This window comes from Microtus oregoni, unplaced genomic scaffold (assembly GCF_018167655.1).
Source record: "Microtus oregoni isolate MIOR12 unplaced genomic scaffold, Mior012 000058F_ref0000040, whole genome shotgun sequence".
In the NCBI taxonomy this organism is placed as follows: Eukaryota; Metazoa; Chordata; class Mammalia; order Rodentia; family Cricetidae; genus Microtus; species Microtus oregoni.
The window spans coordinates 9,016,222-9,084,953 of NW_024543834.1; the positions used below are offsets into that span (position 1 = coordinate 9,016,222).

The 68,732-nt window shown below is 44.6% G+C and overlaps 1 protein-coding gene across 1 annotated transcript; it reads right to left on the minus strand.

The window, feature by feature from the left end:
* Positions 1 to 3,993: 3,993 nt before the first annotated feature.
* Laptm4a (lysosomal protein transmembrane 4 alpha) lies at positions 3,994 to 25,989 on the minus strand. Its single transcript, XM_041639344.1, has 7 exons — positions 25,636 to 25,989; positions 11,993 to 12,113; positions 9,418 to 9,494; positions 9,212 to 9,334; positions 6,992 to 7,087; positions 6,443 to 6,541; positions 3,994 to 4,595 (listed from the first exon to the last, which is right to left on the minus strand). The coding sequence occupies exons 1-7, from the start codon at positions 25,972 to 25,974 to the stop codon at positions 4,521 to 4,523; spliced, it is 930 nt and encodes a 309-aa protein (XP_041495278.1). The 5' UTR covers positions 25,975 to 25,989; the 3' UTR covers positions 3,994 to 4,520.
* Positions 25,990 to 68,732: the final 42,743 nt, after the last annotated feature.

Sequence of the window (68,732 nt, forward strand, 5' to 3'; positions counted from 1 at the left end):
TGTATACATTGTCAACTGTATACGCCTTGCTGCTTGAGCTTTGTGCCCATGGGTAACGAAGGCCCTCTACCTCCAGTTCCATGAAACCACTGATTCACCCCTGGGGTCTACAGATTTGACTCTTTTAGGTGTCCAGGTGAGTGGGATTATGCAGACATCTTCCTGTGACTGGCTTTCTAGCTGTTACCACAAATCCCCTTCTTGTTAAAGCTTGAATTCTGATAGGCATGCACACATCTTTTTCCCTTAGTTTACAGACACTATTTTCACACATTGGTTTTTGTGAGTTGCTGGGACCAGGAGGGCTTGCTTCTCTGGGACCCTGATTTCAATTGTTCTTGTATTAATGGCAGAAGGTAGGTATTGCTTGACCATTCCTAATGTTTTGGGCCCCCTGTCTTCTTCATAGCTGCTGCAACACGTTAGATGTCCACTAAGAGACTTGGTATAATCCCCTAACAAAGGGGAAGAGTCTAGCTAATATTTAGATATTGTCAAGCATAGACTTCAACAGAGAATAGAATTAGCAACAGTAATAAGGACCTAGGAGAGGTCACCTGAGGCAGCTTTTTTTTTTTTTTTTTTCCTTTTGCCGAGACAGAATTTCTCTGTGTAGCCCTGGCTGTCCTGAAACTAACACTCTCTCTCTCTCTCTCTCTCTCTCTCTGTCTCTCAACCAGACTGGCCCCACCTGCCTCTGCATTTCAAGTGCTGGGATTAAAGGTGTAGGGTAAAGCAGTCCTGGCTAAAGCAGAAACCATTGTATACTGAAAGGTTCTGAAAAAAAAAAAAGTTAGGTATCAGAAATGTATCTTCTGCTCAACACTGAGTCTATTCCCAATAACATTGAAAGACCCTACAGACCCCCTCCTCAAAACCCTCAGCTAGCATGATCCCGGGGGAACGTCCTGTTTGCTTTAAAAAACTCTCCGGTAAGACCATCCCATGTGCCTGAGAGAGCAGGAGATAGAGATAGGAAGACTGCAAAGCAAGATGTCAATAAGATAGGATGTCAACAAAGCAGGTTAGCTATAAGATAGGAACAGGATGATTGTTGCCAGGCATCCATGCTGAGAGAGGAAACCATTCATGCCCCCGCCGCATTCTGATAACCACGCTTTTGCTTCTGTAAACTTGCTTTTTGCTCTTCCCTATAAAAAGCCCGCCCTCCAGTTGGCAGGTGCGCAAATCTTCCGAGAGATCTTGCTGCCCACAGGTACCTGTGTCTACTCAATAAACCTCTTGTGATTTGCATCCGTGCGGTCTCGGCCTGTTCCTTGGCGTTGGGGAGGTCTCCTCCCGAAAAGAGGTCCTCGTCGAGGGTCTTTCAACATGTCCTAGAAATTTAGGATTTTTCTTTTCATGGTCTACAACAGGCTCTGATTTTTCACCAGTGAATTTACAGACAATTCTGTGCTCCCAGAAAGATGCGCAAATACCCAGGTGCCCACCTATGAACCAAGCCACCACTGCTCTGACAGATGGAGAAAGCCTCCCAAGGCAAAATCTAACTGCAGTTCCAAGTCAGTTTGCTGACTCCCCATCCTCTTTTAAAAGCTGTATTTAGGGTGTGCTTATTTTCCGTCAGTCTATCCATCAGCCTTGACAGATATCTCCGTGTCCATGTGTGTACACACCGTATTTTCTAGCATTGTCTCTACACTCCATATGATGCACACTGGGTCTCCCAAGTCACATAGAATTTGGTTTCCTCCTTACGGTGAACTGGTGTGCACTAATCTGTATTTTTGTCATAAGCACTATGGTGGTTTGAAAGAAAATGGCCCCCGCCATACAATAATGGACCTCTGAATTGTATTATCTTTTAAATGACTGCCATTGTCATGGTGTCTCTTCACAGCAATAGAAACCCTAAGACAAGCGCACTGCCTGACCACAATATAAAAACAGGTTACTACAGCAACTAAATTTCTGAGCACTGGGGGTAGGGGAAATGGCTTGAGTCATCAAGTGTCTGTTTTGATCTGAGGCCTGAGTTTGATCTCTAGCACTTGTAAAAGTCAGTCTTGGTGGCTTTTGGGAATCTGTGCTAGGGAAAATGGAGACAGCTGCATCCTTGAGCCTTGCAGGCCAGGCAGATCACCCACACCAGAGCTTCAGGTTTAGAGACTCGACCTCAAAATAGGAGATTGAGGAAGTCAGCTAATCTCCACCTCTAGCCTCAAGCACATACGGGTGCACATACAAATGTGTCCTGTGACTTCTAAAAACTCTTTTTTGTTGTTTTGAGATCACTGCAGTCCAAGCTGGCTGGGCATTTGCAAGGCAGACCATGTGACCTTGAAGAGCCCCTACCCCAGGCTAGAAGAGAATTAGGGGCCTGAGTCACCCTACTTCACATCTTCAAATTGTCTTCTCAAATTCAGCCCCAGCAACCTGAATAGTTAGGCCTATTTCAGCTGAAAGACACATACAATAGTGGTCCAAGAATCCAAGGATCCCAGGTGCTATGGTGCCCAGTATTTGGGCAGCTGAGGTCAGCCTAGGCTCCAAAATAGTGAGATTCTTAGAAACAAAAACCACCCTCAGGAGCTGGGGAAAAGTCACTTAGTATTGTGCCATAGACACCCAATTCCAGTGCAACAGATTATCACACTTGCACAGTATTGCTGTGTGGAACTTACCACCATACAAAAGTATAGTGTATGTGTGTACCATACAGTTATGCATGGCACAACCTTAATAAGCAACTGCTGTTTCTATTTATTATGAGTTTTCTGTTTGTTTTTTCGTGACAGGGTTTCTCCGTTTAACAGCTAGCTCTTGTAGACCAGGCTGGCCTCAAACTCAGAGATCCCCCTGCTTCTGGATTAAAGGCCTGCGCCACCACCACCACCCAGCTTATTTACTGTGCTTGAATAGTGCATTCCTCACACATGTTGCATTGGCAGTAGCCGTCTCTCAACAACCGCTTCGATAATGGTGTCTAGATGAGTTTAAGACCAGTCTGGGTTCCATGAGATCCCATCAGAAACCCCCAGTCAAGGTGCAGTTACACACAGAGACCTTTCTTCTAGTAGCACTGAGATGGCATACCCATGCAAGCCTGCCGGATATTCTGAGTTAGGACTGCCCCTTTTCTTTCCGACCAAAGCCTGGCAATGCTTTCGCGGACATTCTAGGCTTTCTCATTTTCATGCCATCCCTTCCTGTCACACGGGGCTTACAAACAGCTGGACTTTCCTCCTTTCCCATCCTCCTCCTATGGGCAGCTGCAAGATTTACAGCTCGCTTGCCCTGTTTTCTCTCAAACTCTAATTGTCCTATTTCTGGATTCCAAATCCACCTGAAAGGGACCTCATACTGCAATCACAGTGCCTGGAAGAGAATCCTGGGATAATCACCCTCAAGTCAGTCCATGGAGGCCAAAGCAGGGGCAGGGGGTGGGGGCACGATAGTGCGCCATCCAAAAAGTCATGCATGCACAGACACTTTAAGAGCCTACAGAAAAAGGCAGCCGGTGGTGGCGCACACCTTTAATCCCAGCACTTAGGAGGCAAAGGCAGGCGGATCTCTGTGAGTTTGAGGCCAGCCTAGACTACAAGAGCTAGTTCCAGGACAGGCTCCAAAGCCACAGAGAAACCTTGTCTCGAAAATCCAAAAACAGTCTACAGAGAGGCTCAAAAGGACCTTAACTGAACATCTTAAAATGTCCTGTCCTGTCTTCTCCTTGGAATTCTAGGATGTTATATAAACTCCTACTGCTCCTGTACAGTGGAATCATGCCCTCTCCTCTGTTCAAAGGGCCCTACCTCACTTCTCCCTGATCCTCTCTTGCCTTTACTCCTCCCTCACCCACCCCTCTATCCAGGAACCAGTACAGGGCTTCTCATTATGTAAGACAATAAAAACAAGTACAAATTTTAAAATGAGGATACTATCCAACAACAGACATCTCCCCAGCACTAAGGAGAGGCTGCCTATCCGCTGCAGGAGAAAAGGTTAGACTAGTTTAAGAAGAATGACAACAGCAAAACTTGAGAGGTTTATTAAAGCATCTTATCACAAAAATGGAAACGTACAAATGAGAAGCATGCAACCATCCTCTTCCACAGACAAGTTACAACGCTGTTTCCTGTTTCATAGAGCTGGGAACTACAAATCGTACACCCAACTCGTTCATCCTAAACACTGCATTCATTCTCTTGAAACTATCCAGGGCATCAAACATCCGAAACACAAACCATTATACAATCAAAGTGCAAAGTTAAAAAAGAAAATATGGAGAACGCCCTTCCCCTCCCTACCCCTTAGTTAAAAGCTAACAATGGCACTTTGCTCTTGCTTAACCGAGATTGTCTTCAGAAAGTCTCTAAAATGTGATACTTAACAAAAAGTTTTTAATAAATGTCCAAAAGCTCCTTAGTGTTTGAAAATAAATGCTCAGACAAGACAGTGCACTTTATATCAAACAAGTCTGAGAGCCCTGCGTTGCAGCTTTCTGTAAAATAAACAAGACAAGAAGCTGGTATAGGCTTTATTGACAAGGCACAATGTCCTTAGGCAGGCAGGTAAGGAGGCGGTGGCTCTTTCTCAGGCATCTTCACGGCCATTTCATAGGTTGGCAAAACATACTGAAGAGAGAAAAGAATTACATCAGGCAATGTCCTTTTACATTCTTTTCTAGAATAATTAGTTTTCAGACTACGTCCTAAGTAGGAGCTCACAACCCTGAGGAAGAGCTGAACTGTTAGCTCACAGACATCCACACTCAGTGACACAATGACTCAAGATCAGGGTAGCCAGAACTGAGGAAGGGTCGCTGTATGTGTGATGTGTTATGGTTTGAATGCATAGGCTCATATATTTGAATTCTTAATCAGCACAGGGTGGAACTCCTCGATAGGATTAGAAGAATTAGGAGGAATGGCCTTGTTAACTGGGAGTAGGCTTTGAGTTTCAAAAACCCATGCCAGGCCTAGTCTGTTTCTCTCTTTTTCTCTCAGCTACTTCTCCAGCATCCCACCTGTCCCACACCCTCCACGATGATAACAGACTGAGCCTCTGAAACTGTAAACAAGCCCCAACCAAATGCTTTCTTTTCTTTTCTTTTTTTTCCAAAATAAGAGTTGCCTTGGTCATGGTGTTTCTTCATAGCAATAGGACAGTGACCAAGACAGGACTGAGAGATGTATGAGATGTATGTATGTATGTATGTATGTGGGTGGGGATGGATGGATGAGATGAATGGGATGGAGGGATGAATGGATGGATGGGATAGAGGGAAGGAGGGGAGGGAGGGAGGGAGGAGATAAGATGGGATGGGATAGATGGATGAGATGGATGGGATAGATGGGATGAACTAGAGGGAAGGGTGGAAGGGAGGGGTAAGATGGGATGAATGGGTGGATGGATGGATTAGATGGGATGAACTAGAGGGAAGGGTGGAAGGGAGGGGTAAGATGGGATGAATGGGTGGATGGATGGATAAGATGGGATGGATGGATGGATGGGATGGAGGGATAGATGGTTGGGGAGATGGATGGAGGGATGGGATGGAAGATGGATGGATGGCAGAATTAGAATTCTTCCTCTGGACTAACCTGGAAGATGGACTTAACATACTAACCCATGTGTATTAAAAAAAAACCACACACACAGGCAACCAATAAAGCTCCAGTCATAACTGTACATCAAGGGCTGAGATCAGCTGGATGTGGTGGCACAAACCTTTAGTCCCAGTGCTAGGGAGGCGATAGGTAGGTGGCTCTCTCTGAGTTCGAGGCCAGCCTGGTCTACAAGAGTTCCAGAACTGGGTTACACAATGTTGGAAAAAACAAAAACAAGGGCTGAGGATCTGGGTGAAGAGGCCTCACTGACCACTCTACAGGAAGCTGACAGTGCCCCCAAGTTTCATGATAAACTGTACTCAAAGGACAATGACTTTCTATCCTTCCCTTTGAGATAATAGACAAACCTTTCTAAAGCTTACTCTAGCCTAAGAGCCTCCAAGTGACAGGCTGTCTCTACATGAGCCATATGTATCCTATGTGGAAAAACCTAGGAAGATAGAGGGCAGCAAAGAGGGTTCTGAGAGGTGGGGTCAGCACTCAGATTCCATCAAAATCATTATCATTTCTCTCTCACACACACATATTCTCTCCTCTCACCCCCCCTTTCTCCCCTCCCCTTCCTCTCTCCCCACCCACCTCCTCCTCTCCTAGCTTATCTGTCCAGAAAGAAGGTTTGTGAGGACCACTAACAAATAAACCTAAGAGTCAAGCTAGGTCAACAGTGCAAAGAGATCTAGCCCTGTGTGCACAATATTCCCAATGAAAAATGCTAAATCTTATGCATTCATGGGTTCAAGTTATTCGTGTCTGAAACCACAGTTATGGTACAGAACAAATATTCAAGTCCCACATTGCTTTCTGGAGGTGTCAGTAAGAGCGAACTACAGTTTGGTGTAACAGTAGTTAACCTGTGGAGGCGCTTCAAAGGCAGGGTAAACAGCAATCTCCGGCACATTTCTGTTGTTGATGTACTTGTAGCAGTTCCAAACACAATTGATTAGGTAAGCCTGAAAGGAAAACAAAGCTCAGCAGGATGCTCTGGGGCAGAGGACCTCCATGACTTCTGCACTATCTGTGAAGAAGGAACCCATTTCACACAGGTTCACTCCCAATTGGCTCTCATTAAACATCCCAAGTTTCTCATAAAGACACTGGAGATATAGGTCTGTTAACCAACACACTGTGGAGGAAATCCCAGTGCTCCAGTGTTGGGAACTGTAATGGATTCCCACTACAAACCATGAAGCACTACTGAAAACATAAAAGTGCCAAGCACTCTGTGGGTCCAAGACAGGGGGAGTCTACCCCTTACCAGAAAGACCTCTCTACTACTGTGCCAGAAATGACACTATCACTACAAATTCTACATCTCTTGTGACCCATAAGGAGAGAGACAGGGGAAAGGGTTACTGGGAAGTCTCACCAGAACCCCCAAATGTGAATCACAAGCTCCATACCTTAAAAATGATGAATATCAAAAAGAACACAAGAACAATGAACAGAAGGCAGCTGGAGTCCAAAGCCAGAAGGTCATCTTTGTAGGGGAAATCAGGCTGTTAAAACACAAACATACAATGACAACTCCTCTATGGCACTGTGCTTCTGATAATCTCAAGAGCATTTTAAGAACATGGCAAAAGGCAACAAAGTCAGAAGTGACAGACTATTTTAAATTTACACACAGGAACTACTAACACAGCATGTCTGAACCCCTTATCATGAACAGATACACTCATTGCTTTAGACGTACTTGTTTAATAGCTAGGATAACTAACTAAAAAGTCTAAACAGAGCTAATATTCTTTTTACTGACCACCATTGTCCACCTTTCTGGGCTTTGACAAAATGTAATCACCTGTATGGCAACCAACTTTGCCCTGGGTCAGTAAATCAGAAGGAGCCAAAATTGCTCATGTTCCCAGGGCTATTTCGTCTTCCATAAAGAAAGTTAACTTTTCTAGGAGGCAAATATTGGTCTCAACTCTGCATTTGATGGGTAAAAAGGAAACATGCCACTGTCCACAGGCCAAGCAAGAGGATGTGATCTACTGCGGACATACTCGCTGTACTGGGAAGGGTCAGTGCATTCACTGACTCCGGACCAGGCGATGAGTTCAGTGTTAGGAGAAGGGCATGAGAAGGGAAGTGAGGGTTTAAAATTGGCCAGCAGAAGAAGTTACCCTCGAATTAAAAAGACTAAGCCAATCAAATAGAGGGGGGAAAACACCAGGGTCTGTAAAAGAACAAGGGTGTTGTTTGATATTCTCTCCTACACACCTGTCCTTAGACTTGTAGCTGTCTTCAATGGGAATGCTGGACTTTCACACACGGAATGTGACTAATACACAGGAGACTGTATATGCCAAGAACTGTAGAAAAGGAAGCAGGGGCCTACCTGTGATATTTCAGTTAGACGACAGGCTTAGAGAACGACACTTAGGAAGCTTCCAATCACAGGGGACCAGGCCCACTGCCTGTACTAGCTACCCCTCTCTAGTCTCCACAGAGGTTTACTTTCCATGGCTCCCTCATATTCATTGCTGCCTCAGAGATTCTCATCTCATCTCTCTTAACTTTTTTTTTTTCTGATTTCTCTTATCTCAATTCCTAATCAAGTCCCTCAGTATTGTTCAAATCTCACATCCAACCTCAGGTCTACAACCCAAGGCTTACTTACTCAGAAAGCTGCCCTCACTTAATGATACATCACTAAACATCACTCTTCTGATCCTTCATTAGACAATCTCTATGAAGTACCCTGAACCCAGCCCCTAAGAAGCAATCAATAAATGTTTCTGGAGTAAAAGATTTATTTGATGGCATTCAAAATGGACCAGACATCTAGACATAGGCAGGAAAGATTCTCAAAGACAACATCTGGAAGTACACTAAGGATAACTGCCCCACCAGCTTTCATCTGCTCGCACCCCACACTTTCTTCATCAGACTCTCCCACAAAACCCTCCTTGACCACTTCAGCTTGGAATATCCCCTACCCCTCTACCCCACTATATGGCATTAATCTAAGTTTTTTATTAACTCAGACCACCAATGGGGCAGGTAATTTATGGCCTAATAAAGTGTATTCTTATACCCTGACTCCTCAATACATGCTGGTTCCCCAAAGAGCAAAGTTCTCTTTACAGCTGCAGTATTCACCAAAGGTGTCTAGCACAGGATATAGCAGGCATGCTAACACAGTAGACATCTAGGATAGAGCAGGCATGCAGACACAGTAGACATAGTAGGGCTAGGATACAGTGGGCATACAGACATAGTAGACATACTAGGATAGAGCAGGCATGCAGACATAGTAAGGCTAGGATACAGTGGGCATGTAGACATAGTAGACATAGTAGGGCGAGGATACAGTGGACACACAGATGCACTACCATTCTGATAAAGAGGATACCCTTAATAAGTACCAAATACAGTCAAATATTCTACTGAAACACATTAGCTCAACTATTTCTTCCACACTCTCTTTACGGACCTTTAGTACTGGGCTGTCCAAATGGTATGGTACAAATTATGGTATCTTACAGGTTTTAACACAGAAGTGATTTTAAGATATGATAAAAAGCAAAGACAGTTAAAAATAGTCCCTAAGGATGCCTTAGGATTGCAATCAGAATATTTTACTTAAGTGGAAGAGTTTAAATAGCCCACACACTTACTAACTGATCCAGATACTCTTTGATTCTTGGCAAGTAAGTGAGAGAACTGATGGCCACCAGACAACTGAGAACAAAGTCAAAAAGCCGGTAGCAGAAGAACGGAATCAGCCAGCCCACTTGATACTGCAGAAGAAAAAAACATTTAGTATACGTATAAAACTACTCCCTTTGCTAAAGGTCAAACTAGGAAAGATGAAAAGACTTACGGAAATTGCTCCATATACCAGCATTGAGCTGATGATAAACATGAGAACAGAGACGGCAAAAAGAACGCAGGCATTATCTAAGAAAACAAAAATGGAACTCTAAGTAAGCAACATATGCAATGAAAGAAACTAAACTCTTCATGAGAAAACGACGCTGCAAAACGTTTACATGTAAATGTTTAAATTAACTCTAATTACTTTCAAAACAGGCTCTCAAAAGATCTAGAAAAAAAAGAAAATCTAAGAATCTTGAGACATTTATACATGCCTTTCCATGTTAAACTGATGCAACAACTCGCTGTGTTTAGGATGAAACATTAACCACGTAACTCGGCAGGAAAACAGGTCCCTTGTGCCTCTACATGTTGGAGTGCAAAAAGACAATTAAAACCCAACACGGCAAGTGGAAACACAGGCAGAATCAATGAAAAAATTATGAAAGAATTCACACAAGCTGGTTTTGTGAGATGAGGGTTTAACTGGAAGGAAAAGCTGCTGTTTGCTTAGAAGACAGATGAGCTACACACAGAAAACTACAGATGTATCTCTTGCTTTGATAAGAATACAACTGAAATTCAAAGTTCTCCATTCACCCCACCCCAGCATCTTAAACCTTTAACCACAGCAGCTTCTTTCTGTTTGCCTTCTCTCCCTACACACGTCTCCCCAACTCAACTCCTCCTCAGTCTGCATTAATCCCACATTCACTAGTTCCTTCAAAACACACCCAAATAATCCCAAACAATATCAAACCATACTTGACTGGCTGAGTTTCTTCACAACATGAGTTGATCCTATGACTCTGGACAGACACTAATAAACTCAAGGGAGAGGGGGCACATGGAGATAAGCTCAGCTTGTTGCTCTTGCAGAGGACCCAAGTACAGTTCCCAGCACCCAGAACTCCAGTTCCAGGAACTCGATGCCTCTGGCGCCCAGGCACCTGCACTCACGTGCACATTCTCCTTTACATACGCACAACTGAAAGCTTCGAAAAAGCTAAAGGGCAACAAAAATGAAGAGTAACCACTAAATATTCACACTATTGGATGTTTGTACACATAATCTTATCACTGGGCATTATAAACACCAGCAGGATTTCACATAAATGGCCGTATCATCTCAGAGTACCCTCATTGTTAAGGATTTCACATAAATGGCTGTGTCATCTCAGAGTACCCTCATTGTTAAGGATTTCAAAGCTCTTTCCACTCAACGATTAAGTTACAAAGCAAGACCGACCCTGACTCAAAATACTGAGGTATTAATAAGTCTCTAAAATTTTATTTATTATTATTTGGAGATGGGAGAGGGGATTTCAAATACTACTACTCTCGAAAAATATGATAAAAGGCTATTTTTTTGTCACTTCTCAGAGTCAATGTCATAAGGATTATTTAAAAGAATCAGAAGACTTCTCATTTTTAAAAAACATTATAAATGCCCATCAGTTGATTTCATTTTATTGTGTATTACAGTCACTGAACTCTTCTTGGTTCCTGGAAAATTAATTTATCCATGAAGACAAAAAATCATTTAACAACAACAACAAAAGACACAGATGAGTACTTGGAGACATTGTAACAGTTAAGAAGTTCAGTGCTCTTATAGAACCTGGGTTTGGTCCCCAGCACCTGCATGGTAACTTACAAACTCCAGTTCACATCACCTTCCTCTGGCCTCTGCAGACACTGAACACACATGATGTGCATACGTACGTACATGCAGGCAAAACAGTAACAAATAAAGCAATTATTTAAAAAAAAAAAACACCAATCTTCATCCTTGGATCACAGGTGGTCACAAATATAAAGAAGTTCAGAACTTCGTATTAAAATCTATAATATTAGAAACACACTCATGATCTGGGAACAGTTTTCTGAACTGAAATTTCACAACTAAGCATATTGAAATTGTACTTTCTGTCTAAATATTGAATTTATGACATAACTTGCAATAATATAAATTCAACGAGAAATGTTTTATACCTGTATTTTAAAGAACTGGTAATAAAAAATAACTGCTGTCAGGGAATAAACGGGTCTAACAGGACAATTCCTATGACTGTTGTAGGGCTAGTTTCTTTTTAATAGTGGTGTTAGTCCCTTTTCACATAAACAAGGGAACTGTGCACTGTGTTTTATACTCTACTGCAATAGACCATTTGTTCTAACACCAAATTTCTGACCCTGGCTACACATGGCTAAGTAAGCCCTGAGAAGTCTCAAACCAGTTTTATTTCCCATCTCCTCTGTCTTGTTTCTACAGTCAAGGCATACATACAACCATACACTTCTCCAAAACATACTAATTTATTACATCTTCTGTCCAGAAATGTTCTACAGTAATTCTTGCTGAATATCTCTGGGGAAAGTCATCAAAAATAACTTTCTTGTCTCAACAAGTAGCTTAAATAACATTCAACTTGTTACTTACTATGCAATTATTTAACCTTCTGAAGTATAACTAACTGAAGCATAATTTCCTTAACCTTCCTCCAACATTCATATGAAGACTATAATTGGCTTTATATATAAGAACTTGGCAGTGATATCTTTTAAAGTTAAAAACTTACCAGCCATTCTCTCAGATGAATAGTAATTACCAATGACTTCATACTGAATGTTGACAGCTGGCATGGAGTTTGGATGAGTTACTTCCACAGTCAGCAAAATCGCCATCAATAGGTTGACCACCTGAGAGACAACAGATGACCATTAACTTCCATCAGGGAACAGTCTCCATAGTCTCTAGACACATTCCATACTGCTTCACCTGCAGTAACAAGGCTGTGAGATAGCAGACACTCATAAAACATGGTGAGAACAGTTACAGGCCATAGCATATATAAAGATGCAGAACCCTGTGTTAATGCCAATAAACCAGAATAAAATGTACTGAAAGCAAAATTAGGGCATCATCACAAACTTCAAGTCCAGAGGCACATATTTCTTCACACGCCAACACACAGATGCCTGCAACTCCCCCAAAGCACCCCCATCCATTTGGTTCAAGTTTAAAAGATTCCCTAAAGGAGTGATGATGCTCCCCCCACCCCCATCCCCGCATTGGTCCTAATTCTGCCACCGGAGCCAGTGTGTTCCTCTAATACGCACAGCAGCCCCCAAACACCACAGGGACTAAACATCTGGGCCCTCCAACCACTCCTCTACCTTTCTAGCATGGTTTAGCCATCTGCCTAGTTTCCCTTTGTGTAACCAACCTTTGTGTCCCCAACCTGGTTCACAAATTCCAAAGGCAATGTACTTACTGGTTTTGTACATTTTTGCAATGTCACACAAGAATAACTCTATACAATTCAAAATTGTTTTTCCATACTTAATCTGATAAGCTATCTGCAACCTACACAGTTAGATTCAAAGGCTTGGACATGATCTTTACGGAAACTGTAAGTAAATTTCATCTGATTACATTCCCTCCCACAAAGATTTTTCCAGATTTTATCATCCTACAGACCAATTTTCTGTGGTCTTCATTTTTGAAATGTAACCATCATGAAACAATCAATAGTCCCGTGTCAGCCACGAAGGAAGGAAGGAAGGAAGGAAGGAAGGAAGGAAGGAAGGAAGGACGGACGGACTAAGAAATACCTTGGGACGTTGCTAAACATCTTGCTGAAATCCTATCCCAGCCGATGAATTTCCCTAGCCTATCAGGGACACAAACCCCACTTTGACATTGTACAGTGCTCTCTGGCTGTGGTCCCTACAGCCTCATAGCACATATATATGACCTCAAGGATCAGAAACTGTCCTGGTGAAGATTCAATATGGAAACCAGTAAGGTATGAAGACAAGACAAACTCCACAATTAAAGCTCATAGAATCTGCCCTCCTCCTCTTAGAAGTCCCAACATTTGACACTCCAAAGTGTTCCAGCAACAATACCTAAAACTCCTCTCCCCTGTCCACCCTAAATGATGGATGGATGGTAACACCCAAGAAAGGCATTTTCTTTATATCAGGTCAAGCCTTCAAACATTTGGTAGAAAAGCAGACCATGTTTTATCTTCAAGTTAGAAATGTTATCTTGTGTTGGGAAATCAGTTTGAAATCCATTCAGCAAACTCTTGTTTGCTGACAATTATGATAACATAATTATCACCATAGTTTAAAAAAAAAAAGCTTAGCATGGCACAGAAAAACACTCATGTCAAGGAAAACACGCAAATCTAGCTACCAAATGAAGGAAATGAAGTACCAACACAACTTAGAGGGTTTAAATATATATTTCCATGCATGTGTGTACGTAGTTGTATACAGGCTGAAGTTCATATGTCCAAAATATTTTTATCACATGTATGACTTTTTAAAAAAATATCTTTTTTTTCTACAAATTATCATAGAATTTTCCACTGTCCTTGCCTAGTTCACTTCACTGTGGGTAGTACTTTGAATATGACAGTAATCAATCTAGAAAACTGTTGAAAGGAGGCTGCTTGTTTGTTTCCCGGCTACCCAGACTCCTGAAAATAATCACACAGAAACCATATTATTTAAATCACTGCTTGGCCCATTAGCTCTAGCTTCTTATTGGCTAACTCTTACATCTTAATTTAACCCATTTCCATTAATCTGTGTATCGCCACATGGCTGTGGCTTACCAGGTAAAGTTCCCAGCGCCTGTCTCTAGTGGCTCCATGGCTTCTCTCTGTCTCCGCCCTTCTTTCTCCCAGCATTCAGTTTAGTTTTCCCTGCCTAGCTCTGTTCTCCTATAGTTCTGCTATAGGCCCAAAGCAGTTCCTTTATTAACCAATGATACAGCACACAGAGGGGAATCCCACATCAGAAAACCAGTACTTGTAATCCAAAACACTTACCACTAAGCACCTACTCCACACTCATATGCAACTTATGTTAAATTCAGCTGACAGAGTTCTAAGCTCCTGTTGGATTTTTCAAGAAATCAAAACTGTAATCCTAAAGTTTAAAAAGTCTTTAAAATATTCTACTAAAAACTTTTCCAAAATATTCATGACCTTTCCTGCACTGTATTCAGGAAAAGAAGTTGAAAATAAAGGCTTGTAAGCCTAGTAACAAGGCCAGGTAGAACATAGCACATGTGTCAACAACATAGGCCAAGCAGACTTTAAAAGCCTTCTGCACACCTCACGTGAGTAAATAAGCAGTGGGAAAACAATGGAGGGCCTTTTACTTGGAGAAAGGAACAAGGGCAAACCCAGGGAAGCACTCAGGCCTAAGGCAGCAATTCCTCCTTGATTCAATCATACCCATCCCAGAAGACTCAAGGACTGGGGGGAGGTTACTTTTCTTTAACGATACATAGCATTTGTACATCTCGATAGAGTACAATGTTAAGTTTTAATACACTTATACACCATATACTACTGGTCAATTCAAGGCACATAATGCCATAACCTTAAAACATTTGTTTGCGATGAGAACACTCGTATAACTGGTTAGCTCTTTCTGATTTTTGGTGCAATATTGACAGCTGTAATTATCCTCTTTGCAAGAGAACACTAATTTTACTCTTATCTTGTTGCTTACTGTCCCCTCACCTTCCCTTTCAGTGTCTAGTAACCACTATCCTGTAAGTCTATAAACTAAGCTAATTTGTAATCTGTAAGTAAAGCCACACATTTGTCTTTCTGTAGCTCTCTTATGTCAGTTGTAGCGTCAGTTCTATCCATGTTGCTGCAAATGACAATTTTGTTCATTACTGCTAATAGTATCCATTGTGAACGCAGACCCTGTTTTCCTTATCTGTTGATATCAATGAAGACCTCAGCTGACTCCCTACCTGGTCTACTGTGAACAACACTGCAATAAACAGATCTCTTTGATACACTGATTTCGTTTTCTGTGGATAAGAACCCACTAGTGGGATTTATGGGTTCTATGGCAGTTCTTTTAATCTCAAGAGCCCCACACTGTTCTACCAAAAGTGGCTATACTACATTCCCATACAGTGAAGATGTTCCTTTCTCCATTTCCTTGCCAACATGTCACTTTTTGTCTGGCTGACTCACTCACTGGGGTAAGAAGCTAACTCATGACATTCAGAGTTTTTTTATGTACTTGTTGGTCTTATTAATCTTCTTTTACTTCTTTTGTCTATTCATCTCATTTTCCCATTTTAAATTTGATTATTTGTTTTTGCTGGTGAGTTCTTGATATACTTTGGGTATTAACCTCTTGTGAGAAAGTTTCCAAATATCCTCTGCCATTTCTAAAGGTAGCCTGTTCACTATTCTGATTCTCTTGCAGTGAGGAAGCCTTTTAGTTTGATGCAATCCCATGTGTGTGTGCTTTCCTTTGTTGACTATGCATTTATATTCTTGCCCAGACTATCCTGGCTGCTGTGTGTGTGTGTGTGTGTGTGTGTGTGTGTGTGTGTGTGTGTGTGTGTTTTCCCTTCTGGTCAACTTGGCACAAGCTACAGTCATCTGAAAAGAGGGACTCTCAATTGGAAAAATGCCTCAGTAAGATCTTCCTCCAGGCAAGTGTGTAGTTCACTCCATCTTCTCCCTTAGTAATTGATGTGGGAGCGCCAGCTCCCTGGGGATGCTGTTACCACGGGACAGGTGGTCCTGATAGGTATTAGAAAGCAGGCTGAGACCAGGAAGCAGATCTCCTCCATAGCCTCTGCTCCAGTTCCTCCAGGTTCCTGCCCTGACTTTCCCCCTATGATGGACTTATGTGGAAGTGAAAGCAAACCAAATGCTTTCCTCCCTAAGTTGCTTTCAGTCATGGTCTTTCATCACAGCAATAGAAGACTAATGTCAGTGCTTCCCCTATTTTCTCTCCCACAAGGCTTAGTTTCAAGTTTTCATAGTCAAGGATTTTGTAATATTTAAGCTGCCTTTTCTGTACGAGAGAGGAGGGTCTCATTTCTTTGTTCTACAGTTGTGGACATGCAGTTTCCCCAGCACTATTTACTGAGAACAATGTGCTTGCCCGGGCACTTATTTCTGGCACCTCTGTTGAAAATCACTTGGCTGTTGAAAGTGTGGGTTATTTTTCGGTTCTCCAGTCTGTCCCATTGGTCCTCCCGTCTATTTTTGTAGAAGGACTGTGAATGCCATACTGAAACTAACAGTGTCATACTTCCAGCCTTGGTCTTTTTGCTCGAGACTTTGTTGGTACAGTCTCAGGTGGTTTCACTCAACTTTTAGAAGTTGTTTTCTCCTAGTAAGGGGAAAGGCAACACGACAGGGACTGCCTTACACTTACAGATCCCTTTTGTAGTATGGGTCCTAACAATACTAATTCTGATTCATGAATACAGAACGCCTTTCCATTTGTTTGTGACCTGTTCAAAGTCTTACATCAATGTTTTATTTTCACTGTGGATTCTTTTACCTCCTGGTTAACGTAGGGGTGTTTTTCTTGTTTTGTTTTTATAGCTATGACAAGTTGAGTGCTTAATTTCTCTTTCAGATAGTTCACTACTAGCACAGAAACAAGCTACTATTTTTGAAGTTGCTTTACTATTCCACAACTTTTTTATTAGTTCTCAGTTGCTTTTTAGTCTTTGGGATTCTCTACGTATCTGATTGTGTCATCTGCAAATACAGAGCCATGACCTCCTCCTTTCCAACCCGTTAAGTGCTTTATCTGTTTCTCTTGTCAAACTGCTCTGCCTAGGACTTTCAATACCTTGTGAACAGCAGTGTTAGTAGGCACTGTTAATTGGTTTCTGATCTGAGAGAAGAGTTATTTTGGTATGGTGCTGGCTGTCAGTATTATGTGGCTTTTATTGTGGTGCATATCTACTTTAAGAGTAAATATTTTTCAACTATTACATTTATAGATGTTTTGCCTGAATGCCTGTCAGTGCAGTGTGTATGTCTGGGGCTGCCTGGAGGAGGCTAGATGAGGGTGTCTGATCCCTGGAACTGGAGTTAGACAGTTTTGAGCCACCACATGGGTGCTGGGAATTGAACTCTTAACCACTGGGTCATCTCTCCAGTCCCACTTTTTTCATGTGATGAAATTTAACAAATTTAACATAACTATACCTACAAAAACGATTATATGGATTCAGTCCTTTATCCTATGTATATATGTTTATTAATTTACATGGATTGGTCTACCCTTGAATCCTTAGGATAAATCCCACTTGATCACAAGGATTTATTTATGTGATATTGAATTCTGTTTACTAATGTTTTTTTGGGAATGTCTGCATTATTCATCAGATATCTGCCTAAAGTGTTTTAAGAGCTTTTTATTGTTTGTGTGCCCCATATGTATAGACTAATTTGGAAATACAGTAGCGGCTCCTTAAATATTTTATAGAATGCATTGGTGAGATAATCAGGTCCTACACTTTTTCCTGTTGGGAAACTTTTCACTGCTGATTCAATTCCATTACCTGTTCTATGCTGGTATTCTCCTCTTTACAGGCCATCTTTGAAAACTTAATTCTAAGTGTCCCAATTTATTGGCAGACAGTTCTTTGTACTAGTCTCTTAAATACCTCTACCTTACTGTAGTATCAACTGTTATCACTACCTTTCTCTTTTTTTTTTTTTTTTTTTTTTGGTTTTTCGAGACAGGGTTTCTCTGTGGTTTTGGAGCCTGTCCTGGAACTAGCTCTTGTAGACCAGGCTGGTCTCGAACTCACAGAGATCCGCCTGCCTCTGCCTCCCAAGTGCTGGGATTAAAGGCATGCGCCACCACTGCCCGGCTTACCTTTCTCATATTTGATTCTGATTTTCTTCTTCCTAGCCCAGCATTTGGAAGGCTGAGATGGGGATGGGGTGGGGGGGCATGTGAGTCTGAGGTCAGCGTGGGCTACAAAGTGAGCGCCTCTGAAAAACTATCTGGACACAACAATCAAAACTCAACATTTTAATTTGTAGCCTTTTAAAATTTTTTCTATTTCTGTTCTCATCTTTTTATCTCCTATTGGCTTTGAACTTACTTCTTGTTTTTCTAGCTCCTTGAGAAATATCATTGGTTTGCAACTCTTCTACTTTCGATGTACATACTTCTGGGGCTGTGAATTCCCCCTGGGTTTGAGACAGTGTTGTTACTTTCCTGTTTCAGGAAATCCCACACTCATCCTTTTGGTCTCCTCTTTGCACAGCATTTGGAGACTTGCAGCTTCATCTCCTGGCTTTGGCATGACTCCGTCTCGTGCTTATACCAGTCTCTAGTTCTAGTGAACTATGTTCAGGAGAGTTACTCAGTATGATTTCAGTTCTCAAGAATTTGCTCAGACTCGATTTGTAGCCAACACCTATCCTGCAGAATGGGAAACGCCAACCCTGGAATCCACATTGAAAGTCGTATACAGCTGGATGCGGTGGTGGCCCACACTGTTAATCCCAGCACTCAGAAGGCACAAGGCAAATCTCTGTGAGCTGAGGCCAGCCTGGCCACACAGCTAGTTCCAGACCAGCCAGGTGACCTGCACCCAGAAAATAAATACATACATACATAAAGTGAGCCTAAACAGTGACCCACATCTGTAATCCTAGCACTTTGTGAGATGGGATACACGAGAGAACTGTACAAAAGCTCATAGGTCAGCTAGCCTGGAGAAGTCAGCCTGGCAGAAAACTGCAACAATAGAAGACAAGAACTCTTCTGACCTCCACGCATTCAGGACTGACACATGCATGACTCCCCGCCACACACACAATGTAAACCTAAGTCTCACATCAGTATCCAACTATGGACTTCAGGGAGAAGTATCAATAAACACTTAATTTTTAAGAATATGTTTTATGTGTGTAAGTGTTTTGTCTCCATCTATGTCTGTGCACCATTTGCATGCCTGGTGCCCTCACAAGCCAGAAAGTGCTGGATCCCCTGGAACTCAAGTTCCAAATGGCTGTGAGCTGCCAGTGAAGGATGGAGATAAAGCCTGGGTCCTCTGGAAGAGCAGCTAGTGCTCAACCATTGAACCACCTCTTCAGTTATGATTCTCTAATTAAAAAAAAAAAAATCACCCCTCAGTTTTCCCAGAGTAGATTTCGTCCCAAACCAGTATCTCCTGAGACTACAACTAACATAATGCATTTGATTAGGACACCACGATAAAGATTTCCTAGGCAGGGAGCCCCTTCAGGCAAACTAGTACACAAAACTCAACACAGAATTGCCAAACGATAAAGATTAAATCTGGCCATCTTCAGACAAGATTTCCTTTAGTTGTTTACTATGTTTAATTACAACTAATTTATCCCTATTATTTAAGAGATAATTCATTCTACAACTATCTACTGAATTCCTCAAATATAATTAATAATAAGTTAGCTTCTAGACAGGCTTTTTTTAGTATTATTTCACTACTTTTATAAATCTGAAGATTTTCCTCAATAGATTAGTTTAAAAATTCAAACTCAGACACTTGCAATACAGGCCTGGTGACCTGAGTTCAGTCTCCAGAACTAATATAGAGGTAGAAGAAGAGTTCCACAAATCTGTCCTCTGACCTCCACCTTTTTCCCACATAATCACAAATAGACACATAGAGTAAGAGCAAATTTTAAAAATATTTTTAAATTAATTAAAAGGCAGAAGAGCACTTCAGAGGGAAGAAACAGCATGTACTGAAAGCATAAGCAATGCGGGCGGGGTGGGGGAGACACAAACTTTCAGCTACAGCTATTTAAGGAGACATGACTAATAGGTGAAGGGCCCATGTGGCATGAGGAAATCTGTCCTCACATCTACCTAACGCTAGATTACTTAAGGATAAAACATTCATGAGAAAGACTTGTTACAAACGCTTAAAATGCACTTGAATCATGAAGATTATCGCCATCACCCCAACAGGCTTTTTTAATTCCAAGTTCATGATTCAATACATGAGTTCACATGTAAGAATTTGTTTAAAATAATCTGGCTTCAAATTCTTTAATAAAGGATAAAGAAATGAACTTGAGAAATATAGAAACTTAAGTCTGAACCCACTCTAAAAATGTGTATTACTCATGTCACACGTACTTTTTTTCAACTTAAAAACGCCAGATGCCGCCAACTCTTCAGGTTTGGCACCTCTAATACATGTAACTGATCCTGGTTTGCTGTCCCACAGAACTATTCGAGACCAACCATTAATACTTAAGGGTTTGGTCCAGGTGGTAGCACCACACACCCAATCCCAGCACTCAGGAGGCAGAGACAGGCAGATCTCTGTTTGAGATAGATTCAGATGGGAAAGATCTCTGCATGGGTCACAGTGTTGGATAAACGTATGTAGGCTTGGGAGAGAGAAGAAAAAGAGTGTAGACAGTTTAAAAAAGTAGTAGTTTTAAAAATAAAACAAAGTCTTTAAAGAGACCGTAAAAGTAATATAAAAGAGTACAGAGAGTCATAGATTAAAAGAGTAAAAATACAAATAAGTCACATAAAGATGGAATATACATAAAGAGTTCTGATTATGCATATTATTGTGATTTCTTTGAATTTTTTGACTGCAAAGAGATATTTGATTCTGGGGGCTGCTATGCTAAACCAACATAGATTATTAATTTGAGTCTAAGGATATGTTGCTTTGGAAAAGAGGTTCTGCTTTTGTTTCCACAGAAGATGAGAACCTTTGGATTCCTTCCAGGCTAATGTAGTTTGATGGAACAAGACCGCCCCCCCCCCCAAAAAAAAAAAGTTTTCCGTGAACTCTAAAAATACTCCCCCTCAAAAGCAGGAAGCAGTTTGAAGAAAATTATGCCCAAATTTCCAAAATGATTGCTTACAAATGTCTGTTCTCACCTAAAGGGAGATAAGATATAGAGAGGAGTACTTTGCATTTGTATGGATCTTGGTCTATGGATACAAATTTAAGATCAATTTTGTAACATGTATATTTCTACTCTTGTTTAAGGTATTATGTAATGCATACTTAAAATTACAGATTAATGGAAAATTATAATAGTCAAACTTGTAGTCATGTACGTTAGATTTTCTAAATGTACAGAGATGTATTTCAAATGGATAGGTATTCTTCAACCCTTTCAAAGACCTACAAAGGCTTTTAAAATGTTTCAAGAACTTAGATTTTTCTTGACAGTGAAACATGTCAGCTTCTGGCAGCACCAATTACTTCAGAGAGGTTGACGGACACTGAAGAAACTCATTACGGACTTTGCCTTCAATGTGACAAGGCTAGCCATCTGGGCAAGAAACTGCTCTTGCTTGGACTGCTGGATGGCATGCTGTGTAAACTGGACATGCAGGACCCACAGAACTTGCCAAAAGAAGGTGAGATGGTTCTTTGGGGTTCCTGCCTCATGAAAGAACTGCCAGACATTTTTCAGGGCACAGAAGAAAGTAACTGATGAACTTTACCATTACAAGGCAGAACAGATCTTCAAACTTCCTGCTTCATGGAAAAGTCTGCTGAATACTATGGGCCTGTAATGCCCCAATATTAGAGAAAAACTTTGGGTTACCGTCCAGGCAGCAAGCTGTGTCTGTCAATTCTAAAGTTTTGGAAGTTGCTTACAATGCACTTCCTGTTTACTTAGGGTAATATTACATCCTTCTGGGGTCTTTAAGAGTTGAGGACAGTTAGTTATAGCTTTTCTTAGTTATGATAAAAGATAAATTAGATATGAAACTTTGGACTCACAAAGATAAAATAGATGATGGTATATTTTCTTTAATTTTGCCAGATTAAAAGACTAAATATTATAACTGCAATTCTTTCTTGAAACTGTTTTGTATATGTACTTTTACTATATAAAAGTTAAAAACCTCCCTTTTTAACTAGACAGAAAAGGGGAGATGATGTAGAATTTCCCTCTGTATGCTGTGAATATGATCTATTACCATTGGTTAATAAAGCAGTTGTTTTGGCCAATGACTTAGCAGAGTAAAGTCAGGAGGGAAATCAGAGCAGAGATATATAGAGTAGGCAGAGTCAAGGAGATACCATGTAGTTCCTAAAGGAGAATACTACTGAACAGAACCTTACCTAGTAAACCACAGCCTCATGGAGATAAGTGGATTAATAGAAATGGGTTAATTTAAGATCTAAGAGTTAGTTAATAAGAAGCCAGTGCTAACAGGCCAAACACTGTTGTAATTAATATAGTTTCTGTGTGATTATTCAGGTCTGGCCAGCTGGGAAATGAACAGTCTCCTTCTACAAGCCTGGTCTACAGAGCTAGTTCTGGGACAGCCAGGGATACACACACACACACACACACACACACACACACACACACACCATCTCAACAAACAAACTTAAAGGTTTAGTTTGGTTTTGGAAATAACATTCTATTTAGCCTAGGCTGTCCTATGGCCAGGGTTGGGTTTGAATCCCTGATCCTCCTGACAGCACCTCCCCAGTTTGCTACCATGTCTGGCTTCATACAACTAATTAATTCTTTGATATCTAGGATTGTGCTAGTCTCAGCAAAAAACCCATAGAAGCCAAAGCAAGAAGTCAATGACATCATTATCAGTCACTGACAATGTGTTCAGCCCAGCAGAAAGGAGGGCTATGCCTCCAAGTTTCAACAACCACAAAAAAAAAAAAAAAAAATCAGAAACACAGGCCTTGTTCTAGATAGCCCAACCCAGCTCATCAATGTTCTCGGTCACAGAAAGAGAGAGGTGCTGTCCCCCTTGAGTCAAGGAGCAGAGCTCATGACAAAGTGGGCAGGAAGGGAACAGTGGCAAGGCACAAATAAGGAGGAGAGGACATTCCACCTGTTATCATTCCGTATCTCCATTTTACTAGAGCTTATGGCAGCAGAATGCACAACCAGGACAAGATTTCTGTTTTCATCTCCTGTGCGTACCCCAACTTCATACTGCTATATAGAACTGAGACCTGTCTATTTTTTGAAGTTGCCAACAACACTGTAATAAGCAAAGCAAATGCTCGTTTCCTCCCCTTAATCTGATTAGAATCTGTTATCTCTGCTCATCTTCCTCCCTTGTGACTATAAGTTCCACTTCCCTGGCTATGCTCCAGAGTTATCTGTAACACCACAAACATTAAGGGATGATGTCATGGTGAAGGCAAGCAGCGCTAGAAACTATCATGCTGCAGGTAGTGAGAACAGAGAAGCCAGCAAGGCAGGTCATCTATCCCTTCTGGATGTCCGTCCAGAGTCCTTTACACTGAAGATGGGCAATAAATCTCGGACATGAATTAAAGCACATCAACTGAATTAAACAGTTTACAATCATCTAGCCTGAAAGCTGATGCAAAATAGTATCTCTTTAAAACTGGGGGCAGGGGAGGCAATTCACACCAAGAGTTTCAACTGTATCCATATTTAAACCTCTCAATCCCTATTTTGTTAAAAAATAAAATAAAATAAATGTCCTTGAAGCTGAACAGGTAGCTCAGTGGTAAAAGCACTGGTTGCTCTTCCAAAGGACACCCACACCTACACAGCTAACAGCCATCTGTAACTTCAGGCCCAGGATAATCTAACCTCACTCCACAGGCTATGCACACAAGTAGTACACAGACAAACACGCAGGCAAAACACCTAACAGTTAAAAAAAAAAAAGTCCTTCACTCTTTTTTTCACTCTGCATTCTGAGTTCTCTGTTCATTTTTATAAACAAAACACAGCATTAAAAACTCCTAACAAGGGGTGTAGAGAAATGCTGCCAATAAATCTGAAGGTCTGAAGGGGATGATTTTCCTTCTTCAAAGGGTTTGAAGCCCTTTGTCTGTGGGTGGAGGGATGGAAGAAACAAAAAGATGAAATTTGCAGGCAAGCATCCCAGGCTCTAATCCTATTTGCTCAGCTAAGTTCAACAGAAGGTCATTTTCTGGGAGAAGGCAGGCAGGGGGTTAAGTAAGATATGATGATGGGCAAAATATGAATTAATCATTTAGGAGAATGGAAGACGGTGAGGGACAAAAGAAATTAAAAATCCATACTTTTAGCCAAAGGAAAATAAAAAAAGTAAGCTAGATATACAATCCGGCTGACTGTCATTAACCAATCCAAGTCCAGGGCTACAGCTCAGTTAACACAAACAACTGGCAATTTCATAGAGAAATCGTGATAATTAATAATATAGTAGCAGTAAGTTCTTACTATGTACAAAAGTACAGCAAACATGAAAATAACCTCAGCACAAGCAAATAAATGTACATACACACTCATGCCTTCTTGATGCTCTTTCCTAATCTACATTAAGGATACAAGACTGCAAAAACATCAATAGTGTGGAGGTTTGAGAGCCCCCTGGGGTGGGCTGGGAAACCATCTGCCTGAAGATCTTCATCTGGTGTTCTGCCAAACAGTTACTAATGACTTCAAGACACTGGGCGGGGAAGAGGACAGCAAGAAAAGGGGGAGGAGAGGTCGGAAGTAAACCTCTCCCTCCTTCGCTCCTCATCTAATTATCAGAAACTGCGCAGTGTCTCTAACGTTACCTCCCACCCCCACCCCACAACGAAATCTGAAAGTCATCCAAGTGATCAAATCGACAAGACAAGTTTCTCAAGGCTTCGCAAAGTTTAATAGCAAAAAACTACCTAAAAAGAATCACGGTTTTTGGAAATCGTTGGCAAATCAATTTCAATACAAACAGTCACTAAGAACTGCAGTTTAAAAATATATCACAAAAGCCCGTCTACCCAACCAGGAGTCAACAGGACCGTCCACATGCTGTGACAGAAATCACACAGATCCAGAAGCCCACATAGCAGGCTCCCAATAAACAACTCTTCCGATGCGAGGCGATCTCGAGATGAAAAGCACCTGATAGGCAAGGAGAGGGGTGTACCCGGGGAAATTAACCCAGTGTGGATCCTGGCTCGCGTCTAGACTCAAAACAGACGCCTTTCTGGCTACATCACCAAACGCCTTTAACAAAAACTCTAGGAGGCACAGTCTTTTTAAAAAAAAAAAAAAAGAAGAAGAAGAAGAAGAAGAAGAAGAAGAAGAAGAAGAAGGAAGAGAAGAGAGAAAGAGAAAGAAAGTTGTAAGCCTTTTCTTTCCTTTTCCATTCAGACAAAACAACGTCCGAAAGCTGGCTGCATACCAAGAACGACAATTCTTTCGTGTGCGGGGGGAGGGGGCGAAGACCTGCGTATTCCCCAAATAACGACCCTATTTCTGTCCCTCTCCCAAATCCTCGTGAGCCCTATCTCTCAAAGTCCCCCAGCCTCAGTTCACAGTTAAAGCACCCCGAAAAGTAGCGCCCCCCAACTTCCACGTCCCCGCCCCCCATCCTGAGTCCCACTTGCCGCGCATGCGCAGTGGCCGGGTGGCGCGGCCCTGCCCGCCAGCCCCCTTACCATGTACCAGGTCCCCAGGATAATCGTCCCGGTGCGGACATGACAACAGCCGCAGCACCGGGTGCTGTAGTACTGGCCGCCGCGGCCCTGCTTGAAAGTCATGGACACCATCGGGAACCTCGCGGGCCTCGTCCTCGCCCAGGCCCCTGACAAAAGCTTTCGGCGGCCCAGCGGTTGAACCCAGAAGACTCGGCGACGCTGTCCAGAGCCAAACGACGCGTCTTCTGGCCCGCCCTCGGCCAGGGTCCCTGCCAACTCCTGGGCGCCTGCGCTCTGGGCATCGGGCGCCGTTCTCGCGCGACCTCGGCTCGGCGGCTTTCCCGCCTCCTTTTGCCACATAGAAACCAATGAGGAGCGGAAGGCTGGAGTCCCCCGCTTCTGATTGGAGAAAATGAGGAGATTGAAACAGCTCACGCCCAATCAAAAGTTCAACTCTCTCCGGCGCTGTTTCGGTCGGCGTGAACGTGGCCCTGTTCGCGGTCTGGGGCTGTGTGGATAGAGGGTAACTCGTTGGTTCGCCAGCAACGAGACGGGGTTGGGCGGCGGACAGCGGGCATGGAGATCTCTGGCGCTGTCTTTGGCCACGTTGCCTTTGTCACAGGCCTGCGATTCTCCCGTGACGTGTTCGCCTAGCTCCATTGTTGGGCCGGCCGGGGGCGTGCCTGTGGGGGAAGGGGCGGTGCCGGCGGGGAAGAGGCGTGGTTACCTTCCTGGCGTGGTCCTTCAGGCGCTGGCCCTCATCGAGGGCTCAGTGAAGACTAAAGGGTTGGGTTTCTGCCCTTCCCCCTTCTCTCTGTAGCCTGCTTAGAGGGAGCCAAGAAATACCACTGGACTCTGCTGAAGCCCAAGGGATTAAGGAAAATGACAGCAAGAAGAAAGTGGAAAAGCCGCTTAGCGGCTGGGTTTTCACAGATAATAGCTTCTTTTGAAGAGAGACGTTGTGAAGCATATTGAAATAAGCCAGAAAAAAAAAAAAAACATAGGGTGTCTTAAGTGAGAAACCAGCTACGCTTTTCTGCGTATTCTGATTCCACAGTGATCAATCCTCAGCTTTCTTTGGGATGCTGGACATCTCTAAAACGCGTTCACTGGACTCTGAATCTCATCCCTTCCCAGAGAAAACCATTTGACAAAAATTGGGTGATTCATTTCTCATTCCTACTTCAACACTGGGTGCTTTACCTTTCTATTAACCCCAGCTCTGTTACATTCAGACAGACGTCAGAGTCAGAAGAAATCCCCGGAAGTTCACTGGCCAGCTACCCTAGTGCCTGAAGGAACAGACAAGGGGGAGCTCAAAGACTTGGTAGTGTTTGAGAATCCTGAGACATCTGTGTGAGTTTATGCCTTGTGTGTGGGGTACTAGAGGAAGCCAGAAGAGGGCATCAGATCCCCCTGGAGCTGGAATTACAGGATGCTGGGAACTGAACTCTAGGCCTCTGGACGAACTCAAAGCGCTTGTTTGGTTTGTTTGGTTTTTTTTTTAAGATTTTATTTTATGTATATGAGTGTCTGGTGCTCTAATCTCCCATTCTCTTCCTCCTCCTTTCTGTTTCCTGTTTTTAATTTTTGTTTTGAGACAGGCTCTCGGACTAGCCTCCAATTCACTTTGTAGCTTAGGATGATCTTGAATTTCTGGTCCTTGTTTGTACCTTGTCTCCTGATCCTCCCATCCCTGCCTCAGCCAGCATTTTGTCTATGGTAGGCAAACCCTGTACTGGGCTACATCCCCAGCCCTTACAATCTTGTTTCTTGTTTAAAAAGCTATCTACCCTTGCTGCCTGCCTCGGTCAGTTTTCCCTTCACTCCATCCCTTCTCTGTCACCGTTGCTCTGTTAAACCTAGTCTTATAACCCTAAAATCTTCACAAGGTTGAGAGTTGCCATACCCAACTTTTTTCTTACTTGATACCCCAGGGAACCCATTGGTTGCCTCCTCTTTAATCTAATAATCATATTTTATCTCAGTACATTCCAAAATAAAGTAATAGTGAAAAGCTTATAAAACCCATTGGCTTCTTTCCCTCCCTTCCCAGGTCTCCTTATTACCTTCCTCACCTCCCACAAACCCTTCTCTACTTCTTTGTTTCGAGGCTTTCTTTGATGCCTATGGCTCACCACTCTTTCCATCCTTGTGTTTGTCTCTCTTCCTTATGAGCCTTGGTGCTTCCCATCAAAAGGTCAAGAGTCTTGTTTTTCATCCCTTTCAATGGAGTTTGGCTGTTTCCACCAATGAGGAACTGACATAAAATAAGCACTTGAAAAGTTTCAGTCCTTTTGCAAAACCTACAAAAAATCTCTAGAAGAGCCTGTGATGGCTTGCTACTCAGCAAGGGATAAACAGGATAAGCCATTGATGTTACTCCAGAAGGCACCAAACCCACCAGCAGATGTGAGAATGTTCTACATCTGTCCTCAGATCGGTTCACCAGCTGACAACAGGATTCAACTGAACTGATTGAGACCAGCATAGATATCTAACTTTTCTGGTTATGAGAAATTTTTTATATGTACAATGTTTGAAGCCCAAACTTTCTAAGTGGCTTATTACCCAGCAAAAGCTAATGCAGCTGTCAGATTTCCCCTTCAGACTATAAACATTTTTATATTCTTTTTTTTAATTAAAAACTGTGTGTGTGTGTGTGTGTGTGTGTGTGTGTGTGTGATTCATGAGTGGGTATAGGTGTATGTGGAGGTTAGAAGACGGCTTTTAGGAATTGGTCCTATTACACAGTAATTTCTGGGGATTGAGCCCTGGTCATCAGGCTTGCGGGGTAAGCACTTTCACCTGCTGAGTCACCTAGCTGGCCTTTTTTTCCCTTTTAAATCTGTATGTTTGTGTATGTGCATGGTTGTCTCTATAAGTGTTGGCATGCACATGCCACAGGAGTTCTATGGAAGTCAGAGGACAAACACATGTCATACACTTACACAAACACACACACCGTCTAAGTCACTTCTCTGTTGCTGTGAAGAGACACCATGAACAAGGCAACTCTTATAAAAGAAAGCATGTAATTGCAGGCCTGCTTACAGTTTTGGAGGCTTAGTCCACTGTCATTGCAGAGAGCACGGTGACAGGCAGGTGCTATGGGACAACGGTTTTACCCTGTAAAGATGTGTTTCTTGTACTTATTTAATAAAATGCTGATTGGCCAGTAGCCAGGCAGGAACTATAGGTGGGGCAACCAGGCAGGAAGTAGAGCGAGAACAATGAGAACAGGAGAATTCTGGGAAGAGGAAAGATGTAGTCTGCAGTTGTCACCCAGGCGCAGGTGTGACTACCTCACCAAAAAAGGTACCAGGCCACGTGGCTAACACAGACAGGAATTATGGGCTAATATAAGTTATACTAGTTAATAAGAAGCCTGAGCTAATAGGCCAATCAGTTTATGATTAATGTAGGCCCCTGTGTATTTCTTTGGGACTGAACAACTGTGGGTCCGGGGCAGGACAGAAACCTTGGTCAACAGGTAGGCACAGTTCTTGAGAAGTCACTGAGTGCTGCATCCTGATCCATGTGCAGAGAAAGAAAGAGACTGGGCCTGGCATGGGCTTTTGAAGCCTGAAAACCTACCCCCAGTGACATACCTCCTCTAACAAGGCTACACCTCCTAATCCTAATCCTATCAAAGAGTTCCACTCCCTGGTGACTAAGCATTCAAATATATGAGCCTGGGGGAACTCACACACAATACACCTAAATTTTTAAACCTCACAAAATAAAAATTACAGGAGCAGATGAGGTGCTGAATTGACACATCGGCATGTCAAATCCCTAACAGATTGTGGCTGATTTGTGTGTCCATACATCTATCTTTCTACCCATCTGTACATCCCTTGTCTGTTCATCTGTCATCTCCTTTGCTTCTCTCTGTGTGTATTCTCTCTGTCTCTCTGTCTCTGTCTCTCTTTCTCTTCCCAATGACCATCTAGGAACATATGTGAGATAGAATCACATGTAGGCAGGGCAGCTTTGAACTTGATATCTCATCAAGGATTACCTTGAACTTCTGATTCCCAACCCTCCACCTCCCAGATTCATATAGCACATGCTATATGCCCAGATTTGGAGGGTACTGGGTTAGGGTTGGGGATCAAACTTGAGGCTTCTTGCAAGCCTTTTGAGTGTTCTACCAACTGAGCTATATCTGCAGCCCCTGCCCTTCCCATGCTATGGCATTTTAATAGATGTAAGAAGCCTTCTCCAGATGCAGAAGTCGTGCTTCATAATGGGCACCATTCATGTGGTACTCCATGCGTGGACACAGTTCAAATCCTCGGCTGGTCACCAGCAGCCCAGGCTGGCCTTGCTGAGTGTCTGTATGTGCTGTCTTACCGCCTATCTAGAGTAAACTACTTGTAGAATGGACATGTTTATATATCTTTTTATTTACCAAACCACCCAGTACCAAGACCAGCTTGATAAATATTTGCTGATGGATGGGCAACCCAGAAATGGGCCATTGGCAGAAAAGCAAACCATTCGGACTCGTAACAGCATTCATTTTCTAGAGTTCCCCATGCCTGACTGCTGGGCTTGAGCACCTGATCCTAGCATTGGCCATGTAAAAGTGTGACCTTCTGTGATACACAACATGACCTTGAGTGTTTCTGCCTCTGTTGCCAGTGCCAGTTTACCCTCCCTTGAGGGCTTTCAAGAGCCACAGGCTATTGCTGAGGCTGTAAAGCTTGGCCTTGGATTAGCCATGGCCAGGACTGACCACTGTGTATGTGGCCTCAGCGCTACCCAGGCTTAGATGGGTCTCCCAGAGACCCCAGTGTTTCTCTGTAATATTTTAAGCAAAAAGATCTCAAACATGTACTTGAAGACTTCTCTAACGTAAGATTTCAGAGTGGCTGCATTATCGTAGGCAGGATTCTCACGAGCCTGTCTACCTTCCATTCAGTCCCCAACAAACAAGAATCTTACTCTTCAGACACAGAGTTATCCACGTGCTATGCTACCCTGCTGGGATCAACCGAAAATGAGTGCAAAGTCCCCCCACCAAAACAAAGACAGCTATGAAAACACCTCACAAATGAAGACTTGCAAGTAAAGGGCTGAACATCAGATGCTTGTAAGGTGGCCATAAGCGGTTCGTTTCTCCACATTCATCTTGTCACTTCTAAAACATAGAAGAGTGTCCTCCTGCCCCTGCCAACCCCAGGATCCCTGTCTTGATCCATGTCCCAGGTTGAGAACCCAGAGGGTGGGATGTAAGTGGCCTGCCTGTTCAGAGCCCTGAATCTATTCCTGGTGCACTAGGCATGGATAGTCAATGCTGGGATTGCTACAGTCTGAGTATGGCTTATGTGTCTCCCCACAGGCTCATGTACCAGATATTTTGTTCCCAGTGTGGCGATGTCAAGGTGTAGGAGCACCTTTAAGAGATGGGGCCTATTGAGTCGTTGGATGTACTGCACTTGACAGGCATTATAGTGATTTTTACGGGAATCTAATTAGTTCCCAGGAGAGGATTAGTTCCCAAGCAAAGATGCTCTCTGGCTCCCCATCTCATCATACAATCATCTCCTTACTCCTGCCATTGTGATGCTCCTGCCGTGGGCTCTCATCAGAGCCAGGCAAGGCTGGCATCACGTGCTCCAGAACTGTGGCCTTTGGGGATTTTCAGCCACACATACTTTCTTACAGCGATGGAAAACAGTCTCACACCAATGTAGCCTGGGAACACAGAGTAGAGCCTGATTTTAGAATTGTTCTATTGCCGGGCGGTGGTGGCACACGCCTTTAATCCTAGCACTCAGGAGGCAGAGGCAGGCGGATCTCTGGGAGTTCGAGGCCAGCCTGGTCTACAAGAGCTAGTTCCAGGACAGGCACCAAAGCTACAGAGAAACCCTGTCTCGAAAAAACCAAAATAAAATAAAATAATTTTAAAAAATTAGAATTGTTCTATTAGCATAGTCTTCGAGTACTTTTGATTCCTAGACTTATGATCCAGTGTGTGACTTTATCCACTGTGGCCCAGAGAAGCCAAAACGTTGGATACCCCTGATTCATCTGTTCTGAAAGAGACTTCTGAGGTAGAGACCCAAACTTCAAATGCCTAGGGGAAATAGGAAGCCTTTAATATCCCTGGTTCCTGAAGTGGGCAGGAGGGTTCCACTGGGAGCGGGAGCCCCATTCTGACTGTCCCAAGAGGTCTAGCTAGGACTGGGTTCCAGTTCCGACTTATCCTCTATCCACAGAGCAATCCTCGAGTCTGTTGATTCTAGCCTCTCCCAAAGCTACAGTTTCCCAGCTCTGCAGTAAATGGGCGCCTGGAGGGTCTAGAGTTTCTTCCAGATTTGAGCTTTGAGGATCTGCCCTAGCAAGTCTTTTCCTCTTCTCAGTTCTCCGGTTCCTTTCTCCATCCTTGCACACTCTTGTCTCTAGCTTGGCTGCTCATTGATCTGACCCCCACTTCTCTTCAATAGCTAGGTTTGCCAAGTTGTACCTAAGAGCTCACCTGCTCTGATAGTCTGGCCTTCCTAGATACGTGTGATGTAGAGTCCTGTCTGCAAGACAACCCGGTGATACTGAATGAGCTGGGTCAGGGCTCTTCCCTGTACCGTGCTAGGGGACTCATCCTCAGACGCCCAGCTCCAGCCTCACCCAGAGACCCACCAGCCCTCTCAGAGGCCAAGGGTGAATCAGTTGTGGCAGCTTCTTTATGTGTCACGTAGCTGAAGAGCATCCTCCACGTATTCAAACCTGAACCTGGGCATTACTGTGCAGGCGCTTTGTGGATGGCATTAAAGTTCATAACGCTGTGGCTTTAAATAAGATTGTCTGTTCTGGGTCATCAGGGTGGGTCTGATTCTGTCAGCTGAGATGTCTTGAAAGCAGAGGCTCCCCCTATGGAGGAGAACATCCTTCCTGGAACATTGGCTTCACCCTGTACTGTGCATTTCCATCCTCCTCTTCCTGGTAGTTTCCCCAAGGATTTAGACTCACCTAGCCAGTTCACACCAGTACAAGCCAGTTCCTTACAATCGTCTCTTAATATACAACCCCCCTTCTGGTTCTATCTCTCTGGTGGAACCCTAACTATTAGACGTAGGTAGTAAACCCCGCATGTGATATATACTCTCCAAGTCATTTCTCGAAAATAAGAAACTTGCCTTACCCCCTGCATCTCTAGTTCATGTCCTCATGGCCCAGACAACAGCGGGGAGAGGGTGTCAGACCTTTTTTTAAGTGGGAAGGATGGATTTGCTCCTATTCAAAAAGGAAGCTCCTGAACACATGTAACTGAGGGTTTTTAATGCTGAACAGTCTCCATTTGGGAATTCTCTGTAAATCTAGTTTATCCAGTGCTGTTTTTGTGGGCTGATTTTCTTTGCTTTATGTTTAAAAACCACTTATGAGTGAGTACATGTGATAATTGTATTTCTGGGTCTGGGTTACCTCACTCAAAATGATGTTTTCTAGCTCCATCTATTTGCCTGCAAAATTCAAAATGTTGTTATTTTGTTCTGCCGTGTAGTACTCCATTGTGTAAATGTACCACATTTTCTTTATCCATTCTTCAGTTGAAGGGCATTTAGGTTATTTCCAGGTTCTGACTAGGGCAAACAATACTCCTATGAACATAGCTGAGGACATGTCCTTGTGGCAAAATTGAGCATCCTTTGGATAGATACCCAAAAGTGGTATTGATGGGTCTTGAGGGAGGTTGTTTCCTAATTTTCTGAGAAATCACCACACTGACATCCAAGGGGGCTGTGCCATCTTGCTTTCCCACCAGCAATGTTTTTAATGGTGGAATCTTCTAAGTACATTTTAATCAGAATGAGACAGCTCACCAACATCAACATTCACTTTTACAGCTATTGCTGAGTATCTAAAATCAAAACAGTGGAGTTTAATGAATTGTACAAGTCTTCCAGGGACAGGAGGATCCTGTGCCTGCACGCCTGCAAATTAGCAGTGTGTGACTCTTTGGCAAATGAAATCAAAGAACCCAGAATTGTTTGCCTTTTTGTTTTCAAAGATTTTTGGCTTCTAAGCATCTCTCACGTCACCCTACATATACGGACTTGCCAAACATCTGGACTTTAATTATTAAAAATAATAAATATCACTGGTCACATGAAGCTTTGTTCCCACTGGGTAAGCAGGGGATGGGTAAGATGTGTTCCATTTCTCTTGGTCTAGTTAGAAAACAGTCTCATCTCCTGATGAACCAGATGGCCCTCTGCTGGGACCAGATGTACAGGGAAAATGAGGAGGGGTGGACTGGAGTGAGGAGGAAGAGTGAAAGACATCAAAGTTCACCCAAGAGAGTTCCAGGCTATGAGGTTCAGAGTTCTAGTTAATATGAGAATAGGAAAAAAGGCGAGAGTCTGGTAGACAGCCAGGAAGGAAGGCTGAATCAGCCCTAGCTTGTGAGGTGCAGCAGCAACTCCCCCTTCCCTCGGTGCACCCTGTTTCTTCTGGCCTCCAACCCGAGCTCACAATAGAAGAAACCAGCTTCTTCATAAAAGAGCTCCCACTAGTTCCCTCACATGTAGTCCCAGGCCTTGGGCAGCCGCCAGTGGCCTGTCAGGGCGTGCTGGACGGGATTTGCTCCGGCTGCTATCAGGTGAAGAGTGCCTGGCCTCTCCCTTGGCATTTTGCAGTGCCCTCTCATACCAAGTCATCTTTTTCCTGCCCATTTAGGCCAGGCAAAGGGAGCTAGCTCTGGGCAGGGAGGCGCACTGGCCCTCAAAGGCTGGCATGGGAGACCATGCTAGATACTTCGCAACTGGTCTCATGGTAACAGGCTGATGTGCCTGGAAAACTGATAGTTCTGCATAGAGCCACTTAACTGACCATTTGAAGAAAGCACTGGAAGCCGAGGTGAAAGGCAGAGTAAGGGTTAAGGACACACACACAAGCATAAGCTGGCAACTGTGGTGATCATTTTCAGAAAATATTAATATGCTTCTCTTTTGCCTTAGGATGTGACATACCCTCTGAAATCTGCCTGACTGGTCCGTTTACATGGAGGAGATTAAGATTGTTCTAGCAAGACTACAAAAAGAAAGCATCAAAATTTACCTCTGCACAGTCAAAATAAGAATTTTATAGTTTTGCTGATTCGTAATTGAGATACAGCAACATTTACAATCTGATGAGTTTGACCCAAGTACCTATCTGTGAAATGAGCAGTAAGCTAACACATCTGTCACTTCAAAAATTTTTCCTTGACTGTCTCAACACACACACACACACACACACACACACACACACACACACACACAATGCGATTCCAAGGCCAACTTAAAGGCATTACCAGTGTTCAAAATATACTTAAATATGGTCAGGAAGAGATCTTACAGTTAGTTACTAGTAAAGATGAGTCCTTACATTTGTTTACAAAGCGTGTATAAGGAGAAAAGGTGCAGCAGGGACAGTTCTAGCGCCACAGCGCATGTGCACACCATCCCTCAGAGGCTTCAGGTCCTACTGAAACTCATTTCCTGATGCCAGCCAGTGAGGCAGACGTCTCCCACAACCTGCCTGAACTACAGACCGAGTAAGACTGAAGCATGGGGGAGAATCTGGAGAGACACTATGCAGCCTAGAGAAAGAGCAGTGTTTCCAGTGGAAGGTGCTTGAAATCCACATGTTCTCTCTGTACAACGTGTTTGTGGTATATGAAGAAAGGGGATGCCAAGGTTGGGCAGGCCAAAATAGTCAGTTGTTGGTTCTACTTACACATAAGCTTTCTGTCACTGTATATGAATTTGCATTTTCTAAACTATTATACAATATCATAGAGTTTACATGCCTTTTCTAGTCATTGTCACTGTCTGTAATTGGAGACTCAGCTTTGTTATTGCAGGAACTCATAGGTTGCTTCTTTTTAAAGCTTCAACACTTATCTCTGCTATGCAGACAAGAACACAGCTTGTTTACTCATCATCTAATAGGCTTTTGGTTGTTGCCAGTGTCTGGCTATTGGACAGTGGCATAACTTTCCTTTGTGGACTTATACTTTGTTTCCCTCTTGGAGATGCTTAGGAATGGGATGGCTGGCTTATAATCTCAATGCATTTATAAGTTTTTAAGAAGGTGCCAAACTGTTTTACAAAGAAGTCCTGCCATTTAACTTCCATGAGCCAGGTACCATGTTCCAGCTGCTTCCCATCCTGTCTGTACTTCCTACGACCAATATATAACTTTAACCATTTCAGAAAATGGGTAGGATAATGACTAGTGACTTTCAAAATGAGACTCACAGAAAGATGAGCCCAAACAAGTCTGGCGATGGCTTCGGTAAGTGACTTTCTTAACAACATTACACTGAAGCAAAATAACGTAGTGGTTAGAAAATGGGCATGGTATATGCATGATGCCAGGTTTGTGAGAGTAACTCATTGTAGCACTGTAAGAGCAGAAAAGTGAAGACCCAGTGTCCACTAATGTAGCCCTAATCAAACAAATTATGGTACCCTATTTCATGTGCATGTATTTACACACACCTATATATGTGATGTGGGATATCCTTCTGTATATGTGTTGCTCTTATTGACTAATGAATAAAGCTGCTTTGGCCTATGGAAGGGCAGAAACAGATATGGAGAGATGATGTAGGAGGTTCTTCTGTCTCTTTGTGTTGGTTTCATTGGTTAATGAATAAAGAAACTGTCTTGGCCTAGTTGATAGGGCAAAACTTAGGTAGGCAGGGTAAGACAGAACTGAATGATGGGAGGAAGAAAGGCAGAGTAAGGGAGAGCCGCCATGCAGCCACCGGAGACAGATGCTAGGAATCTTACCCAGTAAGCCACTGCCACTTGGAGATACACAGGTTAATAGAAATGGGTTTAATTAGATGTAAGAATTAGCCAATAAGAAACTAGAGCTAATGGGCCAAGCAGTGATTTAATTAATACAGTTTCTGTGTGGTTATTTCAGGGCTAAGCTAGCCGGGTGACCAAAAAGAGCAAGTGGGGCCCTCTCTCTGCAACAGACAGAGAGTAGGCGGAGTCAGGGAGTTGTCATGTAGCTGCTGAGAGAGAAAGATGCTGGCCGGAACGCTGGAACCTTACCTGTAGGGTACAGCCTTGTGGTGGTACATAGATTAACAGAAATGTGTTCATTTAAGATGTAAGAGCCAGGCAGGAATGTGCGTAAGTCATTAGCCAAACTGTTGCAATTAATATAGCTTTGTGTGATTATTCGGTTCTGGGCAGCCGATAAATGAATGAACAGTCTCTGTTTACATATATGAGAGTTTATATGTGCATATATACGTGTATTATAAGGAATGGTTTCCTGTTTGTATTGGGCAAGCCCCTAATCTGATAGGGTAGCCAGCAGGCTGGATCCTAAGGAAAAAACTGCATTCAAAGCCAAAGGTATTATGACTGTATATCCATGAGCCTGTAATGCTGCTTTCAGGTCTGCAGCGTATCTGCTGGCAGAATCTCTCTTGAATGCAGAAATGCAAACTTTTTGTTCTATTCTGGCTTTAAAATGATGAATGAGGTGCCTCTACATTATAAAAGACAACCTGCTTACTTAAAGTTTACCCACTTAAATGAAATCTCATCCAGAAAAAAAAACTACATAGGAATGTTCATAATAGTACTTGAACAATACAATACCCAGGCATCTAGCAATCCAGCCACTTTGGTACAAAATTAACCATCACAGTTATGCATGAAATACTAGGCAACCATGTATTTAAAGTCTGGATGCATTGAGATGACTGTATCTCCAAGATACATTAAGTAGGAAAAAAGCCAGATATAAAACAACATATATGTTGCAAGGAACCACTTGTTTGTCCCAGGAGCCCAGAACCAAAATAATCACACAGAAACTGTATTAATTAAATCACTGTTTGGCCCAATTGCTCTAGCTTTATATTGGCTAACTCTTTTATATTAATTTAACCCATTTCTATTAATCTGTATATCACCACAAGGTTGTGGCCTACCAGCAAAGTTTCTGCACGTCTGTCTCTGGCAGCAGATCAATGGCGTCTCCTCTGCCACTTCTTCCCAGTATTCCATTTAGTTTTCCCCACCTAGCTCTGATCCCCTATAGCTCTGCTATAGGCTCAAAGCAATTCTTTTATTAACCAATGAAAGCAACACATAGACAGAAGGACCTTCTACACTATTTCCCCTTTTCTATTTATTTTTTCTCATTATATAATATATTATATTATACTATACCATTACATTATATTGTATTATTATATATTATGTATTCTCAAATATTCATTTTCTCTCTTTTTTAATTTATTTATTTATTAAAGATTTCTGTCTCCTCCCCGCCACCGCCTCCCATTTCCCTCCCCCTCCCCCGATTAAGTACCCCTCCCTCGTCAGCCCGAAGAGCAATCAGGGTTCCCTGCCCTGTGGGAAGTCCAAGGACCACCCACCTCCATCCAGGTCTAGTAAGGTGAGCATCCAAACTGCCTAGGCTCCCATAAAGTCAGTACGTGCAGTAGAATCAAAAACCCAAGGGAGTACGTGCAGTAGAATCAAAAACCCAGGTTTTTATATATCAAGATTGACCTTAAATTTGTATCAATAAACCAAGATCCGTAACAATGAAAATTATTCTTATTACATATAAAATATGGTATCACTGTAAAAAAATAATATACGTGGCTACTTTGGTTGTAATGAATTGCTATGGAGAATGGGGAAATTGCTTCAGAAAAGACAAGCTGAGAGGCCGAGAATAGGCAAGCATATAGCCTTGTCTTAGCATCTTAGCCTTTGCATCCAAATGCTACCAGATGGGGACAGCCATATGAAGCGAGGGAAGTAGCGATTAGGGACTGGGAGGGACAGAGGCCAGAGATATGCTCTAGAGTAACCTAGATAGGAGCCAAGCATGTGGCTCACCCTTTTGTGAGGGGCTTGATGAGTCATGACACGAGGGAGGACTGAGGAAGAAAGATGGGTGAGCCATAGTGAGGCAAAGCCATGTGGTACCTTTTGCTTTGCAGTCAAGTCGAGGCTGCTGGCTTCTTGGCTAAGGACAGGAAGGATGGGGTAGATTCTCAGGCCTTACACCTCCCCCACTGAAACCTTTTGAGCCAGATACTACTCTCTGCCCTGACCTTCCGGGTTTGCAAATCTATATAAAAAGACCTTTCCTGCCAGGGAATTCGTGCAAAGGTGCGCTTGAGATGGGAGGGAGGGACAGGACAGTTGAACCCTTGCTGTTTCTCGGGTCTTTAAGGTTCTGATTACACTATAATAGTGCTTTTAAAAAGGGGGAGGGGCAGTTTGGGATACAGTCCAGGCTCACATATGGTCGTGGTTAAGAGATGCAGTGTGTCCACTGTAATTCCAGACTCTTCCAGCCCTCTGTGCTCCCCTCGTTCTGCAGCCCTCCTGTCTTCTCCCAGAGCTCCTCTCTTTCCCCAAGCTCTAGGCTGGCTCCTTCCCACGTGGCCAATCTGGCCTTGATGCCTGCTCACAGTTAGCCAGCTGTGTTCAAAGCTGAGCAGCCAAGGCCAAATGGCTCTCACTCTCAACCCAGTAAAGAATCCACTGCCACCTCCCAGTTAATATAAAATAAGAACGTTAATAAAAGTTTGTCCCATGGGTGTAGTTGACTTGAAAATGTAACAATCTTTTTTCTTCACTATAATCGAAAACTGAGTTCTTGTTCATTTCCTCTCCCCTTTTCAGAAGCTTAAGCACATCTTTGGGTAGTTTTGAGAAAACACAGCTTGTAACTTCCTTTGTTCCCACAATGTCAGTATAAACCACATTCTGGAGATAAATGCCACCAAGACCTCTACGCCTCCAAGATATGAAATTGCCAGGGACTGTGTGCATGCCTTCCTCATGTGACAAGTTCAGTGTCCCCTAGTTGCCCCTGTTTTCTTTCTGTATCTTAGGTTTAAAAGACAAAAAAATCAGAGTGCTTTGACTGCTCTGTGACTAGCCAGCTGCAGGCTTTTCCCAGCAGGCTTGGGCTTAATCCAGGACCTTGACTGTTCCCAGGCACTGATAAAGACCGCTTAGGCTGTTGCTCAAAACATTAAATGAAGCAGGCCCTGGCCCAGAGCCCACATTCTTTAACCCCTCCTGTAAAGCTCACACCCTGACCCCTGTCTGCAAACATTCCCGGGTAGCATCCCTCCCTCTCACTGTCCATCATGAGCCATGCTGCAGCACTCCTGTGTGCTCTGGCCAAGCCCCGCTTAATAGAAGTTTCAGCCTGGCAGTCCGGAGGGCTCAAACTGCTTTCTCTGAAAACCTATCTGGTCTCATCTTCACAGTGTGAGGACGCTCTTGGGGCATAAAAATAGGGACAGAACGGAAACATTAACATATGAAACCAGTTTGCAGAGGAAGACTGGAAGCCCTCTCGTACCTGGGCATAACATAACACGTGTCCGCCTTGAGAAGTACAAAGGGAAGAGTCAGGAACTGTCAAAGACTACGCAGCATGAACGGTTGCTTCAGGGTTCTTTTTTCAGTCCACTTTCATTCTTTTTTTATATATGATTTATTCTTATTTTATGTTCATTGGTGTTTTGCCATGGGTGTAAGGTTCCCTGGAACTAGAGCCACGGACAGTTGTGAGCTGCCATATGGGTGCTGGGAATTGAACCCTGGTCCTGTAGGAGAACAGTCAGTTCTCTCAACCGCTGAGCCATTTCTTCAGCCTCCCCCCCCCACACACACTTCCATTATTGTCTTAGTAAACTAACTCTATTTCCAACTGTCAGTCCTCTATGTCGTCTTTGCCCTGGGACACAAAAGCCTAGAATTAGGCACCCTCTGAACTCAGATCTCTGACCCAGCCCTCCTAAGCATGTTTTCCCTGACAGCTAAATTAAAAGACGTAACTTTTCCACAATCTTCTCTCCCCCTGGTGGCTGCTTAGGATTTTCATTTTGTCTGTACTATTTTTTTTTCTCTCAAACTCTAATAAAAATTGTCCTTAAGTTTCCTTTTGAACCCCTTTTTAAAATTATTTTATTTTATTAATGAGAGTAAGAGCTCACCGAGAGGAACCTTAGTCTTCCCTAGTAACCCAGAGTGAGCCGCTAGATCAGTGGTTCTCAACCTTTGGTTCCAACTCCTTTGGGGATCACATATCAGATATCCAACATATCAGTTATCTACATTATGATTCATAGAAGCAGCAAAACAATAGTTAGGAAGAAGCAAGGAAAGAATTTTCACCACAACATGAAAACGACTTCCCCAGATTCCACATGGCATCCAAGCTTTCTCATTCAAGGCAGAAGACAGCTGTCTCCTGCTCAGTTCTGTCCGGTGTGCAGGCACAAGGTCCTGTTTCCCCATAGGTTCGTGTGGCATGTGCTTAAGCCAGAGGATGCTTCGGTGCCTCTGAGCCTCAGCTCCTGCCTCCACTCGTTGACTCTAAGGAATGTCTGACAGGTGTCCCCGTCTCTCCGTCTCTACTACTGTCTCACATCTGCTCGAGGCAGGGAAGTTTGCTGATAAGTTCTCTGTTCTTGGTCTCACATGGCCATCACCATATCATTTCTCAAGCAGGGGGACAGGCATCATGTTAGATCACAGCCCTCTTGCTACCTCCCTGTCCTAGAAATGAGGCCTCATCCCCGTGCTGCTCTCCCTCTGGGGTGGACTGTTGAGAAAGTGTTCTGTCCAGTTCTCCCCCTCCCCCTGGCGATTCTGAACAAGCCCAGCTCCCCACCCATGCCTAGACTAAGGACAACTGTGAGCTACTACTTGGCTTTCATGGGTGCTGTCCCGATCTCTGGCACATGGGCCAAGCTAGGTCAGGCTAGACCACTTGGTATGGAACTTGTGTATTCCCCTGAAAAGTTATTAGAATCAGAAACCTCCTTTGCTCCCTAGAACAAGGCTAGAAGGCTCTGACCCTCCCGTCAGGACCCCTGTCATGCCATGCCTGGTAGCCATCTCTTCTAATGTTCTCCAACTTTAAGACCCCATTGTGTCTGGATCATGCCTGTCCAAGGTTGTGAGTCTTTGGCCTCTAGTAAAGTTCATTCTGGGGGATTATTTTGTATCAGTTCCTCCCTACAAACCTGCTACCCTTTTCTCATTCTTTTTAACAGTTATAACCCCTGATTTTTTTTTTCAATGATAGAGGCACCGTAAACCATCTTCATGATGTCTCTGCATTTGCAGAAGCTGGGTCAGCAATGAGCATATGTATATGTGTGAGCACATGTTCCTATATGTACAGATGCCTTATGTGTGAGATGGCCTCTCACTGACCTAGGCTGGCTGGCTACTATGGCTGGGGTGTCTGCCTCAGTCTCCCCACTCTGAGAAAGGAGAGTTGCAGCTCCTGGGAGCTCTGAGATGCCCAGCCTAGGCTCAAAGAAGGGAGGTTTAGAGGGGCCTAGATCAGAGAGGAGGACTACCTGGGGAGCCGTGAAAGGGTCCTTTACTTGTGCTGGAGGGCAGCCATAGGGGTAATGGGATAGTCTTGACTAATCAGAGCACCCACTGGGCCTATGCCAACTAGAGGTCCTTCCTGCTATTTTCTGAGTGCCAGATTAGGATTCCTGTGTGATCTTTAAAGAAAAAGGAGCCCCCTCTTCCAGTTTGAATGTGAAATTCCCCAACAGGTCCATGCACTGACCACCTGGTCCCCAGATGGTGATGTTACCATGGGAGGTTATTAAGTCTTTCAGAGGTGGGGCCTAGCAGGAGAAACTAAGTCACTGGAAGAATCCCTTTGAAGGCTAAGCCTGGTCCCCAGAGCTTCCTCTCTCTGCTTCCTGTTTCATGAGGGTGGTTGTCCTTACCACACATTCTTGCAGCCATAATGCTCTGTCTCATCATAGACTCAGGATCCACAGATTAAGGGTCCATGCCTGAAAACTCTGATACCGTGAGTCCAAATAAATCATACCCGCCCTTAAGTGTCAGGTATTTTGTTATAGGGATGAACAAGTGAATGACATGGTCTCAAGAGAGAGCTTTTCGGTAGCAAAGGTACATAAGGTAGACTTAGGCTGAGCTCTTGGGAATGAAGTGACATTTCTGGGAGATCTAAAAGCAGGCCCAGTTTTATACCTGTTCCACACTTATGGTGACTAGCTTTCTCATGTATCCAATGCGACATGGGACTTTCGGTGCTAAAATTAAAGTTCTGATCAATCTGGGGCAGGTCAATTTACAGAGTGGTCAAGTTTTGAAAATTCAGGTCATGCTGTGTCCTTATTCAATTATAAATTCCTCATCAGCATCTCAAGCCCTCTGGGATCCACCCCGCCCCCCATTCTCCTCATGTGGTCTTCTGCCTTATTCCTTCCCATCCAGCTACCCTGCCTACAAGAGGCCAGGTTGATGACAGCCTCAGCTTGTGGTCTGAGGTTCCTTCTGTGGGAACCTTCAGCTTTTTCTTCTAACTCTTCCCAACAGCATCTCTGTTGTGGAATATTCCTTTATACTGTGTGAAGATATGCCATTGTGATCGGTTTAATAAAAAGCTAAATGACCAATACCTAGGCAGGATTTGGGGGGCAGAGGGAATGCTGGAAAGAAGAAGGGAAGAGATGCCAGGAGATACAGAGGAAGCTACATGAGCAAGAATGTAAAAGAATGTAGATGAAAAGGTATGAGTTAATTTAAGTTATCAGAATTAGTTAGAAACAAGCCTAAGCTATCAGCTGAGCTTTTGGCTGGTTGGCTCTTGATTAAACCAATGAGAGCAACACATCGTCACAGTGCACAAGAGGATGATTCCACGGCACACCTTCATCTCGCTGTGAGTCTCCTGTCAGACGAGCCTTACCTTCCATGCCTCGTTTCCAATAGCATCATCACCCAGAGATAGTTAACCTTGACTCTCAATTCAACACACTCAGAAAGAAGCTACCTCAATCAGGAAATTGTCCCCATCAGATTGCCCTGTGGCCCTGTCCGTAGAGGATTTTCTTGATTGGTTATTGCTATGGGAAGGCCCAGCACATTGTGGGCAGTGCCATCCCGGGCACGTGGGCCTAGGTTGTGGAAGAAAGGTAGCTGAGCAAGCCACGGGGAGGCAAGCCAGTAACCAACATTCCTCTATGTCATGGGTCTATGATTTCTGCTTCAGTTCCTGCCTCAATTCATGCCTTGGTTTCCTTTAATGATGGGTTGTAACCTGTAAACCAAGTAAACCATTTCATACTTGTCTTAGTCATTTTTTTTATTGTTGTGGTAAGATACCAAGACCAACTTACAGTAAAGAAAGCTTATTGGGGACTTACAGTTTCAAAGGGTGACTTTATGACCCATGGTCAGGATGACAGCAGCAGGCAAGTAGGCATGCTACCAAAGCAGTACCTGGGAGCTTACATCCTTATCCAAAGCACAAGGCAGAGAGAGAACTAACAGGTAATGCCACAGGCTTTTAAAACCTCAAAGCCTACCTTCAGTGACACACCCCTCCAACAAGGCCACACCCAATCCTTCCCAAACAGTTCCACCAACTGGGGACCAACCATTTAAATTTTGAGCCTCTGGAGTCCATTCCCATTCAAAGCACAACCCTCCCCCAAGTTGCTTGTGGTCATGGTTTTTATCACAACAACTGAAATCAAACCAGGATAACCCTCTTTAATTTACTTATGTGTACTACATGTACCACAGTCCTGTAGCGCCTGTACTACGTGTACAATGGTACTACACCTGTAGTGTACTGCCTGCACTATGATGGTTCACAGCTGGGGGAGGGGCTGGAGATTGAAACACACAGAGTCAGACAGAGTCAGAGACATTGGTCATCCTTGCATTCCTCAAGAATGCCAATAATGCCAACTTTATTGTGTTCCAGGGCAGCTTATATAGGGATTCTTCTCTGACCAATGGCCACACCCTAGCTCTCGGAATCCTTTGGCTGCAAGCCACCAGAAACCACTCCCTTGCCATTAGGAACTCCTGAGGGTTTTGTGCTCAGAGCAGCTGCAGGCATAACAAGTAGTTTACTCCAGCAGAAAAGGGTATCACAGGAAATTCAAAGTCTGGGGGGTCCACAGTCCCCAACACCACTTACGGAACTTAATTGCTTACAAAATTAACTCTATTATATATTTTTCTATCTCCCCTTTAGGATGGAGGAGATAGGTGGACAGCAAATTCATCACATTGACTCACAGATTTCTCCTTCCTTCCTTCCTTCCTTCCTTCCTTCCTTCCTTCCTTCCTTCTTCCTTCCTTATATGTATATGTAGGGGTGAATATGTGTATGCTGATGTATGTGTGCATTAGTGTGTGGGGGCATGTGTGTACAGTGCCTATATATTTGGAGGCCAGAGGGGGACTTCAGCCATTGTCCTCAGGCATCCTGTACCTTGTCTTTGGAGACAGGATTTCTCACTGGACTTCAAGGTTCACCCACTCAGCTAAGATGATTGGGTGCTGAGCTCCAGGGATCCTCTTGTCTGTATCCCCAGCACTGAGATATTACTAGCACATTGCCAAACCTGGTTTCTAAATGGCTGTTGGGGATTGAACTTAGGTCCTCACATTTGCATGGAAAGTACTTACTTTACCAACTGACCCATCTATCCAACCCCCAGCGCCAGCCATTTTTTCTTAAATTTCTTATTAAAAGATTGGTTGGGCTCTGTAGCACACACTTTTAATCTTAGCACTCCTGAGGCAGAAACAAGGGGATCACTGTGAGTTTGAGGCCAGCCTGATCTATAGACCAGCAAAAACATAGTGAGAACCTGTGTAATGGATTGAATAAAAATGCTCCCCTCCAATGGGTCATATATTTGAATGTTTAATCACCAGGGAGTGGCACTATTTGAAAAGGATTGAAGGATTAGGAGGCATTAGGAGCCATGACCTTTTGGAGGAAGTGTGTCGCTGGGGGTGGGCTTTGTGGTTTCAAAAATCCATGCCAGGTCCAGTACTCTCTTCTCTTCTCTTCTCTTCTCTTCTCTTCTCTTCTCTTCTCTTCTCTTCTCTCCTCTCCTCTCCTCTCCTCTCCTCTCCTCTCCTCTCCTCTCCCCTCCCCTCCCCTCCCCTCCCCTCCCCTCCCCTCCTCTCCCTCCTTCTCCTTCCCTCCCTCTCCCCCCTCTCCTTCGCTCCCTCCTTCTCCCTCTCCATCTCCCTCTCCCTATCAGGATGTAGCTCTCATCCACTTCTCCAGCACCACGAGTACTGCCATGCTCTCTGTCATGAGGAAAATGGACTAAGCCTCTTTATCTCTAATCAAACACCCAATTAAATGTTTTCTTTAAGAAGAGTTGCCTTGGTCATGCTATCTTTACAGCAACAGAACAGTGACTAAGACATCCTGTTTCAAACAATATATTTTCAACTTAGTCTTTTTCTTTTTAAACTCAATAATCTTCTGTTTACCTGAAATACTCCTAGGGAAAAAAATCAAAGAACGGGAGTATATGAATTCAACAAATAGTAACCAGGGGAAGTTAATGTCAGATAAAACACATTTTAAAAGACAAAACATTCCCAGAGATACAGAAGATCACAGCTGGAGGCAAAAAAAATTCAACATACCTACATAGAACCTATGAAATAACCTCAAAAATATACGTAGCAAAACCAAAAGAATTATGAGAGTGTTTGACATCCCTCTATTATGTATTCAAGACATAAAAGGTTTGGGAAACATAATTGGCAAAGGTAAATTTCACACCCTCCAGTTGGTAGACAGGTTTCCATCGGCCTTTTGTGCTTCTGCATGGCCTGTGAGTACAGTTTTTGCTATGGTCTGATTGTTCGAGAAGGATCATACAACGACAAGCCTTAGACCATCAAATCAACAACAGCCTGGCTTGTCAAACCATTATTAATGTATGTTTCAAGGACTTTCCGAAGTCATATTTCTTCATTGCTTGCTCCCAGGTCTAGGAACACTTACTAATTTTTAAATTAGGTCTCTCGTTCCTTAGTTTTATGCTGCTGACATCAAAATGACCTAAACAGTAAATTAAAGGGAGGCATTCTTTATGTGGGTTCACAGTTTTTCAGGTATCACCACGGTGGGGCGGGCATGGCAGAAGAGAACAGCTTGCATCACAGAAGCCAGGAGGCAGGGAAAGGGGAAGTACAGGAGCGGCGTGGCTAAGATACAGCCCCTAGCCCGTGCTCCAGTGACTCACTTATTCCAGCTAGGCCCATCTCCTAGTCTGTGACACTTGCGGTAATGCCATCGTGTTAGGACGATGTCAAAAGATTAGTCCTGTTGTGACACAATCACAGACCCACCCCAAAGGCGTACTTTATTAATCTCTTTGACATTTCTTAATCTGACAGAGTCGATGCTCAAGATTAACTGTCAAGCTCTAGAGCTGCTTTTAACAAAACTAGGATTTTTCTTTATTTTCCCACACTCCCCCAAATATTCAGAGAGGGAAAGAATGCCGATTTGTTAGGTTCCACTCTACAATCGCTGGTTTTGGTTGTCAACTTGACTTGATTAAGAGTCTAGGAATGGTGAAATATACTTATGTGTCTACAGGGGTATTCCAGAAAAGACTGATGTGCGGTACAATGACTAGGTTGGGGAAGGTCACTGTGAATTTAGATAGAACCTTCCAACAGACTGGCATCCTGGCTGAAATCAGAGAAAGGCAGTGTTTGCATCTGCAAGCCCCTCTCTGAAGGAAGGCTCTATTGCGGCTGCCACTGTCTCTGGGCATCAGACACTAGCTTCTCCGGTCTTTCAATATGGACTCATATAAGACTCTCTCAGGGAACTTCCAAGTCTGTTGTATCAGGTTTGGGTCACTGAGAAGTCCAGCTTCCTGGATTCGCCAACTACCACTCCAGCACTCAGACGGCCATTGTTCGATTATCCTGTAAAATCCAGTAAATGGCCTTGTGTGATATAACCACATATTCCATTGTTTTGATCCTCCAGGGAATTCAGTGTGATACACAGCCTTACATCTACAGGTGCATTCCCAGCAAACTAGAGTGGGATCTCCTGGAAATCAACCAACCAGGAGTGTACAAGACAGCTCCAGTGAGGAGGGATCTATGAGTCCGGCTTTGAATATAAGGAGGAAGATCTGTCGCCTGCCCTCTACACAGTAGGCACCTTTCTCAGTCACACAGTCCTATCATAATTGATTTCACCTGCCAACTTGACCGCAGGAGACCCAGACAGCTGACTTACCATTATTTCTGGATAGAGCTACAAGTTTTTCCAGAAAACATTAGCAATGGAATTGATGAATTGGGTACATCATGTCCTTACCCCCACACTCTGGGTGGGTATCAGCCAATCACAGAAAGCCTACTGTTGCAACAGAATATCACAGACTAGTACATTAGAGAGACGCGTAGCTTATGCTGAGAAATGGCAGTACATGTGCCCCGCTCTGGTGAAGGTCTTGGTGTTGTTGAAACATGGCGGAAGGGTGAGCAGGTGGGAGATGCACTTAACTGGACTTCCCTTACTGGATTTCTGAGTGTGTGCTCTCCAACTTTAGAGATATTCTGCGACCATTATAGTGTTCAGTTCCTCTTGCAAATGAGGAGACTGAAGCCAGTCGCTAAAGGCCACCCAGCTGCACCCTGGGTTTCCTCCAAGGTCTCTGACTTACATGTTTCTTTCCTGTACATCACCCTGCAGCGGTGATGCCTGTTAAGAAAGCAAGTTCTCCTACCACAGACCCTCCAGAGCAGCGGTTTTCAGCCTTCCTAATGCTGTGACCCTTTAATGCAGTTCCTCACGGTGTGCTGACCCCAACGTAAAACTATTTTCATTGCTACTCTGTGACTGTAAATTTACTACTTCTATGAGTCATAAGTATCTGTGTTTTCTCATGGTCTTAGGCGACCCCTGTGAAAGGATCGTTTGACCCCCACCCAAAGGGGTCGTGACCCACAGGTTGAGAACCACTGCCATAGACGCGTTCTGTCCTCTCTTCTCCTTCAAACACTCTTCTCCCCATTTTCAAGAAAAGTAGATAAAAGTAACTGAGAGAATTTTTGGCCTCACCTCCATCTTAACAGATTCGATTTGAAAGCACATTTTATCTTTTGTGATACACATTCATAAGGTTGAGAGAACTGATCCAGTCAATGCACGGTTTAGCTTTTTCCATCTAGAAAGTAGACCACTCACTTACTCATCCGGCCGGCTCTTTCAGTCCACACTGAGAAGACATAGTCCCTGTCCCTGAAGGGTCCCCACTCTTGTCAAGGATGGTGGTGAGGCGGGAGGATGGGGTCTGGCAGGTGAACCACTAACACTACGATATATCCTCAAACCCCAAGAAAACACAATCCATAATTAGTTCTGCCAGAGGAAAGAGGCCACCCAGGAGGAGGTGATACGTGAAACCTTCGCTAGTTCTAGAATAACCCTGTCTGTCGAGTGAAAAGCGAGGCAGACTTTTAGCCGCAGGTGGCCTGGTATTGTGTGACTTTTCAAACATCTGTTTACCCCAAACAGGACATAGAAAACAAACCAAAGAAACTATTCTACCAAGTCTAGCAGACTGAACCAGTGAGCTTCCTGGGGTCACTTACAGAAGCACGGACTATTTAAAAGGCAGCGTGTCACCAAGAAGGCTGTCTCAACATGGCTGATGGCTCGGGAAAGCTGTCCCCCAGGAGCTGTCTGAACAATTTGTCAGCAGTTGACAGGTTAATCCACATTATTCGTCTTACGGTTTTGCACCCTCCTCCCACCTCCCTTCAGGACAGCATCTGGGAAAGGGGGCTGTGCCTATGTCCTCAAAGCAAGTATTAGGTGGACTGTTGGGTTTGCAATGCAGTTCTCACCCTCCTTGCCCTCCCTGGCTTAGTCTTGGCCTGGCTCCAAGCCTCTGGCTCCAGACAGTTGGGAACATAGGGTGTTTGGGAGATCTGAGGCCAGCCACGGCTTTGGTCTCTGTGTGTCCAGGTGCTGCTGTGTTTATTCAGCAAAATCCAGATGAGGTCTGGCTGGGTGGCCTCTGATAGAGACCGCACCTATCCCTATACCAAAACAGAGACAACTAGCTTCAGTGGCAGGGCTGGATCCTTAGATGCTCCTTGTCACTTGGGAGTCAGGATGTCTGAGCTGCGTCTCGAGGTTTCCTAAATGAGCCCCTTTACTCTTGGTCCCTTTGCAGTGTACCTCAAACAACAACAACAAAAAAAAAAAAACAATGCTGGGTCACTGGCCAAGGCATCTCTGAGCTTAAGCTGATGAGAGCTGTACCCCAAGGGAAAACAACTGGAGACGCAATTCCACTGCGACAAGGAGCAGAAGCCATGGAAGGCCATGCACAGGTCTGAAATGCCATCCGGAGCGAGGGCACTGCCCTAGAAGTTCCCTGCCTTTATCCACTCCCACGCTGGGTCATGCAAAAGTGATGATGCTTATATTTAAAGTTCCAGAAAAGCTAGGTCACGGGCACAGAGAAAGCTAGAAAGGAGAGCTTGAAAGCAGCCTCAAGACCGAGCATGCTTGGTCTTCTGAAATGGGGCCCTAGGCTTCAGGGTCCTAGCGAGACCTCTGAGGCTCAGAATCGGTCTCTTCGTCATCAGCTCTCTCTCCTCAGTATCAGCTCATAGTGATGTAACTCCCTCCATTCATCCCGTGACCCCTGCCAGATGGTCAACTCAGTTTAGCTCCACTTAAATGACATTTAGGAGCACCTCCCTGGCCCCGTCCATGGGCCAGATCCGAGAAAGTTGTGTAAGGGAAAGATTTCTGCCTTCCTGGCCTTGGGGCCGGGGGGGGGGGGGGGGGGGGCGGGGGAGACAGCTGTACGTACCTACATAAGTACGTACGCACGTAACCGTAATGACCATCATTACAATTTGGAAGACGGCTTGTGTGTCCCAAAAGTTCTATTCAGATTATCTCTATTCCTTCCTAAGAGTTGAGACTGGAACAGGTTTATCTGCAGCCACTGAAAAGCTTAACCTCAGAGCAGATAAAGCCACCCACCAGTGCATCCCAGAGCCCAGGATGTGAAACAGCCTACCGGTGAAGCAAGGTGCTGCTTCAGAATGACTGTTTTGCTTTCTATTTCTGCCCACTCATTGGGGCCCACGGGGCAGGTCAAAGTAGGTTCACCTTGTTCTCAACCCTGTGCAGAGAACCGGTCTCTCTTGATTCAGGTAAGAGAGTAGAGAGTCCTTGATACCTCTAGGTGTTATATACTGGAAAGACACAGTGCATGCTGGCTGACACAGGCAGCTGGCAAAGGCCTGTTCCCAGAGAGACAGGGCAGGCTGCCGGAATACCCAGCGCCTCAGTGGGAATTGGAAGTCTGAGTTTGAACCAACAGGAACAGGAAGGCCCCTCAGAGGCTCCACTGAGAAGGTTTAGTGAAGGCACTGTTACAGACCAGGGGCAGAATTAAGAGGATCATGGTAGGGCTATCAGATCTGCCAAATAAAAATACAAATGAGATGCCAAGCTAAATCTGTATTTCATATAAACAATAAATAGACATTCTAAGGCATATCCTGGAAGTTATTCTTAAAGCTGTAATATTTGAAACATAGTTCTACTAAAAGGTTATTCATTATCTGAAATTCAGCCTGTATTTTCTTCTAGGAAACACCACATGAGGGGCATCTAAGGACTAGCTACAGCAGGCAGCCAGCCTGGAGGGGTGATAGCCGGGCACTGCTCCCCTGAACCTGGTAGTTCCCAGGTTCCCCATAGGTAAGAGATTCCAGCTCAGCATGGCAAAGAAACTATAAACATCCCATCCCCACCACCCACACACTCCCTGTTCTCCTTGGGGCCTCCCTTAACAAGGATGTCCCTTGGTGTAATCTTCAGAGAGTCCTTGGCACACAGCAGAGCAGACACTTGATCTGGGGGGGGGGGGGGACAGAGACAGAGACAGACAGAGAGACAGAGAGAGACAGAGAGGCAGAAAACGTTCAGCATAGCCAGCTTACAGATGTCTGTCTTTTCCTTCCTTGGTCCTCAGCATTTGGGTCAATGGTGAGATTACCTCTGTCCTCTGGGAGCTACAGCAGCTCCCACTGCGGGCAGCAGCAAGTCTGATACGATATTCTCCACATCTCAGCCTTTCCTCCCTAAGCCCCCGGAATGTAGTCACTGTCCCCTAGCAGACAGGATTCCTAGACAAAAGAGCTCATTGTAGCTCAACACAGTGCCGGGCCTTCCTTTGCTTACGGAGTTCTTCAGGGTGGCCTGGAGACTTGGGGCTGGAGGGACTCTGGGGAGATTTATTCCCACCCCCGTTTGCCTCACCCAAACCTCAGACATGGCGAGAAGAAAGGACTCCATCCAAGTAACTTCTTCAGCCCATGGCCCCTCCTTAGAAAGGTCTAGTTCCAGCTCAGCAGGAAGCCACCAAGGGCTTCTGGGTCTGTGTTGGAGCACGAAGCATGAAGCATGAAGCTGCGGTTCGCTTGGTTCATCACCAAGTTCTCTTCCCTGGCCAGAATACAAGATGCTTTCTTTTTGATTTCCCTTCAGCACGGTAAACACAACAATCTTGTTTTGAAATTACATTCTTTGATTATAGCTCAACAATTTAATTATAGTTATTAAAGATCTGCCCAGCCTAGTCCCTGTGGTATAACGGGGGTGGAGGCAATCCCACGCAGTCTTCGGAATCAGCCGGGGTTAATTTACATATTAAATAAAACTTTTGTTGAATTCACTCTGGCCAAAGAAGCTGTGGGACTGGAAGTGTGCCCATATACCAGTGACCAAGTGACCTGCCCTGCCACCATGAGGGGTTTTCTGGTGGTTGTTCAAACTACTTCTTCTAGGACTTACTAGCGTTAGAACAAGAATGACTTCTCACTAACACTTAATTTTTATATTAAAATTGGAATATCAAACATATCTTTTTCAGCTTTGTTGATCTCCACCTTAGGTCCCTGCGTAAGTTCTGGAACTCTTTAACCAGAGTTGTTTGGGCGCTCATATGCAGTTTCAAGAAAGAAGAAAAGCAAGTAATTATTTTGAAAAATTTTAAGCCATGATGGCACATCCATTTAATCCCAGCACTCAGGAGACAGAGGCAGGTAGATCTCTGTGAGTTCAAGGCCAGCCTGGTCTACAGAGCAAGTTCCAGGACAGCCAGGGCAACATAGAGAAACCCTGTCTTGAAAAACAAAACAAAATTTTTTAAATGATCCATGATGTCTAAAAATGAACAAGCAGGGGCCAACAAGATGGCTCCGTGGGTAAAGGTGTCCTCTGACCTCCCAAACACATACTTTTATGTACATAGTCAAGCACATGAAGGCAACACATACATATCCTAATTAGTACATATATGTAGTTTGTTTTTACTCTGGCCCTTTGGGTGGGGGGGCACCACCCAGCTTCCAAATAAACCCACACACAGAGGTTTATTTCTTATGAATGTCCAGTCTTAGCTTGGCTTATTTCTAGCCAGTTTTTCTTTACTTAATTATCCTATCTACCTTTTGCCTCTGGGCTTTTAGCTTTCTCTACTTCTTTATATCTTTTCTTTCCTTCTTATCCAGGTCTGGTTGTGTGGCTGCAGGGTTGATCCCTTCTTTTCTCGGTCCTTGATCTTTCTGCTCTCTTAGATCTCTCCTCCTATGTATTCTCTCTGCCTGACAGCCCCACCTATCCTTTCTCCTGCCTTGCTATTTGCTGTTCAGCATTTTATTAGACCAATCAGATATTTTAGACAGGCAAAGTAACACCGCTTCACAGAGTTAAACAAATGCAACATAAAAGAACACAACACATCTTTACATCATTAAACAAATGTCCCACAACATAAACAAATGTAACACATCTTAAAATAATATTCTACAACATATATACATATTTTAATATCAGTATCTACTATACTGATTTAATATTATAGTATTTTAGTACCCATACCAATGCACATGTTTTAATAGCTAGGTCTGGAGAGAGCTCAGTCAGCAAAGTGGTTCTATGGAAGCATGAGAACCTGAGTTCAGATCCTTCCTCGGCACCCTTTCAACAAGTCAGGCATGGCAGCCATGCTTGTAACCCCAGCACTGGTGAACTGGAGACAGGAGGATCCCTGCGGTATAGCCTAGTCAAATCCATGAGCTCCAAGTTTTCTGAGAGACCGTGTCTCAAACAAGGAGGTAGAAGGAGCGAGAGGATGGCAGCTCACAGTCATTTGTGGCTCCAGTCTCAGAGGATACATTGCCATCTTCTGATCTCTGTGGACATCAGGCACCCATGAACATATAGATACAGGCAGAACACTTTCGCTGCTAGTTTTTTGGGTTTTTTTTGTTTGATTGTTTGTTTGTCAACTTGTCACAAGCTAAAGTCATCTTAGAGGAGTAAATCTCAATTTAAAAAATACTTACAGATATGGGGTTGTAGTATTTTCTTAATTAGATTGATGGGGGGAGGGGGCAGACTATTGTGCGTGGTGCCTTCCCTGGGCTGGTGACCCTGAGTTCTATTAAGAAATCAGGCTGAGCAAAGGCACACCTCCATTGCTTCTGTATTAGCTCCCCCATCTTGGATCCTGGCCTGACTTGCTTCAGTGATGGATTACAGCGTGGAAGTAGAAGCCCAGTAAACCCTTTCTTCCTCAAATTGCTCTGGGTTACAGTGCTTATCATAGCAACAGAAAGCCTAAGACAACACTCACACACATAAAAGTTTCCAAAGCAAGATGGAAGATGATCAAGGAAGAAATCTGATGCTAATCCATGGCCTCCACACGTGCACACCCTAGTGCACACATGCACACACACACAAAACCATGGACATGTATGTACCACCTCAACATATAGATTAAAACAAGAAGGACCACCCCACATCTAAGATCTGTTTCTCAAATCAAAGCCCAAAGCAACCTGAAGAGAATTTTGAAGCAGAGATGCCGGCCCCCATGTAGAGTACACTGGCCTTACCTGTTGGTAGAGGAACCCGAGAATCTGTATTTTTTAAAGGGCTTATTAAAATGTCTATGTGTTAAAGGTTTGATCTCTAGCCTATGACATTACTGGGCAGAACATTCAAGGGGTGGGCCTAATGGGAAGGAAGCTGTAGTCAGACTTTCTTTGGATTATCAGTTCCCAAATAATGGCACAGAGACTTCTTACTAGTTATGAAAGTTTGGCCTTAGCTTAGGCTTGTTCCCAGCTAACTCTTATAACTTAAATTAACCCATTTATATTAATCTATGTTCTGCCATGTGGCTCATTACCTCTCCTCCATACTGTATATCCAACTCCCTCTGCATTCTCGCTGGCAAATCCGGCACTCCACAGATTCTTCCCAGAGTTCTTCTCTCTCTGTGGACGTCCTGCTTATTCTCTCCTGCCTGGCTATTGGCCATTCAGCTCTTCATTAAGCCAATCAGAAGGTGCCTTGGCAGAGACACATCTTCACAGTGTACAAAAAGGTTATCCCCCAATGGGAGGCAGATCATTGAGAGTGTGCCCTTGGAGGGGCAGTTGGGGCTCACACCCCTGCTGTGTCCCTCCTTATGTCCCAGTCACCGTGAGATGAGCAGCATCGTCTCCCCACATCCCCATCGTGACCATGATGTGGTTTCTCAACAGAGGCCCCCAAACAGCGGAGCTGAGTGATGACATACTGGAACCTCTGAAACTCTGAGCCAGAACAAAACTCTTCTGTTTAAGTTGTTCGAGGTCAGAGATTTAGTTATAGCAACACCAAGATGACTAAAGCAGAGCTCTCCAGTTGAGATGGGAAAGGTGGAAATTGGTGGCCTTGGGTAGCCAGCGGTTCTTAGGTTCTTACAGGGAGTGTGGTCATCAGACAGTAATGTGGTGGCCTGAATGAAAATGTCCCCTAAAGGCTCAGATATTTGAAGACCTACTTCACGGTGGGTGGTGCTATTTGCGGAGGTTGTGTCACCTTTGGGAGCTGGAACTTTGATGGTGGGAGAACGTCACGGGGGTGGGGTTTGAGTGCTTATAGATGTCAATCATGCTTGGGTTTGGAAAGGTCAGTTCTCAGCTTTCGGTTCCAGCACCGTGCCTGCCGTTTGTAGCCGTGCTTCCCTGCCATGATAGAACCTTAACCCAAATAAACCCTGCTGGAAGCCGCGGCTTTTCATCACAGCAACAAAAATAACTAATAAAAGTAGCATCAGCCCCATCTCAGAACTTTCTAGACAGGGGCATTCTTCATATCTACTTCAGAACTCCTTGCTCAGAAACTCTGAGGTGGAACCCAAAAATTTAGATATCAGCCAGCCCTTTGAATAAATCTGATATGCTCTACAGCCCCTCTGCAAACTCTGAGAGAATCTCGACTTGCTCTCAGGCCAAAGCAAGTCCATCCGTGCTACACGCATTAGGTTCCTCTCGTCATGCCAATCAGTCCCTTTCCCTTGCTTTAGTCTGTGTCCCTACTGTTGAAGGTTCCAGATAGACAGTTGTCATAGCTTCTGACATGTGACAGGCCTTGGACTCTCAAGCAACTCTAATACCCTTTGGGCATTCCTATATTGACCCATCCTCCACCTCCCTCAGCTGGTCCTGTGAACTGAGGCACGGCTTTGCAACCCTGCGGAGTCCTGTGTAGAATACAGACAGAAGCCCTGTGCTGTTCTCTTGCCAACAGCTTTTGCACTGTAACCTGAGGGCAAGTGCTTGCCTCCCTGGCTGGGTCCCGAGCACTTAAGAGGTGCTATTTTTTGCTCAACACAGCTCTGGAATTCAAAGCAGCTGGAGAATCTGAGAGGAGGGCATGCCCTGAAGCCATGAAGGAGCAGAGATGTGTCCCACAGTTCCACAGGCTGTGCTGCCTTGTTCCAACTTGTGAGAAGGATACTCTATCATCCAGTACAAAAGCAGAGCCTTCCTAGCCCATTTTGGGCATAGAAAGCGAATTGGGGCTTGCCCCCTTTCTCCACTGAAATGCAACCATCCCCAAGAGTGATGAACTACACACATCCTTTGCCTGATGATTGACCTGTGGAATCCAGTGTCTGGATCAGATATGGCAGCACCACCGGCGTGTAGGCGGATGAGAGAAATCCCAGTGTATTCCAATGACACAGAACCAAAGGACGTGTGTCTATAAAGACATGTCTTTGAAAGAATTTGCCCACGCAGACATGAATGAAGGCTGATGTGATGGTTAACACAGCCCAGCCAGTGAGTCTACGAAGAGACGAGCCTCTGAGCACGTCTGTGCAGGGTGGGGCTGGAGGTGGGGTGGTCTATTTCTAGATGAGGTCATTGAAGCAGAAGACTTGGCAGCACCATCCCACAGGCTGCAATCTCAGGTTGCATTAAAAGGAGAGAGTAGGCGCAGCAGTTAAAGAGCTCTACTGGTTGAATGTCCCCTTGCCTGGGAAAGCTGGTCTTTTTCTTAATATGGACTGCATTCTTCATTTAAGTCCACTATATCATTTGTTTTGTTGTTGTTTGTTTGTTTGTTTGCTTGTTTCTGTTTTTTGATTTTTGAGTCAGGGTCTCTGGGGTGGTTTGAATAAAATGGTCCCCATAATCCCATAGGGAATAGGTGTAACTTTGTTGGAGGAAGTCTGTCACTGTGAGTGGGCTTATAGGTCTCAGATGCTCAAGCCATGCCCTGTGGATCAAGATGTAGAATTCTCAGCTCCACCTCATAGAAGTTGGTTCCAGAGATCGGGATATTGTTGTGATAGGCCAGACCATGTTTTCTGTTTGTTACTTTGTTTTGTTTTGTTTTTGTTTTTTTTATTTGAAGGAATATAGACTTTGGGACTTCAGGTTAGGAAAGCAGTGGAATGCTTTAAGCATTGTTTAATGAGCCATACTAGTAGGAACATTGAAGACAGTGGTGTTGAGGGATTTGAATTGTGGGGGCCCAGCTCAAGAGCTTTCAGAGGAAATGCATTTTAGTATGAGGCCTAGAGGCTGTTCTTGAGATATTTTGGCAAAGAATGTGGTTGCTTTTTGTCCTTGGCCAAAATAAATAAATAAATGATCTGTCTGAGGTTAAAGTTTTGGATTAACTGTGTTGGCAGAAGAAATCTCAATACAGCCTAGAATTGATTCTGTCCTGTGGTTAAACCCTGTGTTCAAGGAGATAAACAGATTAAAGAAAACATTCTGATGTTAAATAGAATAAAGGGAGTGGTGACTTCAGGCCAAGCTTCCAACTTGCGAAAAGAAATGAAGGAACAGTTTCTGTCCAGGTGTGGTGACTACACCTTTGAGACCAGCACTTGGAAGGCAAGCAGATTTCTGAGTTCAAGGCTAATCTGGCCTACAGAACAAGTTCCAAGGACAGCCAAGCTTAGGGAGTGAAGGAAACCACTGAGAACAGAAAACAGAAAGAAAAAAGTTGCAGATCTGAAGACTGCTTTGATATCAGACATAGAGATGTAGAGTTCGGGGTCTGCCCAGCTGGTTTTCAGGAAGTCGTGTTTCCTCACTATGCTCCCCTCTTCCCTTTTGGAATGCCCTCATAGGCTCATAGGGAATGACACTATTAGTAGACGTGGCCTTGCTGGAGTAAGTGTGGCTCTCTTGGAGGATGTGTGCTACTGTGGGTGGGCTTTGAGGCCTGAGATGCTCAAGCCATATCCAGCGTGGCAGTCTTTTCCTGCTGCCTGTGGATCAAGAGCTACCTCTCCAGCACCCTGTCTGCCTGCATGCTGCCATGCTTCCCACTTCCAAACTGTAACCCAGCCCCAACTAAATGTTTTCCTTTATAAGAGTTACGGTGGTCACAATGACTCTTCACAGCAGTGGAAACTCTAACTACGACCATCTTTCTAGAGCGTCCTGGCTATCCTGGAACTCAGAGATCTGCCTGCCCCTGCCTCCCAAGTGCTGGGGTTACAAGTATGTGCCATCACATTGGCCTCCAAAGCACATTCAAAGAAGCATAAGGGATAAATTTAACCAGTCATCTTGTTAACAATGGCCCAGGTGAAGTGGACATTGCCACATGGTTAAGTAAATCTAGAGTAGGAGAATTGTCCTCAGCACCACACTATGAGAAAGCTGTACTTGTTCAGTTTGGTGAATGAAGGGACCAGACTGCCCAACTCATGTGCCCAGCCTGAGAGTAGCCAGCTCAGGTCTCTGGCTACCCTAAGGAATGTGGGAAATGAGATCTCTGGACACATGAGACTTTTCTACTAGTCTATGTAGATACGAATCCTGATTATTCCATGTGCTGGGGCCAGAGTTGGAACTACCCTCGCTCAGTGGCTTTTTAAAGTAGTCAGCCTCTCTGCTGGTACCTGGGAAGTCAAGGCAGAACCCCAAGCTCCCCTGGGACCATCAAGCTTAGAAAGGATTTTGATCACTCATAATTGAAAGAGACATTTCCTGTGTATGTTTGGAGATGTAGACAGGTGAATGGGTATGATTGGACATGTGGCACAAGTATGCAGACACGGCATGTATGTGTGTATGTATGTATGTGTGTATGTATGTATGTGTGTATGTATGTGTGTATGCATGTATGTGTGTATGCATGTATGTGTGTATGTATGTGTGTATGTGTGTATGTATGTATGTGTGTATGTATGTGTGTATGTATGTATGTGTGTATGTATGTATGTGTGTATGTATGTGTGTATGTATGTATGTGTATGTATGTATGTGTGTATGTATGTGTGTATGTATGCATGTGTGTATGTATGCATGTGTGTATGTATGCATGTGTGTATGTATGCGTGTGTGTATGTATGCATGTGCGTATGTATGTATGTGCGTATGTATGCATGTGTGTATGTATGCATGTGTGTGTGTATGTATGTATGTGTGTATGTATGTATGTGTGTATGTATGTGTGTATGTATGTGTGTGTATGTATGTATGTGTGTATGTGTGTATGTGTGTGCATGTATGTATGTGTGTATGTATGTATGTGTGTATGTATGTGTGTATGTATGTGTGTATGTATGTATGTGTGTATGTGTTATATCACATGTATGCCATCTCTTGCTTTTAGAAGAACAGACTATTATAAAGATCCATTTGGGATTTGGGGGGTTGACTCAGTGGTTAAAGAGCTTGCAGTACAAGCAAAAAGACCAGAGTTCAAACCCACAGGATCCATGTAAATGCCAGCCTGCAATTCCAACTTGGAGGGCAGAGACAGGTGATCCCAGGAGCAAGCTGGCTGGTGAAACTAGTTGTATTGGTGAACTCTGGGTTTGACTAAGAGACCCTGCTTCAAAGGACAAGGTAGATAGAAGAAGATTCCTAAGATCAATCTAGCACCCTCCCCCACAGGTACATGTATACCCCACACATACGTGTACATGAATACTCACGTGCACATACTCCATATATATACATGTGAAAAGGAAAAAACCTGAAACCTCATGCCAAGTCACTGCAAACATAAAGTCCCCATGCACTGTGAATTTGATTTCTTAATTCTTTTTCTGGGAGTCTCCTAAAGAAGCCTGTATTAGCTAACTTGTCGCTTTAACCAAATACCTAACAGAAGCCACTTAAGGGAAGAGAGTCTTATTCGGGCTTATGGTGGAGGGGACACAGTCCATCATGGTGAGGAAGGCATGGTGACAGCACCAGCTTCTGCCAGTGGCAGCAGGAGCATTAAGATGTGCTTGTCACACTGTGGAGTATTAGGAAGCAGAGAAAGTAAAACCTGGAAGCAGGCTGGGCTGTAATCCCCAAAAACCAGCCCCCTATGGACCGACACCAGCCATCCTTCCTTTCCTGAATGCTGCACACTCTCCCAGAATGGCACTACTGGCAGGGGACGAAATGTTCAAACATATGAGACACTGGGACATTTCACATCTAAACCATAAGACTATCTCTTGAGCACATGTCCAGGGCAACAAACTTGCCCAGCAACCACCAGCCATCCCGGAGGCAAAGAGCACGTAAAGCACAGACTCACCATGACCCTATTGCTCCCAGGCACTTCCTCCCACCCCCGTGGCCCACACCCTTACAAAGCTCATTAGCTCTGGCAGCGACACGGTTCAGACACATTTGAACACAATCCTTTGTACTTAATGCTTCAGAGTTCACCACAGGAACAATGGATACATTATACTGTGATTCTCTAGGGTCCTTACTAACGATGAAAGGAAGAAGGCAGGAAGGGAGGGAGGAAGGGAGAGAGGAAAAAAGAATGAACAGGGAAAAGATGTCCCCTACAGGGAACTGAAGCCTTCATGGCTGGGGTCAGAAATTGTACCATCTCTCCTACTTAGCCAATAGGTTCAGCTTGAGGGGGAACCCTTGTGTAGAGGCGAGAGCATACAGGCTGTGGTGTTTGCCTGAATCATCTGGATGTGTTGAGAGATTACGCAGAGTTAAACTGGCCTTTCTGTCTTTGCCTGGCTAAGGCTACCAACAGGGCCTAGATAGCCTCCTTGGCCCTGCTACTTCTTATCACCTCAGACCTGTGAAGGTTTAACTGACCGTGCCCCGCCCAGACCCAGCTCAGCCACTTCCATCTGGGGTTGTACCCTTTAACGCAGTGATTCTCAGCCTTCCTAATGCTGCAACTCTTTATCATGCAGACAGAAGTTTCTGTCCCACCAGCTCCAGCAGCCGTTTAATCCCAACTAAACACACAGAGACTTAATTGTAAACTGTTTGGCCTATTGCTCACGCTTATTACTATAGCTGTTACAATTTAAATTAACCCATAATTCTTATTTATGTTTAGCCACGTGACTTGGTACCTTTTCTCAGTAAAGTGATCTCTTCTTGTTTCCTGTGCGTCTGGATGATGCCTTTCCTGACTCTGCTTTCTCTCTCTATCTCTGCTGGGATTTCCTGCCTAGGTATATTCTGTTCTGACTTCTTTATTAACCACAGGTAATAAAACATATTCACAGCATACAGAGAGGCATCCACATCACTTTAATACAGTTACTCATGTTGTGGGGACTCCTGACCATAAAATTATTTTCATTGCTACATCATAACTATAATTTTGCTACTGTTGTGAATCATAATATGAATACCTGTGTTTTCCAGTTGTCTTAGACAACCTTTGTGAAAGGGGTCCTTTGGACCCCAAGGGGTTCGTGACCCACAGGTTGAGAACCACTACTTTAAGGCAAGGGTGGAGCCAAAGGGGAGAAATGAGAAGGGCCACTGCGAGAAGGGGCTATGAGAAAGAACGCCTAAAATGGACCCCTGGGGCGAGAGAAGGGAGCAGCTGAAATTCTCAGATGGGCGTGGCCAAAGGGAGGCCAGGCTCTGCAGAGAAGGGACAGGTGCAGGGGATTAGGGGAGCTGGCCCAAGTAGGATATAAAGGGAGACCTTAAGACATGTTTTTGTCTTTTTTCACGCTGACACACCCCCCCCCCTCCGAGCATTATTTTGGATGGGACAGAGAAGGATGAGACTTCAAGTGGTTTCTCTAGCGTGGGGAGGATTCCCAGGAGCGGAGAGCCAGGGAAATCTCATGTGCTGAATCTCGGGACGAGAGAAGGAATTCTATTCTCCAGTCTGGGCTGCAGAGGTAGTGTAGCTTTTCCTGTAAATGGTACCTTACCCTCAAAGCTATTGACTGCAGTCTCGTGAAGGAGCGGCTGGCTCCAGTGACTGGGGACGGCCCCAGTCTGTTTGGCCAACAAGACTTGGAGACAGGGAGATCACTCAGCCAGAAAAGTGTGTTCCATGTACATAGGAACCCCTCTCTCAAAAGCAAGGTGGGGGGCTGGAGAGATGGTCCTGTGAGGTTACCCCCTCTCCCAGTTTAGCAATCTCGGTTCACCCACAAGGACCCACAAGTTAGCTATCCTGTAGCCACTATAAGGATGCTCATAAATAAATAAGTTAATAAATACACTCTCCCTAAATAAATAAACAAGCTTTCAAAAACAAACAAACAAACCAAGGTGGAGAGCTCTGAGGTTGACCTGTTGTCTCGACAGACCTTTCTCTCCATCAGCAGAAGGACAGCCCATGCGCTCTGCTGCATACCTGTAGCACTACGGGTTTTGACAACTCTGATGTACCAACGCTTAGCTGACTCTGGGCCTTTGTTATCTGAAGTTTATCTGGAAGCTTGTAGACTCTAGAGGCTCCCTGTCTCCACTGTCCATTTACTGTTAGAATACCTGCCGGTGGAGGCGGCTTGACTTGGGTCTTTCACGTCAAGTGGGTCTTGCTCTCGTGTGACACTTCTTGTATTGTGCATCTAGCAAGGCTGGCCCTGGGATCTAGATTCTAGGTGGCCCAGGTGCCCCAACAGTCTTCCTGCAGTTCACAAGCTTCCAGCCTTCTCCTTCCAGGTCAGGGGAAAGAAAGTTTCTGCCTATACTCCTCTCGAAGGCACTGGATGCTAGCACCGGCTCTCCAACAAGCTTGGGCATCTATTAGAGAAACCACACCTGCTTTGCATAACAAACCTAGGGACTGGCTATCCCGAGGCCCCAGAAACAGCCTTCAAGGGCTACTGGTCACAGGGCTTGTGCCACCTTCAGAAACTGAATGACAGAGAGGTTGTGACATTGACACCGTGAAGGACAGGGCCTCCTGTCCTCCATGCTTCTGAGATTACCCTGACTGTTCACGTCTAAGTCTGGCTAATATACTACCAGGCGTCCTCCATGAGATGCTTTAGCCTTTTGCCCACTCGCCACCTGTTTCTGTTACCCGCTCCATGGTCCTTTGACGTCTCATCTCCCCGCTCTCTGCTCCCACCTGTTCCATGCTCTCAACATTTCTTATCTTGCTTTTTCAACTGCCTCCCGAGGTCTTCCATTTAACTGGGGCTGTCCTACAGTTGAGAGGTTTGGTCCATTGTCATCATGGAGGAAAGTATGGTGGCCTGCAGCAGACATGGTGCCGGACAGGGAGCTGTGAGTTCTACATCTTGATCGGCAGACAGCAGGAGAGTGCACACCACACTGGGCATAGATTGCACATAGGAGAGCTCAAAGTCCACCCCCACGGTGACAGACTTCCTCCAACAAGGCCACACCTCCTCATAGTGCCACCCCCTGTGGGTCAAGCATTTAAAACCATGAGTCTTTGGGAGTCATGCCTCTTCAAACCACCCCAGAGGTCACCACATGAGGAACTGTACTAAATAAAGGGTCACAGCATTAGGAAGGCTGAGAGCCTAATTGACCCCAGCCCCCAAAGAAGGAAAGAAGAACTTTCCATATGTACACAGACTGCAGTGTCATCACTGACAATAGTTACACCATGCTAATGCCACCAAAGTCCCCTAACAGCTAACTGACCATGCAGAATTAATACCCTTCATACTGTCAAAAGATGTGTCTCCAAGAGGCAAAGCTGTCGCATGCTGTTATGGGAAAGGCCATCGACAGAATCCAGGCCAGTACCCCCGGGTGCTGACCCTGCACGAACCCTCCCACTGAACACTAGGTATGGTTATTTGCTAAGGATGGCACAGGTATCGGGGACTCTGGTGCTGGGACAGAGATAAAAAGCCACCGTCTGGACAGTTTAACAAGTACAAAGCGTGTGACTGCCACGTGCCAGTCAGAGCTGGAGGTGGTTATCTGGGCTGTCGCTCAGAGAAGGCTGCCCAGAAGGAAAATATTCTTCCATCCGCATCAGGCCCCAGAGGCCAAGGTGTCAGGAAACACTGTCAAGTTCCTTATGGCTTGCTTTCCTGAGACACCACCTGACCGGCCACGGAGTTGTGACTATGGAAGGAATTCAGACCTTCAGACCAGGAAGATGGGCCAGTATGGGACTGACTAATAATATATGGAACATGGAGAAGTTGAAAATTACATCACTCTAGACAAGAGATGCATCTTTCCTTTGCTACTCCTCTCAGCAACTCTGTTTCTGTCGCCACAAGCAATCTGCAGGTTGGTAAGAGCGCCCTCGTGTGTCCATGTGGTGGAATAGCCACGTGCAAGCGCATTGGCTTCTAGCTGTTTCTTCCATCTTGCAAACCTGCCAGAACTTTGTTGAGACCTCTCACCACATGACTTCAGCCAGCCCCTCAGAGGAAGACCAGCATCAGGAAATCTCTGACCCTAGCTAGGCTAAAGGTTTCATCCCTTCGTATATATTGCTCACTTACAATCTTATAAATGACCGAGGATCCCAATGTGTTTGTGTGGCTTCTATCCGTAAATTTATTCCTGTTAAGAGCCAGCACTGATTTTCTTTAAAACTGCTAATTCATTTAAAATATGACATTTTGTCGCAGTGGAACATTTTTATGGAAATAAGGGATGGGGACTGTAAGGAATGACTCAGTTGGTAAAGCATTTGCCTCACAAGAAGGAGACAGGGTCGGAGTTGGATCCGCAGAACCCACATTAAAATGCTGGGCCTGGCAAATGCATGCTTGTAATCCCAGTATGGGAAAAATAGAGACAGGAGGCTCCCATCGACTCCATGGCCAGCCTACCTAGCCTAATCGGTGAGCTCCAGGTCCTGGTGAGAGCCCCAGTTTCAAATGAGATGATCAATGTTCCTGAGGATAATTCCCAAGCTTACTCTCGGACCTTTACACACACACACACACACACACACGTACGCATACACTCGCACATACACACACACTCAGAAAAGAAAATAACTCAATTTTGTAAAGCAAGCACCTTTATCACAAAGCTAGTATTATTTTACGTGTTTGCAAATCTCCCTTTGGGGTCTGGATTAGCAGAAGGCAGCCGATTCTCACGTTCGCTTCTGCCTCTAATCCCTTGCCATATTAGGTCACGTAGCTTCTGGGAAACTCTGTGCGCAGACAGTGAGACTGAAAAGGGCAAATAAAGATGACATGCTATTATGGAGACACTGGCCTTGGGGTCCCCCGAGATAGTCTTGGGAAAAGGGGGTGGGCAGATTGCACTGAGAACTGCTGGTTAAGAATGTGCTCATGTGGGGAAGTGTTTGAGAGATGATAACTCAGTCGGTGAAGTGCCTAGTGCCCGGGGTACATGCATGAGTACCCGACCGAGTTGAAACCCCAGTACCTGTGTGAAACGCCAGGCTTGGTGGTGCTGACCGGCTTGAAGTTCTCCCTTGTAATCCCCGTGCTGATGATGCAGACACAGGCAGACCCCCACGGCTTGCTGGTCACTCAGCTTGCTACTGGGCAAGTTCTAGAATGATGGAAGAGTCTATCTCAAAAAAAAAGTGAGAGAGACAGAGAGAACCGAAAAAGGTGCAATTGCATGCGTATGTGGAGGTCAGAGGTCAATGTCAGTTCTCCTCTATTGCTCTCCATATTTTATTTTGTTTAAGTTTATTTAGATACAGGATCATCCTCTGAGATCGGAGGATATTGATTGACTAGACTGGCTGGCCAATGAGCCCCATATCCCATCCCACCCCCAACACACACACACACTCCCCAGATTCTTCTGTCTTATGCTCCTAGAGCAGGGATTACAGGCAGAAGTTTCCTCACCCTGGCTTGTTTAGATGGAAGCTGCAGGCTCAAACTCAGATCTTTGACTTGCATTGCGAGTATTTAATCCACGCAGTACATCATCTTTATAGTCATAAACAAACAAACAAACGAATGAATTTTTTAGTGACTGTCTTTGGTCTCATTTCTTTCCCCAACCAAAGAACCTATGTGGCTCAGAAGATGGAGAAAGGTCCAGGTCCCGGGGTATTCTATGCTGAGGAAAAGAAAGATGTCCGTAAATAACTATTTTCTGTCCCATAACATCCATCGCAGGCAGGGAGTTCCATTCGTGGGCAGCGTCTCAGCCACGGCTTGCAGGCCAAATACCTTTCAACCTTTCAGAATTTTACTTACCCGCTGTCTTGTTCCATTGCTTGAAGCCTGCCCCAGCAGCTACGACACCATTTCAAGTTCCTTTTGAACTACCAACACAAGTTGGGATGACAGATCTCTCTGCTAATATGTGAAGGCTGATATCTGGATTGCCCAGAGCAATCTTTTCCCCCTGTCTAGCTTCCACCATCCACAAACACCTCTGGGAGGGCCTGGGTGCCGGCTCCCTGCCCCTGTAAACTGCACTGGGCATCCCCTCACATCTATAAGCTTCACTGGGGCCTAAGGATTGATTACTCCTTTCCCACAGTCAGTAGTGACCTGGGCACTGTCATCAGAACAAGACACTGATGTCTCTGCACGCCTGGATACTTCTCTCTGGGGAGGGGCCTGCCTGAGCCAATGGGATGTAGAAAGGAAGCAGGGACCCTAGGTTGAGGGTCCTTCTGGGGTGGGACCTAGGTTGGGAAGTGATTCATAGGACCAACATACCAGATGACCAGAGATGTGCGTATCTTGTGGGTGGTTTCTGAGCCCAGGGGTCTCTATAAACGACAACTGGTCACCACTGCCATGCCCTGACGCCTCAGCCCAGGTTCTTCTCCATGTCATTTTGAACAGTCCTAAAAAAGGGAAAGGAACTCATGCCACCAGCTGTGTGACCCTGGCTAAGTAGCTGTACGAACCGTAGATGCCAGTGTCTAAGTGTGCCACATGCAAGGCTGGTACAGCCACCTTGCTCCAATTCCTGGGGCCGCCAGACCATAGACCAGAGTTCCCCACTGTGCCTGCCCCTGTTGTAATCGCTCTCGGAACCCAATCTCTGCCAGTGCGGCATGTTTCTTTGGGAGTCCTCAGAGTGCAGACAGCGGGCATGCTGGGGCAATGCAAGGATGGGTGTGGGCTATGCACGGATGCTAGCTGCAACAAAGTCAGGGCTAACAGCAGGAACACTTCCCTGCACTCTTCAGTTCCCTGCTTCCTGGAGCATGTCTGTGTTCATGCCTGCTTGCTGGGTGAGGATATAGTCACGGAAGCCCGTTCACTGCGCAGGCGTGTCCCCCCCCCCCCAGCAAATCTGCAAAGGAAGCGTCCTTTTGTTGCACAGTGTGTGCACGAGGCCAGCGAGGGAGTGTGTGTTCCTAGTTAATGTGTTAGAAACCACTTCAAGGTGATTGAGCGAAAGGCTTCCTGTTTCTGTTTACCCTTTACTTTGTTAATTGCCCTTTTCAATGGTTTCCAGGGCCCTTAGGTCAGAGTCCCAGAGGAGCGTGGGTGTCTGCTGGAGAGTTTGGAATAGGTCATCTCTCATCAGCCTGGGCAGAACCTTAAGGGACGCTGAGGGTTCAGCCGTGGTCAGTTACCACTCCCAGGTGACAGCTCAGCCTTGCCATCATTAGGCCTTCCACTGTTTTCCCAAGAACCACCCTAGGGTCCATGCCCTCCTGGACCAGACCCCGGAGGACGCCTCCACACATGGGCCTTCTGCTCAGTTCTTGGCCTCGGCCACTCCACTCTCCATTGCTCTCAGGGGAGCCTGGCATGGCTTTGTCACGTCTCACACCTACTAGCATTTTGTTTTAAACGGAAACTTAGCTCGCACTGAATGGTCCACGCCTTGTCCCCCTGGCTGTGTCCTTAGCTGGTCCTACGTATTGGCCTCACCTCCACAGCCATATGGCCAGACGCTGAGCCCTTGGAAGCTTGGCTCTGACTTGTGTTCTAGCTGTCCCCGCTGAGAACCCGGCCATGTGCTACGTACATAGGAGTACTGGGAGAATGCTTGCCAGTGTAGCCTCAGGATGGGGAGGAAAATATGGACAGAGGGAGTGAGGCTGAAGGGACAGTAGTGACAGTGTTCGGGAAAGAACCTGAGCTGGTAATGAGGTTATTGGGATTTGGGGGAAGGAGTGTTCGGGGTCTTGGAGGGCTTTAAATTTTTCATTAGATTTATTCATTTTATTTTGTATGTATATTTTGCCTGCATATGTATGTGCACCACATGCATGCTTGGCATCCACAGGAGTCCGAAGAGGGCATTAGATCTCCTGGAACTAAAGTTGTGGTTGGCTGTGAACTACCATGTGGCTACTGGGAATCAAACCCAGGTCCTCCGCAAGAGCAATACGTGCTCGTAACCTCTGATTCATTTCTCCAACATACTTTTGTGGGTTTGAGGCTGGTCGCTTGTAGCCCGGGCTGGTCTTGAATTCATGATCCTCTGGTCTTCACCTCTCAGGAGCTGGGATTCCAACTTTGCATCACCTGAGGTTTTGAGAATGGTGACAAATGCCAATAGCAGGAAGGGAGAAAAACAGGCACAGTGGAAAGATAAGCAAATGAGGCAAAGTCACCCATGCAGCCACGCTCCTCTCAGCTAGAGTTACTGACGCGGTGAAGGGAGCCACCAGTGAATGCCGCAAACTCCAGGCATTTCACCTGAGCCAAACCCCTCAGCTCCAGACTCAGCAAGCATGGCTTTTTGAAAACACTTCTAACAAATACTGACATCTGCACTGTAAGTATGAAGTGGGGTGGGGCAAAAACACAGGTGTCT

What these genes read in the sequence shown, in the direction of transcription:
- Laptm4a (XM_041639344.1), bottom strand. Translation starts at nt 25,974, where the DNA reads ATGTGGCAAAAGGAGGCGGGAAAGCCGCCGAGCCGAGGTCGCGCGAGA. An exon ending in TGGTATATGGAGCAATTTCC is followed by an intron (nt 9,335 to 9,417) that starts GTAAGTCTTTTC and finishes TTTCTTCTGCAG; the next exon opens with TATCAAGTGGGCTGGCTGAT. An exon ending in TGATATTCATCATTTTTAAG is followed by an intron (nt 6,542 to 6,991) that starts GTATGGAGCTTG and finishes TTTTCCTTTCAG; the next exon opens with GCTTACCTAATCAATTGTGT.